The following is a 65,260-nucleotide window of genomic DNA, read 5'->3' as shown; positions in this document are numbered from 1 at the left end:
CTAATAAACACCACCTTCCAATTGCTCGATGGATGTAATGTACACAACTGTCAGATGGGTTTAGAATTACTGAGCTGGCAGACAGGATGTGGCTGACCTTGGTCAAATCCCTATACTTTATAAGGTCTCTAGAGCACTGCTTGGAATGCTCCCTGAGCAAAAAATCAGAAGTAAGTCCTGAGTACCACTAGTTTTTGGCCTAAAACAAAACACACAAGTGTATTAATACAGTTTTGTTTTTTGTTTGTTTGTTTGTTTTGGGCCACACCCGTTTGATCAGAAATTGCCCCTGGTTTGGGGGGACCATATGGGACACCGGGATTTGAACCAACCACCTTTGGTCCTGGATCGGCTGCTTGCAAGGCAAATGCCGCTGTGCTATCTCTCCGGGCCCCCTAATACAGTTTTATTTTAAAAGAAGGGTCAGTAAGGTGATTAAAGAGCAAAACAAGGGGCCGGGCGGTGGCGCTAAAGGTAAGGTGCCTGCCTTACCTGCGCTACCCTAGGACGGACCACGGTTCGATCCCCCGGCGTCCCATATGGTCCCCCAAGCCAGGAGCGACTTCTGAGCGCATAGCCAGGAGTAACCCCTGAGCGTCACCGGGTGTGGCCCAAAAACCAAAAAAAAAAAAAAAAAAAAAAAAGAGCAAAACAAAAGTAGTAGGTGTTTCTACAGGGTAAGAACCGAATCATTTTTGTATTTTGCTCAGAGATTACTACTAGTTCTATACTTTAGAGTCACATCTAGCAGTGCTCTGAAGGCACCATAGATAGCTAGTGTTGCGAATCAATCCCAAGTCATCTTCTCTGAAGACCTGGGTGCAGCTGACTGGCACCCCACCTACTGTATTTTATGTCTCATCCCCAGAATCTGATAGCATCATTTCCCATATATAAGTGGTCTCACAAGCTGCACATTTGCAAGCAAAGAAGCATTTTTAATAGCTCTCTGGTTTTGTGTGTGTATGTGTGGGGTGGGCTGGGGAGGGGCTGGGCTACAACAGACAACACTCATAGGTTACTCCTGGAGCTGCTCAGGAATTACTTCTGGCAGGCTCTCTGGGGGGGAGAGGTGTGATGGGGAGGAGACCATATGGGATGCCTGGGTCAGCTGCCTGTAAGACAAATACCCACTGTGCTCCGGCTCTCTAGTTTTAATCTTATGTAGAAGTTAGTTTTCTTTTTCTTTTTTTTTTTTAAGCCTACAGCACCCGGTATTCTCAGGCAGTCTCCCAGCCAAGTACTAACCAGGCCCAACCCTGCTTAGCTTCCGAGATCGACGAGACGAGATCAGACGTGTTCAGGGTGGTATGGCCGTAGACAGAAGTTAGTTTTGAATGTGATTGTGCTCTCTATCATTATGCAAAAGTTTGTCAATGTACTTGTTCATACTTTGGATCTTTTTTGTTGTTGTTGTTTGTTTTTTTTGGGTCACAACTGGCAGTGCTCAGGGGTTACTCCTGGCTCTACGCTCAGAAATCACTCCTAACAGACTCGGGGACCATGTGGGATGCCAGGATTCGAACTACCATCTTTCTGCATGCAAGGCAAATGCCTTACCTCCAAGCTATCTCTCTGGCCCCCATACTTTGGATCTTAAGATTGTTTAGTAAGCAAAAATCCCTTCCTTACACCTATATTCACTGCAGCACTATTTACCATAGCAAGACTCTGGAAACAACCAAGATGCCCTTCAACAGATGAATGGCTAAAGAAACTGTGGTACATAAACACAATGGAATATTATGCAGCCATCAGGAGAGATGAAGTCATGAAATTTTCCTATACATGGATGTACATGGAATCTATTTTGCTGAGTGGAATAAGTCAGAGAAAGAGAAAAATGCAGAATGGTCTCACTCATCTATGGGCTTTAAGAAAAATGACATTCTTGCAATAATTTTTTTCTTTCTTTTTTTTTTTTGTGGTTTTTGGGTCACACCCGGCAGCGCTCAGGGGTTATTCCTGGCTTCAGGCTCAGAAATTGCTCCTGGCAGGCATGGGGGACCATATGGGACACCGGGATTCAAACCGATGACCTCCTGCATGAAAGGCAAACGCCTTACCTCCATGCTATCTCTCCGGCCCTGCAATAATAATTTTCAGACACAAAAGAGAGAAGGGCTGGAAGTTACAGCTCACTCATGAAGCTCACCACAAACAGGGATGAGTTTAGTTAGAGAAATAACTACATTTTGAGCTAATAATGAGAATGTATGAGGGAAATGGAAAGCCTGTCTAGAGTACAGGCAGGAGTCGGGTGGGGAGGAGGGAGATTTGGGACATTGGTGATGGGAATGTTGCACTGGTGATGGGTGGTGTTCTTTACATGACTGAAACCCAAACACAATCATGTATGTAATCAAGGTGCTTAAATAAAATATTAAAAAAAGAAGTATGAAGAATTAACACATACAGAACCATGATAATAAAATCCTATATTAAGTTTACTTAAAAAAAGATTGTTTAGTAAGCGCATGCAAAAAAGTAGGCACAATACTTCTTTTTAAAATTATTTTTTTTCTTTTTTTATAATATAATTTTTATTTTGATCATAGTGGCTTACATATTGTTGACAATAATATTTTAGGTACATATTTTAAAATTATTTTTATTCATCATTAAAGAGTTACAAAGTTATTCAGCATAGTTTTGGGTATATATGCTTAACATCAATCACTTTATTAGTGTCCACTTCCCTCTACTAGGGTCTCCAGCCCTCCCTGCCCCCCATTCCTACTACAGAACAGTTCTGCTTGGTTCCTATTACCTCTGGGGCTTTGTTTGTCCCTTACAAAGTTTCTTTATATTCTACGGATGAAAGTGATCATTCTATGCCTGTTCTCCTCCAAGTTCACTCAACATGATAAAACATGAAACGTTTTGACAAATTTGTACCATCCTTACAGAGACCATGCTAATATTCTCTATTAAAATTGGGACACAATTTTAATATATGTGCCACCAAAGTGAGCCATAATATTTCTTTAAGATTGTAGCTGGGGAGGGGGGCGGAGTATATATAGCATGGAGGTAGGGCATTTGACTTTCATTCAGAAGGACCATGGTTCGAATCCCGGCATCCCATATGGTCCCCCAAGCCTGCCAGGAGCGATTTCTGAGCATAGAGCCAGGAGTAACCCATGAGTGCTGCCAGGTGTGACTCAAAAACAAAATACAACAACAAAAAAATGTTGATAGAGGTCAGAATGATAGTACCACAGGTAAGGCATTTGCCTTGCACAGAGCCAACCTGGGATTTGATTCTCGACATCCCATAAGGTCCCTCAAATCCCTGTCAGAAGTAATTCCTGAGTGCAGAACCAGAAGTAATCACTAAGCACCTTTGGGTGTGTTTCCAAAAACAAAACAAAACAAAACAAAAAAACTCACAAAAATTATAGAATAATCTAGCAGCTAAATCTTCTCAGGTGCGATCGAACTACAGGACTTAAAATTCTGGGACTCTTGGGGCAGGAGAAATAGCGCAGTGGTAGGGCGCTTGCCTTGCATGTGGCTGACGTAGGACAGACCGAGGTTTGATCCTCCGGCGTCCCATATGGTCCCCCAAGCCAAAAGCTATTTCTGAGCGCATAGCCAGGAGTAACCCCTGAGCGTCACCGGGTGTGACCCAAAAACCAAAAAAAAACAACCCACACACACACAAAAAAACCCCCAAAAACCTCTGGAACTCTTTACAGAAGGAGATGGGGGCCTAAGTCCTCACTCCCACCCCACATACCAGAAAACCCAGTTGCCCTACCCAGTCTACAGACACAATCTTCCTGGCAGAAAAATGCCCAGGATCCTCCACCAAGCTCCCAAACTGATATTTCCCAGGTAGTTCAATCTGGGTTAACACCCCTATGGCAATCTCAGAAAGGGGGTGTACAGATTCCCCTTTCTGCATGAACTACAATAGCCCAATTCCATATCCTACATACACCCTCTGACAAAATGGCCCAGCTCTGTGATTCAACCTTATCAAACTTCCAAGTTACCAACTTGTTTTCAAATTTGTTTCAAATTCAAACCTTGGGCCATTTGGCATCCAAATTTTACAGTGTTTTCCCAGTAGTATTGCAGAAAATCTGATAGAAAAGTTACACAGTAATCTGCCAAGCTCAGAAAAACCTAAACAGTAACACAGAATGCTGAACTAGCACCAACCACAGCCCACTGAGTCCTTAGACCAGGGGTCCTCAATCTTTTTAAACCTTGGCCAGTACACTGTCCCTCAGAATGTTGGAGGGCCAGACTATAGTTTTAAAAACAAACTGAACAAATTCCTACACACACTGCACATATCTTATTTTGGGTTAAAAACAAAGCAGGGGCCCAGAGAGATAGCACAGCGGCATTTGCCTTGCAAACAGCCGATCCAGGACCAAAGGTGGTTGGTTCGAATCCCGGTGTCCCATATGGTCCCCCGTGCCTGCCAGGAGCTATTTCTGAGCAGACAGCCAGGAGTAGCCCCTGAGCACCGCCGGGTGTGGCCCAAAAACCAAAAAAAAAAAAAAAAAAAAAAAAAAGGGAATACAATATTTAAAAAGAAGACTGGGGCTGGAGCAATAGCAGTGTGAATAGGGTGTTTGCCTTGTATGTAACTGACCTGGAACTGACCCAGGTTCAATGCCTGGCATCCCATATGGTCCCCCAGGAGCTATTTCTGAGTGATGCCAGGTGTAGTCCCCAAACCAAATAAACAAAAAAACAACCAAAATAACCCAACATAAAAGGACCAAGTAAAGTCAACAAACTCACCAGTATTTCAATGGGAACTATGGGCCTGCTTTGGGTGGACTGTCCCTGCCAGAGACTGAGAGGAGTTGGGAATCGGAGAGTGCAGCACAATCCCACTTACGTGCACTGCGGGCCCTGGGGCAAGTCTACAGCTCCGGACAGGCAGCTGTGGCAAAAACACCTGGCGGGCTGGATAAATGTCCTCAGTGGCCACATGTGGCCCATGGGCAATAGTTTGGGGACCCCTGCCGTAGACGTTGACTTAACACCATGGAGACATATTTTTTTCAATTACCCCTGTTGATCTAAGTTTTGATCATTTCATTTGCCTTAGTGTTGTAACAAACAATATGAAGTAAATTTGTGTTTGCATGCAAGAAGAAACGGTGGTGGGTGGGAAATTTAGGACATAGGTAAAGGAAGGTTACACTGTTGGTGGTATCAATGTTTGAATGTTTAATGTCTGAAACGACTGTATTATGAACTTGATAAATTACACTGTTATAATAAAAATTAGAAAAAATAAAACAAAAGCAAAAAAAAAATACACTGTGGGTGGAAGATAATGTGGATATAAATTTAACTCCAGGGCCAGAATGATAGGTGGCTAGGGCCATCTTACATTTGGCCGACTCGGGTTCATTCCCCAGCATCTCATATGGTGCCCCTAGCCTGCCAGGACTGATTTCTTTCTTTCTTTTTTGTTTTTGGGTCATACCCGGCGATGCTCAGGGGTTACTCCTGGCTGTCTGCTCAGAAATAGCTCCTGGCAGGCACGGGGGACCATATGGGGCACCGGGATTCGAACCAACCACCTTTGTTCCTGGATCGGCTGCTTGCAAGGCAAACGCCACTGTGCTATCTCCGGGCCCCAGGAGTGATTTCTGAGCTCAGAGCCAGGAGTTACTCCTGAGCATCACTGGGTGTGGCCCCCAAACAAACAAACAAAAATAAATTTGGATTGTAGATTATGGAACTTTCTTACCTTGAAATCTGTTAGCAACACTGACCTAAACACAAAATTAGTTTTGTGTGCTTTCTTCAGATTCCTTGGAAATTTACAGTATCCAACAGCATCAGTGCTAAACCTACAGAAAGCATCCATTAATTGCTGACTTCACCTTGGCTGATTGCTTTCACCCTTGGAAACTTGAAATAATTTAGTATTTTCTTTAGTTTCTTAGGTGCTAAGAGATTTTGAAAAGGTTTTGGATTAGATGAGAAGAATCTTTGAACTCTCTTTTCAGCTTATATCTGACATTATCTCATTTCTGGATTAGAACAATACAGGCAGTAGGACAAGGACTGAGGGCGAAATCCACTTTGTCATCTTGATTTTGTTTAGTTAAGGTTTCTGACAAAATTAAGCATTTTCAAATAAATGATTTTGCTGTGTTTTTAGAACTACACATATCACTTATGATGTAGAAATATAGACTATTGGGGCCAGAAACATAGTACCGTGGCATGGCATTTGCCTTGCACATAGCGGAATGGGTTTCAATCCTCTGCACCCCATAGGGTCCACTGAAAAATTACTGAGTGCAGAGCCAGCAGTAACTCCTGCGCGCTGCCTGAAAAAGAAAAAAAATATAGAAACTAAGGGTTAGCTTTTCCAGATCCTAGACTTTAGGTTGGTCTTGAGTTAAAATGTCCCGAGTCTTCAGGATCTTGTAGCAGGGCTCGGATTGTTATAGGGGTGGGGCTTTAGGTGGGATCAGTCAGTGCATTTGGATTTGAACTGGGAATGGATGGGTGCAGGGCAAATATCTTAATCTCTGTATTCACTCTCCAGCTCCAGGACTGTATTCTAAAGGTTTTTGGTTGTTTTCATTAGGGCCTGCTGTGGGCTGAGTGTTTTTCTTGATGCCTACAGAACCCTGCAGCTAATTTAAGCAGCAAAGTTTGTATGGCTCACAGTCTCAATAGATTAAAATTCCTCTAGCACAGGCTATGAAACCAGTCTTTCATTTATTTTTTTGAAAGCCAGGCACTCAACGGTAGCGCTATAGCAGCATCACTCCTTCTAGTGCTGGGAGGTCTGAAACTATTCTGTGCTGGGCTCCCATCTGTGCTTTCACCTTCTAGAATCAAGTGTTTAGGGATTAACAAAAAAGAAAAAGAAAGTGGAAAATTTGACCAACATAGATAGAATCAATACCCATCTAGTCCCAAAGCAGCAGGGAATGTATCTGCCTGCAGGCCTCCATTTTAATTCCTGCATCCCATGGAATTTTACAATTTTACTTTAGAGCAGCCGTGCATTAACCTAAAAGTTTTCAATCATTTCCTTGCCTGGTAGGCTTTAGAGGCCACACCCGGCGGCGCTCAGGTTCAGGGGACCATTAGGTGGGGTCAGGATACAAACAGCCAGGCTGCAGGCCTGCCGGGTTGAGCCTTATTAACACAGTACTATCATCCCATCCCCCAGCTGTAGTTAAAAAATATTAAAAAAAAAAAGGGTGGGGGGAGCCCGCAGCGATAGCGCAGCAGTAGGGTGTCTGCCTTGCATGCGGCTGACCCAGAACGGATCTGGGTTCGATCCCCGGCTTCCCATATGATCCCCCAAGCCGGGATTTGAGTGTATAGCCAGGAGGAACCCCCTGAGTGTCACCGGTAGTGGCCCCGAAACAAAATATATTAAAAAAGAAAAAAGCAGCTTAGACCAAAGAAAGGGATCTTTATCTTGCCAAATTGAGCAGCTGATCCAGAGACTTTTTGGCAGCAGATGCAACCTCTGGCTTGCCCCGAGCAATGCACAAAGCCGGTGCAAGGACAGAAAAGATGCGCTGAACACAGGCACTAAAGGTCCAGCTGCACTTCTTTTATCTTTTGCTTTTTGGGGCGCCGGGAATCGAACCGCGGCCTATTCTGGGCTAAGCGCCTGCAAGGCAGACGCCCTCCGGCCTGCGCCACCGTTCCGGCGGCTCCTTCTCTTTCCTTTCCTCAGCAGCGGGGCTCCGGGGTGCAGAAGGCCTTCGCTTCCGCCCCGAGCTCCCGAGAAGCCCGACGAGGCGGCGGGGCGAGCGGATGGCACCGGATTTCGCCTCCGGGACTCAACGACACCGCACAAGCCCGGCCGCCCTCCCTCACCCCGGGGCCGCCTCTGCGCCCGGGCCGCAGAAACCCCGTAGGGCGGCTGGGGCGGAGAGGAGCATCGGCTGCGCCTGCGCGGCTGGTGCTGCTGCAGTGGTCTTCCTCCGCCGAGGAAAGAAGTTCCGCGCAGCATCCTCGGGGTCGCGAGGACTCGAGCGAGCGAGCGAGCGAGCGCGGAGCAAGAACCGCACGCGCGCGGCTGACTTCTCCCCCCTCCCTCCTCGGGCTAGTTCAGGATGACGTCTTCGAGGAACCGCCCCAGGGCGTCGCTTCTGCGGGGGGGTGGGGGGAAATAGCGCGGCGGAGATCCCTCCGCGGGAAACGGGTCCCGGCCGCGAAGCTATAAAAGGGCGGGCGGCGCACTGCGGCGGTCTTTCCAGTCGGGCGCTGAGTGGCTCCGCGGATCATGTCTGGTGGCTCCGCTGACTACAACAGGTACGGGCGGCCGGAGGGGGCATTTCTTCTTGTTGGGCCTTGTGGGTGCAACCGTGCGGCTCGGGAGAGCGTTCTTCGTGCCTCCTCGACTGGAGGCGAGGAGCTGCGGGCTGGTGTGTGGGTTTGGGGGCCGCGGCTGCCATGCCCTTCGAGAACCTTCCTGAAGGGGAAAAGGTTGCCCGGGACTCGGCCCCGAGAGTCCGGAAACGCGTCGGGCCCACCGGGGCGCCGTCTCCCCGCACGAAGGCGCTATCTGCACCACAGACAAGATTCGCAAGGGAGCGGTGGCCATGCAGGCCGCCTTGGGGGGGCTTGAGGCGGCCCGTGTGGCGGGGAGACGGAGCCTCGCCCGCGGCGGCAGGGCGGCGGAGTCCGGGCCCGGCGAGCCGTTGGCGCTGGCTCGGCCCGCGTCAATCACCGCGCTGCGCAGCGGAAGGGGCGGGACCCGGCGCGCGCGTTCTCGCGAGACTTGGACCCCGACCCACGGGCGGGGGGCGGAGGAGGGCCGTCGGTCGCAGTGCATTTCGGGACATTGAGTTCCCGACCTTGGGGCTGGCTAGCGGGGCGCGGGCGGCGGGCGAGGCGCAGGGCCTCGGGGGAGAAAAGGACGATTCTAACGACAGCCTTCTTGCCGGCAGAGAACATGGCGGCCCAGAGGGAATGGACCCCGATGGTGTCATCGAGGTAAGTGGCGGGCGGCCATTGGCTTCTGGGGAACCGGGGTCCAGGGGAGTGCTGTGTTGTGTTGCGCAGCGCAGCCCGCCTGACTTCCTCCCCCTCCCCCCTCTACACCTTCCAGAGCAACTGGAATGAGATTGTTGATAACTTTGATGATATGAACTTAAAGGAGTCTCTTCTCCGGGGCATCTACGCTTACGGTTTTGAGAAGCCTTCGGCGATTCAGCAGAGAGCTATTATTCCCTGCATTAAAGGTAAGCTACGAGAACCAAAGTTCTGCGCTTTTTATTAAGTGATGGTGGTACTGTTGTGACCTAGGCCAGGCTCTCATAGTTGTGGGGAAACTTTGGGGGACTTGGCACCTGTTTGTATTCCAAAAAAAGTGAAATGATGGCAATCATCTTTCGGGACTGATCTGAAATGAAGACAATACTCATGCTGATCACTTGATTGTATTGGGGCATGATTCATGTTCCAAATGGAATACGTGGTGTGAACTTAGAAGTGACGGTTTGATGTGGGATCGGTAAATGTGTATCCTACTTTTTTTAGGGTATGATGTGATTGCTCAAGCTCAGTCAGGTACTGGCAAGACAGCCACATTTGCTATTTCCATCCTGCAACAGTTGGAGATTGAGTTCAAGGAGACCCAAGCACTAGTATTGGCCCCCACCAGAGAACTGGCTCAACAGGTATTGATAGTGTAGTTCAAAAAAAACTGCTTGCGTGTTGCATAGGTTTCAGGTTTCACAACTGTGAAGAATTGAAAACGGTATAAAATGGTCCGATCGAGCTCTCCTTTTAACTGACCATGCATGCCAGGGAGTTTGTTGAAAGTTAGGAGCCGGGTGTGCAGTTTTAGTTTGCAGGGGCAAGTTTAGCGGATTGCAAAAAGTTGGTGCTCAGGGTGGACTAGATCTGTTCCCATTTTTTAAGTTTCAATGCAGTTGTGCAACATGAAAACTGCAGTGACATGTTATCTTGACTGTCTCAGTAGTTTGTGATGCATCTGTTGCATGCTATGTTTTCAAAGCTCATTGTTCTAGTGGCTTTGAAGTAATGAATAAGCCTTGCTAAAATGAGGTATTAAAAAGGCAAGATTAAAAGTCACTACCCGGGGGGAATAGAACTTCCTGATTGCAGAGCTTGTTGAACTATTTTCACCTTCTGTGACCTGAAAGATTTGGTAGGAAATGTTTTTATTTAATTAGTTTAGCTGGTATGTGGGGCACCAGGATTGATGTAGCACAAACAATTTTTTAAGTACAAGGAAAGTAATCTTGGGGTTTTATTTGAAGCAGTTAAGTCTGCATTTAAAGTGGAATAGTTAATGTGTTGCGCATGCATAAAAGATGTTTGCAGACAAGATAATTGTATGCTTCAGAAGTTAGTCACTGGGCCTGTAACTCTCAGTAGTAATTAAGGACTTTTGACTTTCAGATCCAAAAGGTAATTCTGGCACTTGGAGATTATATGGGAGCAACTTGTCATGCATGCATTGGTGGAACCAATGTTCGAAATGAAATGCAAAAACTCCAGGCTGAAGCACCACATATTGTTGTTGGTACACCTGGGAGAGTTTTTGATATGTTAAACAGAAGATACCTTTGTAAGTATTTATTGAATGCTAAAAGTACTAAAAATTCAGGTTTGGAAATAAGGAGTCCCTTAAAATCTGAAAATTTATGTGATCTTTTTTAATAGCTCCAAAATGGATCAAAATGTTTGTTTTGGATGAAGCAGATGAGATGTTGAGCCGAGGGTTTAAGGATCAAATCTATGAGATTTTCCAAAAATTGAATACAAGTATTCAGGTAAGTTTTCCACTCTTAAAAGATTAAATGCAGGACCTGTTACAATACAACTGTAGTGTTCTATTGTCGTTCCCCCTGCTTAAAGTAATTGATGCATACTATCTCTGTCTTACCACAATTGCATAGTAAGACAGAGACGCTTGGCCTCAAACATCTATCTGGATACTTGTGATAAAAGTTGTGCTAATTACTCAGTTCAACAAAGTCTTTTGTCTTTTAAGGTTGTATTGCTTTCTGCCACAATGCCAACTGATGTGTTGGAAGTGACCAAAAAATTTATGCGAGATCCCATTCGAATCCTTGTGAAAAAGGAAGAGTTGACCCTTGAAGGAATCAAACAATTTTATATTAATGTCGAGAGAGAGGTAATTTGCCTAGTAATTAAGTATAATATAAATAATTGCCCTTAAAGTATTTTCCAACCTTCTTGTATAAGCACTGTGCTAAAATTGCAGAAACTAGGATCATATCTTGGTTTTTGCAATAATGCTAGCAGAGTACACGCAAGAAGAAAAGTAACTGCACTAGATTGTAGAGACTGGGGAGGACCTCTTTCTTAATGTCCGGTGTCCTATGTCATAAGATCTGGTGCAATATGTCTTTAACTTCTCACTGGATTTCTGAACAAAGGCAAGATAGAGAACACTTATTCATGGCAACATTCTTTGCTTGTAGGAATGGAAGCTGGATACGCTTTGTGACTTGTATGAGACACTGACTATTACACAGGCTGTCATTTTTCTCAATACAAGACGTAAGGTGGACTGGCTTACAGAGAAAATGCATGCCAGGGACTTCACCGTTTCTGCTTTGGTAAGAACCTAGCATTAATAAGAAATTCATATTCAAGCAGGATTTAGACTACAATATAGCTGTAAGTGCTGTGTTGTCGTTCCCCCTGCTTAAAATAAAGCTGTTTCTTAACTATACCTGTCTGCTTGACACCTGTAGCAGCCAGGGACGCTTGGTCTCATACATGTTTATAAATTTGTATTGAGTTGTCTGAACCTTGAATAAGATCTGTTAATTTGCAGCATGGTGACATGGACCAGAAGGAAAGAGATGTTATCATGAGGGAATTTCGATCAGGATCAAGCCGTGTTCTGATCACTACTGACTTGTTGGTAAGTTCTCATTGCTCTTTATTATTTACCAAAAGTTAAGTTTTTGGGGAGGTTATTCAGTGACCTTTGCCAGCTTGAGCTCTTTGGGAGAATAAACTTGAAGACCACACTCCACAGTGGGCTGTGCCACTCATAGCTCACTACTATTTTGTGGCCTACATTGTAATTCATAAGTTTTTAAATTTTATTTTATATATTTATTGTAATTTTTTTTAATTTAAATTTATTTTGGGGGCCATGCCCCCACAGCACTCAGGATTTATTCCTGACTTCACTCTGGAATCAACTCTCGTCAGGCTTGGGACTGGACTATATGGGAGGCAAGGATCTAACCTGGGTCAGCCCCTCTCCCCCAGACACACTTTCCCTGCTGTGCCATCACTCTGGTCCCCATATCTTCATTAATGAGTATAATTTGTCTTTCAGGCTCGTGGAATTGATGTGCAACAAGTGTCATTGGTTATAAACTATGATCTTCCTACCAATCGTGAAAACTATATTCACAGGTGAGTAAATGCCATTTTGACTTACTGAATTTATGCTTTCTACTTTGAAAAGGTTATCTCAGCAAGGAACTGAGTCATAAAGATAGGTTGGTTAATTTGTGATGGAAGGTTAAGTGCTTGGAAGATTGGTCACAGTGAGAAAAACTGAATCAACTGTAAATGTAACAGACTTCTCATAGTCCTACTAGATAAGGTTGTTCATAGATTTGTTGGTCTTAGGTTCTAAATTAGTGGTTTTTGTGTAAAAGCGGTTTTTCTTGGTTGAAGATGGAGAGCTTCTTGGTGTTTTTGTAGCAATTTCTGAACTGTCCCTGGCTAGTTATAGTGGCTTTATCCCTAAATAAAATTGAATTGTACTTTTTTATATGATATAAAAAAAAGACTTTTTAAAAAATACAGGAGTCGATAGCAGCAGTTGATGACGAGATGGCACTCAGAAACGGCGTTGACGTAATTTAGGACGTGGAATCATAAGCGAACAGGACACTGTTTGAATAAAGAGCGAGTCGGTATTTATATTTGTTTTTCTTTTGTCATGATTATTTAATATTTTAAGTTGCTCCAGCCAAGGCAAGTTTTATTTGTTAGCCTGTTAGGTGGTTTGTATTGTCTGGTTTTTGTCAGAAAGGTAGTAAGTTTTGGAGGTGTAACACGTTGAGTAAATTGAGTTAAAACGTGTGAAAACTGAGCAAAAAAAGCAGTGATAAGTTTGGGTTACCATACCAAATACTTATGTTTTAGAAAATAGTTAACCTCATAGCATTTGTTTGCAGTTTACAGTTCCTGAGTGCGTCGAAATGGAATGCATAACTTCTTTGTTTTATTCCTGGTGTTTACATCTGTCCCAGGCTGACATCTGCTCTTGGCTGGCCCAGTTTGGTATGGGCTTTAATTTCACTACCCCAAACACTTTACTGTCATCTGCTTTAAAAATAATTAATGCTCAAGACAAGGCATCCGGATAAATCTCATTCTGCAGCCAGACAAGCCTTTGTTGAATCCTTTTAGCACTAACTGCAAAGGAAGATTCTTTTCTCTAGATACTGATTAGCAGCAAGCAGCTAGTGCTCCAATTATAGAAGCACGAACTATGACCTTGATAAATTAAACAGCAGCTGATGGTTACAAGTGGATCATCATGTTCATGTAGAACATAAAAGGTGACATCCTAATCATTGACTTTTTTTTCTTCTACAGAATTGGCAGAGGGGGTCGATTTGGGAGGAAAGGTGTGGCTATAAACTTTGTTACTGAAGAAGACAAGAGGATTCTTCGTGACATTGAGACTTTCTACAATACTACAGTGGAGGAAATGCCAATGAATGTGGCTGACCTTATTTAGTTCCTGGGATGAGATAGATTTGGATGCAGTGCTCGCTGTTGCTGAATAGGCGAACACAACGTGCATTGTGCTTCTTTTTTTGGAATATTTGAATCTTGTCTCAATGTTCATAACGGATCAGAAATACAGATTTTGATAGCAAAGCGACTTTAGTCGTGAGCTCTTGTGAGGAAAGTCATTGGCTTCATCCTCTTAGAGTTATTAGACTGTTGGGGTTGGGTATAAAAGATGGGGTCTGTAAAATCTTCCTTTCTTAGAAATTTATTTCCTAGTTATGTAGAAATGGTTGTATTAGATGTTCTCTATCATTTAATAATATACTTGTGGACTAAAAGATATAAGTGCTGTATAAAATCAGCCAATTATGTTAAACTAGCATATCTGCCCTTATTGTATTTGTCATTAGCCTCAATAGAAAGGCCCTTAAAATCGACTTTTGAATGCATCTTGTTTTTGGTATTGTATTTATTCAATAAAGTATTTAATTAGTGCTAAGTGTGAACTGGACCCTGTTGCTAAGCCCCAGCAAGCAATCATCTTAGTAGGGTTTAAAACCCCCAGTAAAATTGCCATATTGCACATGTCTTAATGAAGTTTGAATGTTTAATAAATTGTATATTCACATTAAAATGCGCACTTGGTAAATTTTCTTTAACAATTTTGGGTAAGCTGCTGCATCACAGTAGCACAAAGGCTGATCAGTTGCAAATGTTCATCAGCACCATCTGCCAAGCACTTGTCTACTGCCTAGAGAGAAACAAAAGGACTCAGGTTACTTCAGGCAGGTTGGGGGGGGGCACGCGGGATGCTTGAAAAATGACCCCCGGATATCCGGGGTCATTTGTGTGCAAGACACACATTAATTTTCATGCCATACTCACAGCAAGTTTTTCTGTGATGACTGACTTCTGCTTATCTGTAAGATCATCCTTCTCTACAACAGCATCATGAAGTTGGTTTACCAGCTGAGTTGCTGCATGCCCCTCATTTATTAAATCCTGTAATGCATACACACAAAACATGATAAATATAAAAATGATAACTCAATCTTCCAGTCCCCAGTTATTAAATTTCAGTCCAGGATTAGCAAGTTACCTTTACTACAGCTTCTAGTTTGTCAAAAGATCCACTCTGGCATACAGCAAATAGATCTTCAATAGCTTCAGTTGGTATCACCTAGAAGAAGGTGTGACAATGTAGATCATGGGAAACAAATACCTTTTCCTCTCAGGCTTTCTCCTTACTAGAGAAGAGGGTGTTGGGAATAAAATAAGCTTTGTGCAGGGTAATCCCTGTTGCCCTATTTGTGACCCACCCCTGCCCATAATAATTGAGGGAAATTTGACAGGTTCATTTAATAACCTCAGGTGATTTTGTTTTGTTTTGGGCCATACCCGGTGATGCTTGGGTTACTCCTGGCTATGCGCTCAGAAATCGCTCCTGGATTGGGGGACTATATGCAACGCGGGGATCAAACTGGTCTGTTCTAGGTTAGCGCAAGGCAGATGCCACAACTCCTGCCTTTTACTGTTTTTGTAAACCTCAGCCTCAGTTGTTTTTGGTTTTTTGGCAGTGCTCAGGGGTTGCTCCTAGCTCTGATTAGAAATTGTTCCTGGCAGGCTCGGGGAACCATCTGGGTTGCTGGGATTTGAACCACTGTCAGTCCTGGATTGGCTGTGTGCAAGGCAAATGCCCCTACCGCTGTGCCATGGCTCCAGCCCCAGATGTGTTTATTTACCAAACAGCTATTTACCAATTGAACTATATTGGTGGCAAACCTACACCAGAGAACCTGATTGGAGATCATTTCTCTAAAAGCTGCTTCAATACGATGAACATTTCAAAATCAACTGGGTAGTTATCTGAAGTATATAGCTGGCAGTACTCAACCCATGTTGCATTTCTCACATAAAAAAGCATAGCAAGTGGAAAAAAAATTAAGCAAATTTCAAATCAAACATACATTTTTTTGTGTGTGTGGTTTTTCGGGCCACACCCGTTTGATGCTCGGGTTACTCCTGGCTAAGCGCTCAGAAATTGCCCCTGGCTTGGGGGGACCATATGGGATGCCGAGGGATCGAACCAACCTCGGTCCTTCCTTGGCTAGTGCGCCACCTCGCCAGCCCCCAAATCAAATATTTTAAAATGATTTCCTAAAGTTATACTCTACATATGGCCCTTTGCCAGATAAAGTTGTATTTATAATAACACTGCTAATCTGTTAAATGTAATAGTTGCTAGGCAGGATTACTATGTGGTTTGTAGAATCAGAAGTGATCCTCGAGTACCACTGGCATGTGGTCCCCTCAAAAACAAACAATCCTAAAACATTTAGGTGCCATATCCTGAAACATGGTTGTTAATCTTTGACAGCAGTTACAGTGACAAAATGAATGTTTAAGATCCTTGATAGGAATATATTTACGGGAGAGTGTCTTATGGAGGTGCTCTTATTAAAAAAGGTAAGCTCACTTCAGTCACAGGGAAATGCAGAAATCTATGACCTAGAATTTAGCCCTTAACATAATCTGTAGCATGTGTATTTTGGCTTCCAATTTCCAGAATAAATTTTAGGTACTTATAAGCTCCTCTCGCCTATATTATTTTTAAAACACTAGTCTAAACAGACTAAACACATAAGAATTGAGAGGGAGGAAGACAAATGAAGAAGAGTACCTAGTGATCTTACCCCAGCAATGTCCATGATCACCTTCTCTGTAACCTCTGTCCCACCTGTTAATCGAGTAGCACTTTGAAGAAATGTAATGGCCTTTCTTAAGTCTCCTTCTGATACTTTAACGAGATAGGTTATTCCCTGGAAAAAAACAAAAACAAAAACAAAAAACCAGCATTAGAACCCCACAAAAATAAAATTTTGGCCTAGTTAATGGGGGAAAGCAACTCATTCTCACTTTCTTTTGGGGTGGGGGGCACACTCAGTGACACTCGGGTTACTCCTGGCTATGTGCTCAGAAATCACTTCTGACTTGGGGGATTATATGGGACGCCAAGGGATTGAACCACGGTCCATCCTAGGTTAGCCACTTGCAAGGCAAACGCCCTACCACTTGCGCCACCGCTCCGCCCCCTTATTCCCACTTTTAATGAAATAAGCATTCCGGTAGTGGCAAAAATACAGCATCAGAGATCTGCCTCTTGGGGCCGGGCGGTGGCGCTGGAGGTAAGGTGCCTGCCTTGCCTGCGCTAGCCTAGGACGGACCGCGGTTCGATCCCCCGGCGTCCCATATGGTCCCCCAAGCCAGGAGCGACTTCTGAGCACATAGCCAGGAGTAACCCCTGAGCGTCACCGGGTGTGGCCCAAAAACAAAAACAAAAACAAAAACAGAGATCTGCCTCTTAGGGAAATTCGCAAAAATGTGTTCTGTAATTTCATCCAATTTTCTTGATTAAATAAGTTCAAATTATGATTATATTCTTATTTTATTTTGGGTCACACCCGGCAGCACTCAGGAGAAATTGCTCCTGGTGGGCACAAGGGACCATATGAGAAGCCGGGATTCAAACCACCATCCATCCTGAATCCACTGTGTACAAGGCAAGCGCCCTACTGCTATGCTCTCTCTTGGCCCCTATGATTATATTCTGAATAAGAAATCTGTATAGTTATTACACTACCAGAATTTCATACCACATTAGTTCCTGAAGATTAGCTAAATAAGTATCAGGCCTTTGCAGAGACTTGTTGCAGGATTTAAATATATGAATGACTCTGAAACAACATCTGACTCTTTCAGAATCTCTTCATATGCATCTGTTAAAGAATTAATGATCACAGTACTTTACCTCATTGCTAATTTTGACATGTTCTTTATCAGCAATGTCTAGTAATCGCTGCTGTTGAATTTTATCTGAGAGAGGTTTGAAGCGGAATTTAGAGCATCTAGAGGTCAAAGGTTCAATTATTCTGTAAAGTATCAGAAAAGGACAAGTTGGTATCTAAATAATTCCCCCCAAAATTAATTTTTACCCAAAAATTAAGATTTACTCTAGGAGAAATCATACAGCTTTAAAATGTTTATTTCTCCATTGAATTATGAGGGGTATCAAAATAACATACCGACTGACATAGTTACAGATGAGACAGAATCGTGTGGTTTTAGACTCCTTCTCCATGGTTCGTCTTAAAGCTGCTTGAGCAGCTGAGGTCATGGAATCTGCTTCATCCAGAATCACAATTTTAAAAGGAGGACATGGCTTCCCACTGATTGAGAGAAACACATTATCATCACCACAGTCTCATTTGAAAACATGGTCAGTCAGGGACCAGAGTGGAGCAATAGTACAGTGGGGTGTTTGCCTGGCACGTGGTGACTCAGCTTTAATCCCATGCATAACACATGGTCCCCCTTCCCTGAGCCTGCAAGAAGTGATTTCTGAGTGCAGACAGGAGTAACCTTGAGCGTGGCTCCAAAACAAAACAAACATGACCCACAAATTGTGATCACCACAAAAAGAAACCTTATAGTCTATTCTCTCACAAATTTCTATTTTCTTTCATAATTTGCAAATCCACAACATTTCATATAAAGGAATCACATAGGACCAGAGCAGTGGCACAAGTGGTAGGTGTTTGCCTTGCATGCGCTAACCTTGGAAGGATCGCAGTTCGATCCCCGGGCATCCCATATGGTCCCTCAAGCCACGAGCAATTTCTGAGTGCATTGCCAGGAGTTACCCCTGAGCGTCACCGAGTATGGCCCAAAAACAAAAACAAAAAAATAAACAAAAACCAAACAAGAATCACATAACCATATATCATTAAATATGTAAAACTTAAATATGTAAATTCTGGGGGCTGGAGCGATACACAGTGGCAGGGTATTTGCTTTCACGCGGCCAACCCAGGACGCACCCTGGTTGGATTCCCAGCATCCCATATGGTCCTCTGAGCCTGCTAGGAGTGACTTCTGAGTGCAGAGCCAGGAATAACCCCTGAACACCAGCAGGTGTGACCCCAACCCCCCCCCCAAAACCAAGCAAACAAAAAATAAATTTAAATAAATTGAAACAAATCAAAACAATGAATAAAATATGTATCATAAAATCATACATATATATTCTTGTGACTGGCTTCTTACACTCAGAATGTTTTCAAGATTCATTCATAGTATATCATTACATTATTTCTTTATATTGCCACATCATGTGACAAATGTGTATATTTCATTTGTCCATAAGTTGAATACTTGTTTCCATGTTTAGCTATTACAAGTAATATGTCTATAAGATCTGTATGTTTCTTTTTAGTGAACATTGTTTTCTTTTTTGTTTTTTCTTTCAGGGAGAAAGCTATGCTTGGCTGTACTCAGGGCTTACTCTTGGCTCTGTGCTCAAGGAACATTCCTGGTGGTGTTTGGGAAATCATGTGGAACAAGAGTCAGCCATATGCAAGGAAACCCCTGTACTATCCTATCCTTCCATTTCTCTGGGTTTGTATTTAGGATTGGAACTGCTAGGTTATATGGTAATGGTAACTTAAGGAAGAATTACTGCCAAGCATTTTTTGTGTTGGGCCATACTGGGCAGTGCTGAGGGGTTATGCCTGGCTCTGTACTTAAGAATCACTCCTGGCAGGCTGGGTCATATGGGTTGCTGGGATTGACCCAGGTTGGCAGTGTGCAAGACAAGCACCCTACCTGCAGTTCTATCACTCTGGCCTTTGCCAAACTTTTCAAAGTCGGTATACTACTTTATTTTTTTAAAGTGAGTATACCATTTTATATACCAACAACGACTAAAGGCTCTGATTTTCCACATCTTTGTCAATACATGTCATTTTCTATATTTTGGTCTTTTGGTTATAGCTATCCTAGCGGTGTAATGATGATTTAGCACACTATTTCATTTGCATTTTTCTAATATTTTCATGTGTTTAGTCATTCAGAAACATTTTTTGAAGAAATATCTATTCAAATATTTTAAAATTTGGTTATCCTTATATTACTATATTTCAATATTTTTAATGGAGGGGCCCCCATCCATGATGGTGTTCAAGGCTTATTACTTTTGGCTTTGTGAGCAGGAGAACATATGGGCTGCCAATGATTGAAGCAGGTTGGCTGCATGTATGCAAACATCCTAACCACTGTTCAATCACCCCAGTCCCTCCCTATTATTGAATTTTAAAGGTTTTAAAAATATTTGTGACTGGGTCAGTGATAGCATAGCAGGTAGGGTTCAATCCCCAGTATCCACTATGATCCTCTGAGCCTGCCAGGAATAATTTCTGAGTGCAGAGCCAGGAATAACCCTAGAGTGCTACTGGGTATGGCCTAAACAACAACAGCAGCAGCAGCAGAAAGAAAAAATGACCTAATTCCTTACAAATAAAGATTTTTTTTTTAGGCCACACCTGACAGTGCTCAGGCAGGAGTGACATTTAGCTTAATGTTCAAGGATTGCTCCAGGCTGTGTTCACCTGACCATGATGTCAGAAATTGAACCCAGGATCTCCACTGAGTGATCTTTTGGCCCTCAGATAAGAAATTTGTATGTAAGCCAAGATAGATATGAAAACTTAGTTACTTTCTATAAATCTCTAAGAGTTCTATGATGTAAGTTTTGGTATAGATCAGATCTTAATATGGGAACTAATTGCTATATCAGGAATAAAGCTTCCTTAAACATCTTTTAAGGGGTAATTATATATATTTTTTTGAAGGAAGGAAGGAAGGAAGGAAGGAAGGAAGGAGGGAAGGAAGGGAGAAGGAAGGAAGGAAGGAAGGAAGGAAGGAAGGAAGGAAGGAAGGAAGGAAGGAAGGAAGGAAGGAAGGAAGGAGGGAAGGAAGGAAGGAAGGAAGGAAGGAAGGAAGGAAGGAAGGAGGGAAGGAAGGGAGAAGGAAGGAAGGAAGGAAGGAAGGGAGAAGGAAGGAAGGAAGGAAGGAAGGGGAGGGAGGGAGGGACGGAATTATATTTTAATTATTAGTAACTTCTCTTACCTTCACTCTAAGAGTATCCCAGTTTGGATAAGAACTTTTGTGATTACCTAATTATGAAATATACACTGAGAGGGCTGAAGCTATAGTATAGTGAGTAGGGAGTTTGCCTTATACACAGCCAATTCAGTTCTATCCTCTGCATCCCATATGCTCATCACCTGAGCACTGCTGAGACTAATTCCTGAATGTAGGGCTAGGAATAACCCATAAGCATTGCTAGGTGTGGCCATAAAACAAAACATATAAACAAAAAAGAGAAAAATACAGTGACACAATATATGACCCAGCTATCTAATTTGATTACTATTTCTCAAATAAATTATCAGTTAGACCTTGAACAGCTAAAAAGTCATAAATCTGATATAATGTGGCCAGAGTGATAGTACAGTGGATAGGGCACTTGTCTTGCATGCAACCTCTTTTGATCACTAGTCCTACATGTCACCTGAGCCTTCCTGGTGCAGCAAAACAAAACAAAACAAAAAAAGGGGGGGGAGGGTGTAGAAATAGTACAGTGAGTAAGAAGCTTGTCTTGTATGTAGCTGACCTACATTAGAACCCCAATATCCCATATGATCCCCGAGACTTTCTAGGAATGACCACGAACAAAGGAGTAAATCCTGAGTACTGCTGGGTGTGATTCAACAATAAAAACAAACATTAACAACAAAAAACAAAAAGTGATCTAACATGAAAAAGAAGTGGGAGGGGCCAGAGTTATCAATAGTACAGAGGTTAGGGCATTTGCTTTGCATGTTTGCAGCCAGGTTCAATCCCAGCACCCATATGGTGTCCGAGCCTACCAGGAGTAAGCTCTAAGCACTGCCAGATATGACCCAAAACAAACAAAAAAATGGAAGTTGGATATTTAGCAAAAGTAAGTTGTTTTCTGTATTGTGTAAAATATTATTTTAGTCATCATGCTTTACAATTTTAGAATACTGTCAGTGATAGTTTCAAGAATGCAACATTACAAACCACACCCCTCACCAGTGTTTATTTCCATTCACCATTGTCCCCAGAGCCCCCAACATTCCTGTCCAAACAAGTACTTTTAAACAAATACAATGACAAATTAAAGAGAAAAAGTTGAGCTTACTTACTCCGAACGGCTTCCTGACACAGTTAACTGAGCGAAATTTTTCACTTTTTCTCTAACTACTTGTATTCCACGCTCATCTGATGCATTTAACTCAAGAACTCTTAATCGAAAAAGTTCAGGCCTGTGTCAAAATCAAACACATATTATACATCAAAGCATACATAAATCATTTAAAGTTTAAATCACTTTTTTAAAAAAAAGTTTGTATATTTTACAGTAGATACTGCCTAGAAACAACATGGATAAACTGCACACAATTTTTCTTCTTTATTTTGTTCCTTGTTTGGAGGCAACATCGTGTGGCTCTGCTCAGGAGTGACCCCTGCTTCTGTGAGACTTTTTTATTTGTTTTGGTTTTTGGGTCACACTCGGCAGCTCTCAGGGGTTACTCCTGGTTCTGCACTCAGAAACCACCCCTGGCAGTCTTGGGGGACCAAATGGGATGCCGGAATTTGAACCACCATCCATCTGCATTCAAGGCAAATGCTGTCCTTTATATGAGACTTTTTATGCTGCTCGGGGTTCCCATTAGGATGGGCAGCATAAAAGGCAAATGATAAACTTCTGCATACTACTTCTCCAACCCTGTAATTCTATTTTGGAGTAACATAACGTAGTTATTTTGGCTTTGTTCTAGGCATTAAAACAAAAGGTAGGGGCCAGAGCAATAGTACAGCAAGTATGGCATTTGCCTGGCACACACATGGCCAACCCGGGCACTGCCAGGAGTCATTCTTGAGCACAGAGCCAGGAGTAACCTTAGTACTGTCAGGAGTGGCCCAAAACCAACCAACCAATCAAACAAACAAAACAAAAACAAAATGTTAGATTCTATCACATACTGAATACAAATTTAAATCAATTTTCTAAGTAGGAATCTACGGCTTGCCTTGTCACAAGAACTATAAATACTTTTGCACATAGCTGACCTGGGTTCAATCCCAGGCATGCCACATCCCAGACATGCTAGCAGTGATTCCTAAGTGCAGAGCCCAAAGTAACCTCTGAGCAGCATTGGGTATGACACCCCGAAAAAAAACAACAAAAATAAAATACTATCTTTTTTTTTAAATAAAATACTATCTTAATACATTTAGACAGTCTAAAATGTTAGCATTTTAGGGGCCAGAGTGATAGCACAGTGGTAGGGTGTTTGCCTTGCATGTGGCCAACCTGGGACAAACCCGGGTCTGACCCCCAGAATCCTATATTATTCCCTCAGACCGCTAGGAGTGATTTCTAAGTGTAGAGCCAGGAGTAACCCGAGTGCTGCGAGTGTGGCCCCCAAAAGTTAGCATTTTATTATTAATATTTTTGTTGTTGTTGTTTTGGTACTACCAAAAAAAGTGATCTAAAACATTTTTGTTTTTATGCCACAGCTGGTGGTATTAGGAGTTGAATTTGGGCTCCTACACACTCCAGCTAATTAATTTCCTGGCCCTAAAATTAAATCCTTATAAAAGTAATTCACTGTAGGAAGATAGGAATAAAGATATGAGCAAAAGAACATAAAAACACCTGCATACTCTACCAAACCAGTGTTTAAGTTTCTTCCAAATTATGGTTTTTATAAATTTTAAAAGCCAAAACACTGGGCTAGAAAATTACAAAAGTTAAGGTACATTAATTTAGATTGGGGAGATGATTCAAATGAGTGGAACACATACTGTCCCCTGGAGTTGATCCCTGAGAACTATCTGGAGTGGCTCCTAATTACTGAGCTAAATGGGTATAAGTGAAGACTCAAACAAACAACACAACAACAACAACAACAACAACAACAAAAAAGGAGAAAGAATTTATATAACTTGGAATGACCTAATCCAGAATAAATAAGAATGAACTTCTCTTAGAAGTTTCATTATGTATGACTATATCTATTTTGGACCCGTATACTACCAGAAGCTGAAACACATGGTGTTGGACAAGATGCATGCCTGGGCCCGGGGTTCTCGGGCCGTTCTCACCAGGCAGCCCAATGAAGGTCGGTCTCGAGATGATGGTTTGTGTCTTGGAGAAACGGAACGTGACTGTTTAATAGGTTATGGAGCCAGTATGCTTTTATTGGAGAGACTAATGATTTCAAGTGATGCCTTTGAGGTTGATGTCTGTGGGCAGTGTGGACTTCTGGGATATTCCGGCTGGTGCCACTTCTGCAAGTCGTCCTGCCACGTATCTTCCCTGCGCATTCCCTATGCCTGCAAATTGCCCTTTCAGGAACTGCAGTCTATGAACATTATTCCCAGGTTAAAACTCTCTAAATACAATGAGTAAGGAGGGGAAAGACCTTCCTCCAGCATAGTAGAGCAGGGAGGGGAGCAACTGCCTCCTCTAATGAGATGCCCACGGCATGGACTCTGACGCAGCCTCTCAAGTGGCCACTGGATTTGATTCCCACACAGACTTAGCCTCAAAGACAAACTTCTAATTATGCTTAGAAAAGTAAAAATTTGGGGCTGGAGAGATAGCACAGCGGTGTTTGCCTTGCAAGGAGCCGATGCAGGGCCCAAGGTGGTTGGTTCAAATCCCGGTGTCCCGTATGGTCCCCCGTGCCTGCTAGGAGCTATTCCTGAGCAGATAGCCAGGAGTAATCTCTGAGCACAGCTGGGTGTGGCCCAAAATCCAAAAACAAAAACAAAAAAAAAGAAAGAAAAGTAAGAACTAATTTTTTTTTTTTTGGTTTTTGGGCCACACCCGGCATTGCTCAGGGGTTACTCCTGGCTGTCTGCTCAGAAATAGCTCCTGGCAGGCACGGGGGACCATATGGGATGCCGGGATTCGAACCAACCACCTTTGGTCCTGGATCGGCTCCTTGCAAGGCAAACGCCACTGTGCTATCTCTCCGGGCCCAAGTAAGAACTTTTATGTGAAATAAAAAAAAAGTTTCGAGGCCAGTGAGGTGGCGCTAGAGGTAAGGAGTCTGCCTTGCAAGCGCTAGCCAAGGAAGGACCGCGGTTCGATCCCCCGGCGTCCCATATGGTCCCCCCAAGCCAGGGGCAATTTTTGAATGCTTAGCCAGGAGTAACCCCTGAGCATCAAACAGGTGTGGGCAAAAAACCAAAAAAAAAAAAAAAAAAAAAACTTTCATTATGTATGACTATATAGCTAAGGCTATTTGGTAGCATCCCATATCACAAAGTGACCATTGTAAAATAATCAAAAAAGTTCTTATGAAGACATTGAAAAATAAAACTGGGCCCGGAGAGATAGCACAGCGGTATTTGCCTTGCAAGCAGCCAATCCAGGACCAAAGGTGGTTGGTTCGAATCCCGGTGTTCCACATGGTCCCACGTTCCTGCCAGGAGCTATTTCTGAAACCCCTGAGCACTGCCGGGTGTGGCCCAAAAACCAAAAAAAAAAAAAAGAAAAAGAAAAAAAAAACAAAAAAAAAACTTATTGAGGCTGAAAAGACAGTACTAAAGGGCATTAATTTTTTGTTTTGGGTTCATTGGCCATGTTCAGAGTAACTCTGACCTCAGGAATTACTCCACTGTACTGTATCTCCAGCTCCAAGCAAAAGTATTAATCAAAACTCAGAAATGAAGCATACACAATGCAGTTAAACCAAATGCAAACGTTTACAGAAGAGAAATCAAGTAGAAACTTTTTTGTAATTTTTATTTATTTATGTTTTTTATTTTGGGAGGCCACACCCATCTGAGCATCGCTCAGGGATTAATCCTGGCTCTTCAGAAAATGCTCCTGGCAGACTCGGAGGACCATAATGTCAGGGATCATACCCGGGTCTGTCCTGAGTTGGCAGTGTACAAGGCAAATATCCTACCGGTGTGCTATTGCCCCAGCCCCATTTTTTAAAAATGTATCAAGCAGAAACTTTTTTTTTTGGTTTTTGGGCCACACCCGTTTGACGCTCAGGGGTTCCTCTTGGCTATGTGCTCAGAAATTGCCCCTGGCTTGGGGGACCATATGGGACGCTGGAGGATGGCGCTTGCAAGGCAGACACCTTACCTCTAGCGCCACCTTCCCAGCCCAAGCAGAAACTTTTAAAGAAAGGAAGCATTTAGAGAACGAACCTTTTAGAGATTTGTACCAAATTTCAAGAGTGTTTCAGTGTTATGTCTTTCAACTTACCCAAAGAGTTCCCTAGCAGCTGCCAAAATAGTGGATGTTTTTCCAGTTCCAGGTGGCCCATAGAATAAAAGATTAGGGAGCTGTGGAGTAAAATTTTATTTTTAAAATGTGTATTAAGGCATAAATAAAATGATTGGGAATGCATATTCAAAGAGTGAAATGTTTTCATAATAGAAGGTATGAATCTGTATATAAAAACCTATTTCTTAATATGGCTGATATAAGTTAACAGTTCTAATTCATGCTTCTCAATATAATATTACTTCCTCCATATAAAGAGATCATTTTCTAATATCTCAAGGTCAGTCAATATTCATGATTGTTCTTTTGTTTGTTTGTTTTTTGGGTCACACCCAGTGACATTCAGAAGTTACTCCTGGCTATGTGCTCAGAAATCACTCCTGGCTTGGGGGACCATATGGGATGATGGGGGATGGAACCATGGACTGTCCTAAGATAACCTGGGCAAGGCAGATGCCTTACTGCTTGCGCCACCGCTTCGGCCCCTCATGATTCTTCTATACTCTATCCACTATGGCAGTTTTCAAGGCTGGAATTATAAACTTCTGTTTTTTTTGCCCCCCCCCCCCCACCTTTTTTTCTGGTGAAGCACACCCATTGACACACAGAGATTGTTCTTGGCTCTGCACTTAGGGATTATTCCTAGTGAACCAAAGAAATCAAACTTGAGTTGGCCACAAGGCAAGTGCTAATACCCTTTGTATTTGCTCAAGCTCAGAAAAAGTCCAACCCCCCCCCCCCCCCGGAAAAGTATTTTTAAAGGAAATGGCAGGCTTCCTGTTCTACCTTCCTAATTAGGCAAGGTTATTTATTTTTAATTTTTAGGTTATATCCTGCAATAATATGGTTACTCCTGACTCTGCATTCAGGAATTACAATTGACAGTGCTTGAAGAACTGAAGGAACATAGAGGACGCTGGGGATTTTTTGTTTGTGGGCCACAACCAGTGGCCCTCAGACATACAATCCTATCAGACTCAGGGGATCATATGGGATGCCCAGGATTGAACCTGTGTCAGAGCACTCAAGGCAAACACCCTGCTCCCTGTGTCATTCCTTTGGACCTTGGGGATATTTTTCTGTTGTTTTGAGGGCCATAACCTGGTGGCACTCAGGTTATTCTTGGCTTTGCACTCAGAAATTACTACTGGCGTGCTCAGGGCATATATAGGATGCCAGGGACTGAACCTAGGTTGGCCATGTGCGAGGCAAATGCCCTACCTGCTGATATATTCTGCCTCCCACCCCCTGGGTAGATTTCTAAAAATATATATTTTTTTTTTTGGTTTTTCAGGACACACCCATTTGATGCTCAGGGGTTACTCCTGGCTACGCGCTCAGAAACTGCCCCTGGCTTTGGGGGGACCATATGGGATGCCGGGGGATCGAACTGAGGTCCTGATCCTTGGCTAGCGCTTGCAAGGCAGACACCTTACCTCTAGCGCCACCTCGCCGGCCCCGTCTAAAAATATTTTATTTACTTAGTTTTTATAAATTGCAAGACAATAAGATATGTCATGAAGATGAAATAAAAAGGCACAGTCTCATTGCTATGTTGAACTCCAGCTGGGTTTTGACTCCATTTTTTCTAATTTCCAATTCCAACTAGGATTATTACTGTAAGTTAGATGCTTTCCCTGTCCACCCAATCTAAATCAAGTCTCCTTTATTATTTTCTCATCAGTCTTAATTGCACTTCATTCAATCTGAATCTATTTGAGTAGCTGGATTTAATCGCAAATTATCTTTTTTTTTGGTTTTTGGGCCACACCCGTTTGACGCTCAGGGGTTACTCCTGGTTATGCGCTCAAAAATCGCTCCTAGCTTGGGGGGACCATATAGGACGCCGGGGGATCGAACTGCGGTCCGTCCTAAGCTAGCGTCTGCTAGGCAGACACCTTACCTTGAGCGCCACCTCTCTGGCCCCGCAAAGGGATCGAACTGCGGTCCGTCCTAAGCTAGCGTCTGCTAGGCAGACACCTTACCTTGAGCGCCACCTCTCTGGCCCCGCAAATTATCTGTTTACCTTATTAAGTGGCTAGCTTAAGAAGGCCAAGAACTTAATATGTTTTCACATCTGTAATTTCAGCAATAATTATATTCAATACATGCCAAATAAGCCAACATACAGATTATTATTACATATAGTATATATAACCATACAATATATATTATTTATAACTATTACTGTTTATCAATAACATGCAGCTTTAAAATACACAACTAGCTGGAGAATGTACAGAAGGTAAGGTGCTTGTCTTGCATGTAGCCAACTCAGACTCAATCCGAGGCACATGTATGGGGTTTCCCAATATTGCCAGGTGCCATGCATGACATCTCTTCATTCCTTCATCAACAGTAGTGCAAACCACAAAGAACCCTTGAGTACTGTTGAGTGTGATCTAAAACCCTAAGAACAAACACAAAGATACAAACTATGGGATTTACTATTCAAAAATCTGATCTGTTCTCTTTCCTAAAAATCCAAGGAACTAGCCAGTGTCATGTCTTCAGCACCATCACTCCAGAGACAAGCTATTGAAAGATCTGGCAGGGGCCAACAAGGAGCTAATGTGCTGTTCATTTTCACTCCCTTTCAACCTTGCAGCCTTGGGATGTTTTCAGCAAAGGGTGAGGTAGCAATGAATTGCTAACATTAAAAACCTGGACTGCCATACTTTCCTCTGCCTAATAATTGTTGAAATAAATTACCCACTGTAAAATCAGTTATTTCATATAGATTATCAAATGACTACTGCATATACAACACTATACATAAGAAGGAAATCATACAGGAAGATGGTAGTTTTACATCTCTCAAAGTCATTAAATATCATTTGCTACTCACATCAGCTCCTTCTAAAGATTTTTTCAGCACTGCAACTACTTCTTCTTGAAAAGCAACTTCATCCACACATTTTGGTCGACTGAGAAATAAAGATTACCTTGCATTAAGCATTGTATCCAGGTAAAGTGTTCAAATGTTTCTTCTAAATTAACCATGATAATGCTTACAAATTAAAATCAGAGACTCAAATTTTGTGGTTTTCTTTTTATTTGTGGGGGGAGCACATCTGGCAGTGCTCATGGGTAACTCCTGGATCTACACTCAGGAAACAGTTCTGGTGGGCTTGGGGGACCATATGAGATCCACAAACTGATAAGGGATGATGGGTTGGCTGCATGTAAGGCAAATGCCCTACCTGCTGAACTATCACTCTGGTTCCAACCAAGGCTTCCAAAACTGGAAGAGGATATAATCCCTGTATTTTACCTTAAACAAAAGCTATATCAAAAAAGTGAAATATTTTCCCAAGTGCATTTTTTATATCTATTATGCTTACAAAAACTGAGATAGAGGATTATGGGTTTTACTTGATGGGGTGAGGCTACCTGGAAGTGCTTAGGATTTGTGCCAGGGACAAGTCATGGTAGTGCTGGGGGACTATATGTAGTGCTGGGAGTTCAATCTGGTTAGCTTCATGCAAGGCAAGCACTGCATTATCCTGGTGTACCATCTTTCCAGCCTGAACTTCATTACATTACAACTTATTGCCTTATGCCTGTGAAGCCTGAGTACAGTCCCCTGGCACTGTCCATACGTGCTGATCAGTGCCAACACCACAGCGGAATGTCTGATAAATGGTATGAAACCAGGTGTGTCTGAGTACTGACACTAAAGGTGTGTTGTGAAGACCAAGGCCAGGAATAACTTAGCAAACAAATATGCCAGCATCACAAAGGTGCCAAGGAAGTTAAAATCAGAATGTGGGAGAGCACTAAATGAGTGCTATTTCGGGCAAGTACTTCTAGTAAGAAGGTGAGCTCCGGGCCGGGAAGGTGGCGCTAGAGGTAAGGAGTCTGCCTTGCAAGCGCTAGCCAAGGAAGGACCATGGTTCGATCCCCTGGCGTCCCATATGGTCCCCCCAAGCCAGGGGCGATTTCTGAGCACATAGCCAGGAGTAACCCCTGAGCGCCAAATAGGTGTGCCAAAAAAAAGAAGGTGAGCTCCAATGAGTACATGAGCATTACAACCCAGTGTTTTGATATCAGTTATCACAACAAGAGCAACAAAAAGGGGAAAATATTGAATATTGGGGGTGGAGAGATAGCATGGAGGTAGGGCATTTGCCTTGCATGCGGAAGGTCGGTGGTTCGAATGCCGGCACCCCATATTGTCCCGAGTCTGCCGGGGGCGATTTCAGAGCATAGAGCCAGGAGTGACCCCTGAGCGCTGCCGGGTGTGACCCAAAAACCAATAGGTTTTTTAAAAAATCGAATATTTACCTAGAAAGTACTATTATATTTGGCAAGACCTAAACGGAAAAGAACTATTAATAACCCCAGGAAAATAACGATTAACTATTTTGATACAAATAGGTCTGGGAACCAAAAGGGGTGCCAGAATTTGAACCCAGGCTGACTGTATGCAAGGCGAGTACTCTACCTGCTGGACCATCTCTTGAGCCCCCAGAAGTAATTACTATCAGTTAATATCAACTTTTCCCACCATCCAAATGCACATAAAATGCAGGCACACTAATTTTGAGGATTAACAAAATGAGTTTTGTTAATGAGTATATAGATTTAAGTGAAGCTCGAACAAATCTATTTGTCCATTTAATTAATAAAAGGTAGGTTTATTCTGTTGCTGAGGTCATTCCTGGAGGAATGAATTATGAGGGCCGCATGGTGCCTTACCAAACGGGGGCCTATGGCTTACTTACAAATCATGGTCTCCAGCTATCTGAGCTATCTTCCCAGTGTCAGGAATAAATTTATATTTGGCTAACTAAGCAGATCTCTGATCCATATTTTCTCTAACCAACCAGGTCAATGCCAAGCAAGAATTTTGCAGTATTTTACTAGGAAACCCTGTGGCTGTTATCACCAGGGACTTCTATTTAAATGCCTGTAGGCACCAGGCAAGCAACAAAAGTGAAGGTGGCAAAGTATTAAGGCAAGAGAAATATGGAGTAGGGTGAATTGAGAAACAAATGACCTGTCAAAAATGATAAGTTCATTTGTTATCAGGAAGTAATCTGTACCTACTATTGCCAATATCCTGGATAGCTGAAATATAAAAAATAGGGCTTTTGTCTTACAAAATTTAAAACCTAAGGCTGGATAGTACAGAGTAAGGCACTTGCCCTGCACACAGCTGAACTGGGTTCCATCCTACACTGGTCCTCTAAGCAGCAAGAGTGATCCTTGAGCACTGCTGGATGTGGCCAAAAACCAATTTTTTGTTGTTGTTGTTGCTTTTTGGGGGCCACTCCTAGTGACTCTCAGGGGCTACTCCTGGCTATGTGCCCAGAAATCGCTCCTGGCTTGGGGGACCATATGGGACACTGGGAGATTGAACCATGGTCCGTCCTAAGTTAGTGCATGCAAGGCAAATGCCCTACCACTTGCGCCACTGCTCCAGCCCCGAAAAACAATTTTTTTAATTGAAAATAATTTTTTTATGTGAAACCTCTCACTTTAATTTTATTTATTTTTTAAGAGTATTGTATTTATTTTTTTGATGTTGGGGCCATACCTGACTCTGCTTAGGGGTAATTACTGTCTCTTCACTCATGAATCACTCCTGGAGATGCTCAGGAAACTATATGGATGCTAAGACACAAACCCATGTTGGATGTGTGTAAGACAAGCACCCAACCTGCTATACTATTTCTCTAGCCCTGAAAACTTCTCTTTTTTAAAAGAATTATATTGTTAATTAAAACATGAGTACCTTATTTAACCCATTAATCTGAAAGCCCTTGGTAATAACTTTCAGATGTATAGAGGTGCTAGAACTATTTTTCTTAGCATTTAGCTAATTGAAAATTTGTTGCCAGAGTGCTATTTTTACACATATATATTGCTTACATATATTTAAAAAAACCTAAAGGGACAGATTATTTGGACTTTATTAGAATACCAACCAAAAGTTTAGAATAAGATTACACAAACTTTTTCTTCATTGTGGCTTCCAACATCTAGAATGAAGAACTTTAATTATAATGCTCTTTAGATATAAACCAGATCATTCCAAGGTACATGGTTTTATGACTTAACTAACTCTGATTTTCAGGATAGTATCTGCATAAAGCAAACCATTCCACAGGAATTCCATAATGGGACCAGAATTAGTTAGGAAAATAATTTATTATTTCAACAAGAACACAAGGGGCCGGAGAGATAGCATGGAGGTAAGGTGTTTGCCTTGCATGTAGAAGGACAGTGGTTCGAATCCCAGCATCCCATATGGTCCCCTGAACCTGCCAGGAGCGATTTCTGAGCATAGAGCCAGGAGTAACCCCTGAGCGCTGCCAGGTGTGACCCAGAACCCCCCCCCCCAAAAAAAAACCCCACACAAGTACTCTTACTATTTCTCCACCCATGGGATATGTTTGACCTTCTTGTGTTCTCCACTGCTTCCTGCAGTGGCAGCGACTCCTCGGTCCTTGGCTGATGGTGGTTTAGAGCTGATAGAGGCACCTTTTAGAAAGGCCTGCATGGTTACTTCCTCCTAAGGAGCTGTAAGACAGAAAAGGAAACTTTTGAAAACAGTGAGAAAGTTCAGTCTGTAAACACTATCCTTTACTAAAAAGAAAAATCCAGAAAGACAGTACAATGGGCAAGGCACTTGCCTTGCAATGCAGCTGACCCAGTTTGATCCTCAGCATCCTAATATAACTCCCAAACTCTGCCAGGAGCGATTCAACATACAGAGCCCAGAGCACTGTCGGATGTGGTCAAAATCAAATCAAACCAAACTTATCTCATGAATTTGCACTCTCTGATTCATCATACTGAGGAATACAGGGATACAAAAGAAGCTGAAGTTCTAAAGAAATTTAAGAATCTTAGGTACAACAGGAAAGCCTCTTGCCTTGTATGTGACTGACCTGGGTTTGATTCCCCAGCACTGCATATGGCCCACCAACAATGCCAGGAGTGATCCCAGAGTACAGTGGGATGTGACCCCCCATGTCCCTCCAAATCCTGGGTAGAGGGTTGACTTAGAATCTATAGCAAGGTAGTTAAGAACAAATATAAAACTATGTGGAAAAATGGGGCTGGAGCGATAGCGCAGTGGTAGGGCGTTTGCCTTGCACGCAGCTGACCCAAGAGGGACCTGGGTTCGATCCCTGGCTTCCCATATGGTACCCCCAAGCCAGGAGTGATTTCTGAGCTCATAACCAGGAGTAACACCTGGGCATCACCGGGTGTGGCCCAAAAACCTGGAAAAAAAAAAGCAAAAAAAAAAAAAAACAAACAAAAAAAAAACTATGGGGGAAAAAAATTGGGTTTTGTACTTTTTGGTCAAAACATGTAGGAGGGGTGCTCAAATACTGAAGAGTTCTATACTCCCTTACAATGACCAAAGTAGTCCTTCAAATGGACTCGACGATTAGGAGTGCTGAGACCATGAATGAGAAGCTCCATTCCTTTTTTAGAAGAGGTTGGAGAGGTTGCAGGTAATGGGGTTTAGAGGAACCTGGAGTGTTCAGAGGCTACTGCTGGCTCTATGTTCTGGGGAACACCTGTGGTGCTGGGGATGGAATCAAGGGAGGCTACCTGCAAGACAAGTTCTAGTACTCTCTCTCCAGCAAGAACCTCCTTTTTTTTGTTATTGTTGTCGTTCCTAAAGTTCCATTCAAAGTACTGTTTTCCATGCAGGGCTAATCACCAAGTTAGAGGTTTTATTTTGGGGGGGTGCACATAAGTGTCAAAAGTGCTACTGAAACGGGAATATCCCATAACCAACCTATTCAATTAAAGAGAAAAAAATTTTTTTTTACTTAAGGAGACATCAAAGAGATCAAAACAAAGCAAAAAAGTTTTCAAGATGCATGCAAAACTTCACCAAGGAGATGCCACTAGGATACAAACATCGATGGCAACTCTGCTCTGCCTAAGATCTATCTAGAAAGCAACTGGGTTTCTACATCTACACGAGTTATATATACCCGGCAAATTAATATATACACATACATATACTCAGTAAATAAACCTCCTTTAATAGCTGTAAAGTCAACATAAATCTTTTTTTGCTTTGGGCCACACTTAGTGGTTCTCAGGGAACATTCCTGATCTCTGGGGTTCGGGAGGGGGGGTTATCTCAAGAGACTACAGAATGATTTCAGTCATATAAGAGGACACCCACCTATCACCAGTGCCACATTCCCACCACCAATGTCCCAAATATCCCTCCTCCCCACCCCGCCTCTTATATGACTGAAACCCAACCACAATCATGTTTGTAACCAATGTGTTTAAAATAAAAGAAAACTGCACAGAAAGTGCAAGGGGGGCAGGCACTCTAGTGTCAAAGCAGGACTTACACACACACACACACACACACACACACACACACACACACACACACACACACACGACTACAGAATGGAATCTGCCAGCCCCTGCAAGGCGAGCCCCTGCACACTCTCCTCTCGCTGCAGGCCACGTCCAGGCTTCCTTCCATTCCTGCGCTCGGGGATGCTCAACAGGGACAGCAGGGCTGGGGCTGGGGCCCCGCTCGTTGTGGAAAACACACACACACACACCCGGGATTCCCGGGCGCAGGGTCTTTCCAGGCTGCTCGGTCACCTGTCGTCTTCGGGTCCCGGAGCGAGGCGAGTCCGCGAGGCGTCCCAGCTCCGTCCGCGCCGAGCCCCGCGAGCCTCCGAGAAGCCTTTTCCCGCCACTGAACAGCTCCGCGGGACTGGGCGGGCGACGAGCGGCGCGTGTGCGTCACTTCCGGCGCGCCGCAGACCCAGAGAGAGGTGTCGCTTCCGTGACGTCATAATACGGCGACTTTCAGTGCTTTTCCAAAAAATGAGGACTAGGGTTCGGGGCGGTGGCGCAGGCCGTAGGGCGTCTGTTTGCCTTGCGCCCGCCAGCCTGGGACGACGGCTCGATCCCCGGCGTCCCATAGGGTCCCCCCAAGTCAGGAGCGACTTCTGAGCGCCTAGGCAGGAATAACCAATGAACGTCATCAAGTGTGGCCCAAAAGCCAAAAAAGAAAAAAAGAAAGGAAAATTAGGGCTTGGGCCGGAGGGTTTGCCTCTTGCGCCAACCTACGTTAGTTCGACCCCCGAGCCTGCCAGGAGCTATTTCCGAGCCCTGAGCCCCCCGGTGGTGGCCCCAAAACAAACAAAAAATAAAGTTATGGGGCCACAGACACTTTTTAGTACAGCGGAGAGGGCACTTGTCTTGCGCACAGAGGACCCAGGTTCCCTTCTGAATTATCAGATAAGCAAGACATGGCCAAAACACAGGAGCATGTGCACAGCACATGCTTTCTAGAGGGCAGGAAAGATCCAAGTGGGCATTTAGGGGCATCACCGCATTAGCGCAGTTGGTACAAACACAGGGTTCTGGGCAAGCTGGAACTTAACCTCTTTTTTTTTTTAAGTTACATATTTGTGGGTGGATTTAATGAAACAAATTACATATCAAAATGAAGCCATGAAATTTGCTAATGCATGAATGAATTTGGCATCAGGCTGAGTGAATTAGTCAGAAGTAGAGGGACAAACAGCGTAATCTCTCTTATATGAAATGTATAAAAAATAACATGGAAACAAAATCCCAAATACTGATCTTCTGAAGAAATCTTATGAAGTGTGGAGTTCTAATAGAGAAGGGAAAATTGTGGAGCGAAGCAGATACTCTGGTTGAGGACACAGTGCTAGAATGACTTACATAAGAAATTCTGTCATTAACAGTTTGAAAATCGGGGCCCAGAGAGATAGCACAGCGGCGTTTGCCTTGCAAGCAGCCGATCCAGGACCAAAGGTGGTTGGTTCGAATCCCGGTGTCCCATATATGGTCCCCCATGCCTGCCAGGAGCTATTTCTGAGCAGACAGCCAGGAGTAACCCCTGAGCATCTCAGGGTGTGGCCCAAAAAAAAAAAAAGTTAGAAAATCATGGTGCCTAAAATAAAATATTAAAATTAAATATCAGAAATATTGATGACAGCTAGGGTCCTCAGATTTCTAGTGATTTTATTAATTTACATTTTATATAATTTTATAATGAACAAAATAAAATATGAATGATAAGGGAACTTAACCTCTTATTATACCTATTAGAACAAACTATCTCCCACTTTGCACAGCTCAGAAGAAAGCAGAGTAGCACACCTCTTTGGAGCCTGGAGGCCCCATATTTAGAAGCTAGAAAGACTGTCCTTTCATATTTATTTAATGACTTGGACAACTGCCAGCTTTGAGGGCAGGAAAGGGTTTGGAAGAAGCAGGTCCAGGCCAAGGTAACAATAATTTTGCTCTTTTAAACAATCCAAACAGGTAGGCTCAATGATACCAGAGTTATTTGTAATTATAAAGATGCCATATGAAGATGAGCAGAATCCCACCTCACTCCCAGGATCCTGAAGCAGTCAGGTAGAGCGTGAGCATCTTAGTCATGGAATATTGAGTAATCAGATGTTCGTATTTGAACCATCAAGGTGCTAAGTTTTTTCAAGTTAACCTAGTTTTGACTTTGGGAAAAGCTAGCAGCATTCCATCCTAAGAAGGAAGTCTAGAAGCAGCTGTGGTGAGCAGGCCAGAGAACACTGATACAAAACGAACCTGTTTATAGTCTAGAAGTTCATGTACACATTTTTTTTTTATTAGAGAAGAGAAAAATTTGGAAGAAAATAGGTTCGTCATTAGAAATTTTAGAAGCTCTAGAGTAGCTTCTGAGCGGTTTCAGAGCTCAGTATGGTTTCAGTCTGCCATCTGGTGGATATCAGGGAAAAAAGAAATTTGGAGCAAATGCGCCTGTAATTTACCAAGCAAATTATTTTATTAGTAGTAGTATCATTTAAACTCCCTACTTATTTGACTTATTACTATACTGCCCTACTTTTTTAAAAAGTAACACACAGTCCTGAGTTGTTGAGTATGGCCTCAGCAACACCGCTGTGTGATTCCCCAGCACTGAAGTTTGCGACAACCCTCCCATCCCTGAATATTGCAACAATGACGATCACAAAGGAGAGAGAAGGGAGAAAAGCACTTGAAGAAACATTGAAACAGTTGAATATTGGATAAACACTAAATGTAGGGGATGGGAGATAGTACTAAAAGCAGGTTATTTGCCTTGCACACATTTGGCCCAGATTCACCCCCTAGAACTATGTACTATGTCCTGAGCCCACGAGGTCTGATCCCTGAGTGTAGTCAGGAGTAAGCCAGGTGTGTGTGGCCCCCAAACAAAAGTAAACAAAACCCTCACTAAATGTTAGTTCCCTGTAAGTGATTATCTATCTATCTATCTATCTATCTATCTATCTATCTATCTATCTATCTATCTATCTATCTATCTATCTATCTATCTATCTATCCTCTTGAAGATCATTTGTGGAAACAGAATACTCTCAGGTTCTTAGAATTTTTCCTCACTTATCAGCATTTTTCATATCTTTTGGTGCCTTTTCTTTTCAATAATCCAACTTTTTAAATTTCTTCTGAACCTGTGCTATAAGACAGCATTTACACAAACTACCCAACTGACTATACAAACTTTTGGTGTATTTTACTTTTTTTTTTTTTAATTTAAACACCATGATTATAAACATGACTGTAGTTGGGTTTCAGTCATATCTTTTGGTACTTAGAATAGGCAAAACCCCAGAGCCTCTCAGGATCATATCCCTTCACCCCTTTTTTCTTTTAGGCAGAACCTCTCTTCAGGGCTCTGTAGCCTGCACATCTACAGAAGCTTGGGGCCGCTGGAAGAAATCTGAAGAGGCACTTCCTTTTCGCAGGCGCGAACACTACTGCAGCTGCAGCTAGCGGCGAGCAGCATGGGGCCGGCCTGCACGCACAGGCGCAGAATTTGAGGTGGAGACCCAGGTTCTCTAGAACATCTGGGGAGCCCGGGACAGGAAAGCGGAAGTGCTCTTCTCCAAGGCCACGCTTAGGGCGTGGAGCTAGACTGACTTCCCAGCATTTGTTTTTCCTGAGGGGCTCTGGCTTGAAGTTGCTATATTTCAAAATTGATTTTCCTTGACATGATCTGTTATTTTAAATTGAATTAATTTTAGAATTATATAAAATATTCACTTTTAGATGTAGTTTCTGAGTTTTTAAATTAATATATTTATTCAAGCACCATCATTGCAAATATGTTTGTAGTTGGGTTTCAGTCATAAAAAAAAGTACACCCCCCCTTCACCAATGCAACCTTCCCACCACCAATGCCCTATCCCCATTATTCTGATAGTTGTTGGTGTAAAGTTATTTCTCTAAGTGTATTCACCAATATTTGTGATCAGCTTCATATCATGTCCTTTCAAATCTCATCTCTAATGTCTCTGGGTATTCTTACCAAAATATTTTTTTATTTTTCTTAAATTCCACAGATGAGCGAGACTATTCTATGTCTCTCTCTCCCTCTGACTCATTTCACTTAGCATAATAGTTTCTATGTCCTTAGAAATATAGGAAATTTTCATGACTTCATTTTTCCTGACGGCTGCATAGTATATCATTGTGTATATACAACAGTTTCTTTAGCCACTCATCTGTTGTCAGGCATCTTGGTTGTTTCCAGATTCTGGCTATTGTAAACAGAGCTGCAATGAACATAAATGTGCAGAGGGCATTTTTGTATTGTGTTTTTGTGTTCCCACGGTATATACCTTAAAGAGTGGTATAGTTGGATCATATGGGAGCTCACTTTTCAGTTTTTTTTTAAATCTCCATATTGCTTTTCATAAAGGCTAGACTAGACAGCATTCCCACCAGCAGTGAAAGAGAGTTCCCTTTTTCACACATTTCATCCAGCACTGATTATTCTTGTTCTTTGTGATGTGTGAGATGGTAACTCAGTTTATAAAGTGTTTTTGGTATTTCTTATCTATTTTTCTTTAGTTAACTTTGAGGTATTTAATTTTGTATCCTTTTTGTTTTTTTGTTTTTGACTAACATCCAGCAATGTTCAGGGGTTAGTCCTAGCTCTGTACTCAAAAATCTGCACTCCTGGCAGTGTTTGGGGACCATCAGGATACCAGAGATTGAACCTGAGTTGGCTACGTGTAAGGCAAGCACCCTACTCACTGTACTATTTCTCAGGACCTAAATTTTAAATTATTTCCAATGTAGCTCTCTCCCCCTTCCCTTTTATTGTTACAATTACAGGGATCACTCTCTCTCTCTCTCTCTCTCTCTCTCTCTCTCTCTCTCTCTCTCTCTCTCTCTCTCACACACACACACACACACACACCTGATTAAAGTGCTTGCTGTAGATCCTACAATTTTCAATTTTGTTTTGAAGCCAGACCCTACAATGCTCAGAGCATACTCTTTACTCTGCTCAGGGATTACTATTGGAGGGCTCAGAGGACTATTTGGGATGCTGCAGATAGAACACAAGTTGTGGGTCCGGCGAGGTGGCGCTAGAGGTAAGGTGTCTGCCTTGCAAGCACTAGCCAAGGAAAGGACCATGGTTCGATCCCCCAGCATCCCATATGGTCCCCCCAAGCAAGGGGCAATTTCTGAGCATATAGCCAGGAGTAACCCCTGAGCATCAAACGGATGTGGCCTGAAAAAACAAAACAAAACAAAACAAAAAGAACACAAGTTGTACTATTGTTCCAGCCTCATGCCCTACACTTTTAATTCTGGTGCCGGTATTGGGGATTAAACTCATAGCCTCATGAAGAGCAGTCTCTGCAACCACTAAGTCATCTCCTTGTCCTTGGAGTTACTAATTTTGGATTGAGTTTTGTAAGTGTTAGTGGTGATGCGAATCTAACTTCATTAGAATTCTGGCTGAAAGTTATGCCCCATGATATTTTTAGAATAGAGTGGTCTACAAATGCCTGAAAGTCTTTCGCATAAAACATAAAAGAATTACTTAAGAGTCTTATCAAATAAGCATCTCACTTGTTTGTTAATAAGCCCTTTGATAGATTGATTCTTATAGGCTGAAAGAAGTCAAAGAGTGGACCACTAGGGAGGGAATTCTTGGATTAACTGTCTGGTAGAATTCTCTTTGAAAGATAAACTTTTATGTAATGCTGTGACACCCAACTCCCACTCCTTTCCTAGCAAGAAGAAAAATCTCTATTCACTACTTCAAATGCAAAATTAGTTGTGTTTCACAATTAAATTTCAGAAAATTAATGTCTGTGGTTGCCTGAAAAGGATGAACTAAGTTCTCCTTTTCACAGCTGGTTTGATGTCATTTGATGATGGTGTCACATAGGAATAATGAGGCTACAGACAGGTACTCATGCCTTGAGGAAGAAAAGAACTGGTGCCAATCTGCAATGAAAGGAAGAAAAGTGAGTTTCTTTGGTTGGGATGAAATCAGAGTGTGTTTTCATCTTTGGCTGATGTTTATGAGGTTAGAATTTCCATGCTGGGGCCCGGTGAGATAGCACAGTGGCGTTTGCCTTGCAAGCAGTCTATCCAGGACCAAAGGTGGTTGGTTCGAATCCCATATGGTACCCCATGCCTTCCAGGAGCTATTTCTGAGCAGACAGCCAGGAGTAACTCCTGAGCACCGCTGGGTGTGGCCCAAAAACAAAAACAAAAACAAAACAAAACAAAAAGAATTTCCATGCTGGTACCAAGCAAAGGGATAATATATATACATATACATATACATATAAATATATATGTATATGCTTTATCAGCTTGTCTAGTATGGGGGGAAAGGGGAAGAGAAAGATTTGAAAGCTGTTACTGATCTACAATTGAAAATAGAGCTGGACTATCTTACAGTCGAACTATGTTCAGATAGCAAGATATCTTTCCTGGAAGATAAGGCATGTTTTAAACTGGCAGACTGGTATGGTTATCATTTATACAATTTAGTTTCTTTATAAATCTATAGGGAATCTGGGATAATTTTTTGTGTTTTTTTTGGGGGGGCACACCCGGTGACGCTCAGGGGTTACTCCTGTCTATGCACTTAGAAATTGCCCCTGGCTTTGGGGTCCATGGGGATGCTGGGGATCAAACTGAGGTTTGTCCTAGGTCAGCTGCATGCAAGGCAAATGCCCTACCATTGTGCTATCGCTTTGACCCTGAATCTGGGATCTTGATTTCCATAGTTTTCAAGATCTATGTTGTTTCATTTTGGCTCTCAGAACATTTGTTTGGGTCTCATTTCATCCAGTCTTTGAGTGCATGCTGATACCAGGAGAGACCAAGGAAGTAAGATGATGAAAGAGAAGTTCGAAGTCCAATGTGGGAAAGGCAGACAGAGGGGAAACAGATCATTCCAACTATTGGTATTCATTATTTGAGCACAACAAATTTCTTAGTAAGTGCTTGTTAGTAACCATAAAAAGGACAGACATAAATTCATTGACAAAATCATACAAAATGTTAAAATAAGAAAAAACATAGTCTAGAAATGGTTTATTTTATTTATTTATTTATTTATTTATTTATTTATTTATTTATTTATTTATTTAGGTTTTTGGGCCACACCCGGTGGCGCTCAGGGGTTACTCCTGACTATCTGCTCAGAAATAGCTCCTGGCAGGCACGGAGGACCATATGGGATGCTGGGTTTCAAACCAACCACCTTAGGTCCTGGGTCGGCTGCTTGCAAGGAAAACACTGCTGTGCTATCTCTCCAGCCCCAAAATGGTTTATTTTAAATCGATAATTTCACAGTTGTGAGATGTTGAAAAATCCTACTTTTAAATTTCATATGGTTTCCCCATTAGGTTGAGTTTATCTTAATTGGACTTGTTCATCCCTTCACAATGTTCTTCCTCAATGTTGGATTTTGAAACATATTTCTAAAAAGTAATACCTATACCTATACCTAATGAGAACAAATAATTATTGTTAAGGCACATTCTAAAAAAGCTTTCAATGTAAGGGACACAGTGAAACACAGCAGTAGACAGAACAATTAGTGAGGGAAACACAATGACTGAACAGCACAAATCAATGTTGTGTTTCTATTACTTTTTCCAATGTGTCTTCATTATATTTCAATACTCTGTATCCACTATCTTTATAAAATTTATTTTCATGTTAAAACTTTGAGATGGATGGACCTAACTGAAAGTAAATTAAAATTAAGATTGCTGTTGCCATGCAGCTGTACATATAGATTTTAAAATTGATGGGAATTTAAAGTAACTTACTCCTTATTTTTCTTTTTTTAAATACATATCTTTATTTATGTATTTATTTTAAAACATTATTTATTGGGGCCGGGCGGTGGCGCTGGAGGTAAGGTGCCTGCCTTGCCTGCGCTAGCCTAGGACGGACCGTGGTTCGATCCCCCGGCGCCCCATATGGTCCCCCAAGAAGCCAGGAGCAACTTCTGAGCGCATAGCCAGGAGTAACCCCTGAGCATCACAGGGTGTGGCCCAAAAAAACAAAAAACAAACAAAAAAAACATTATTTATTTATTGATTGATTATTTTTTGGGCCACACCTAGCAGTACTCAGAGGTTACTCCTGGCTTTGCATTCAGAAATCCCCCCTGTCAGACTGGGGGACCATATGGGATGCCGGGAATCAAACTGGGTTCCTCCTGGGTAGCCACATGGAAGGCAAACTTCCTACTGCTGTGCTATTTCTCTGGCCCCTTTATTTAAAGACCATAATTACAAACATATTTGTAGTTGGGTTCCAGTTATATAAAAAAAGAGCACCCTCCTTCACCAGTCAACATTCCCACCGCCAATGCCCCAAATCTCCCACCTCCCTACTCCCCCCCCCACCTGTATTCAAGACAGGCATTCCATTTCTCTCACTCACTACCATTGTCATGGTAGTTGTCAGTGCAGTCATTTCTCCAACTGAACTCACCACTCGCTGTGGCAAGCTTTGTATTGTGGGCTGGACCCTCCAGCCCTCATCTCCATTGTCTCTGTCTACTAAACAACAATGTTTTCTACTTTTCTTAAAAACCCACAGATGAGAGTGACCATTCCACGTCCATCCCTATCCCTCTGACTCACTTCACTCTGCACAATAGATTCCATGTCCATCCATGCACGGTAAGATCTCACAACCTCATCTCCTTCGACGGCTGCATAGCACTCCAGTGTGTACATGTACCACAGCCTCTCCAGCCATCCATTTGTTGTCTGGCACCAGGACTACCTCCAGATTCTGGCCATTAAAAACAGCTCTGCAATGAACATAGGTGTGCAGAAGGTGTTGTGCTTCTGCGTTCCTAAGAGTGGTATTGCTGGATCATATGGGAGCTCAATTTCCAGTTTTTTGAGGAATCTCCATATTGTTTTCCATAAAGGCTGGACTAGACAGGATTCACACCAGCAGTGAATGAGAGTTCCTTTCTCTTTCCATCCCCACCAGCATTGATTGTTCTTATTCTTTGTGATATGTGCCAGTCACTGTGGTGTGAGATGGTATCTCGTTGTTTTAATTTGCTTCTTCCTGATGATTAGTGATGTGGAGCATTTTTTCATGTGCATTTTGGCCACTTGTATTTTTCTTCTTTAAGTTATTGTTTGTTCATTTCTGTTCATTTCTTCTACCCATTTTTGATGGGGTTAGATTTTTAAAAATTTTTTTTAATTATGAGAACAAAGATGCAAAGAAAGAGACAAGGTAAAGTTACAGTGGAAGGACAATCACCCATAACATAATTCTCAGAAGAAGTCCCCTTGCTGATATCTTAACTTTGAACTTTCAGCCAAAGAACAATAAGATAAATAAAACAGAATCCATGTACAATTACTTTGTCCCTCAAGTCCCCAGATTGTAACACATTATAATATTTCTTAACAGCACACAAGGTAATCTAAAGCCATAAAACTTACATAACTCCTTAAACATTAGAGGCATAGTATTTTTTACATTTCCATGTACATGCATATTAGCTTAAGTTAACCTCAAATTTTAAGTGGTTTTTTTTTTAAGGATTAGAGTCAAAGGAGCACAGTAAAAACGGTGTTAGAGTGGCAATTGTTGTTTGCATAGGGCCACCAAAATATGAGGGGAATGGAAAGGAATAACCTTGGCCTAAATACAAAGAGACCCGACCCCTGAAGTTTCCTGGCATAAGACCAACTCTAGGCTCCAGGCAAGCTAGATCGTCCAATCCAAGACATTGCCTGTAGTGACAACACACTTTTATTTTTCACACAGTCTCTGTTGTTGGGTATCATGTTTCTGTATTAAATATCCTGGAATCTGCATATCCTACATTGAAGTCAGGATGTGGAGCATCCTCTCGTTTCACCTCACCATTAAAGAGCAATGCAGAGAGCCCTGTCCTGTAAACAGGTTGTTGTTGTTGTTAAGTCTTCTCAGTGTTAAGGGAAGTCTCTTTTGAGCAGGTCGATGTCTGAGCAGTGGTAGGGTCTTCCATAGTAGAGGATTGCTTCCAGGTGATGTTATAGACAAACCTGGATGTTTCGTGGATAGCTTCCCTGGTTCAGGGGTGAATGGAAAATGCCCTTTCTTCTGAGGCCTGTGCCAGGTCGTTATGTCAATGTTCAGGGTGTAAGGTCCCTTTGCACTACAAGATTTGTGTGTTCCAATCTCTATTAGATAGGATCTTATTTGTATGTATAGTATTTTCCCATTTTAATGTGCCTATGCAAAAAAGGAACAATGCCATGTGGCGTTATTGGTGCATATGGGGGCCATAAGAACAAGTCCAACAATCCCCATGGCATGGCTCAATCATAAGCATTAAACTGGGGGACTCTTTCACCAAAATTCCTTGTTGAACAACTCATAAAGAGAAGATAAAAAGTGGTTAGAATCGTCACTGTATAAGAGAATATTTAGTAAGACTTATAGCTGTCAGAGAAAAAACACAAAATATTTGAAAGAAATACATGTCCATTTTATGACTTTTGAAACAGTTTGGGGTTGTCACACACAATGCATGTCTTTGGTCTGTGATTAGGATTGTACAGTACTAAAGTTAAAAATCGGGGACCGGGAAGGTGGCGCTACAGGTTAGGTGTCTGCCTTGCAAGCGGATGGACCGCGGTTCGATCCCCCGGTGTCCCATATGGTCCCCCAAGCCAGGGGTGATTTCTGAGCGCCTAGCCAGGAGTAACCCCTGAGCGTCAAATGGGTGTGGCCCAAAAACTAAAAAAAAAAAAATAGTAATGTGGGTTAGTGATGTTTGGGGGTGTGTGAGAGAGTTAAGGAGTAAAAATGAGCTTTGTAGGGGTGTGGGAAAGGGCAGAATACAAAATGGACATTCTGGATACGCAAAACATAACATAAAGATAAGGAATACTCTTAATACATGCAGTGCGTGTGGGGGCGCTAGCTCCCCGGTGCGGTTTTCCATATGTGGACTAGTCAGAAATTGCCAGTGACAAACTTAGCGCAACCAAGCAAATCTCAGCACACCCCAAGTTAAGACCCACCATTTCTGGCCTCCTGGGCTGCCTCCCCAAACCCAATGCGGCTACAGCTAGTTTCCAGCGATGTCCAGCTCAAGAGAGGATGGATAGAGAGCCAGAAGCCAGGATCTGCCCGCCCTACACCCTGTGCCCTTCCCACCCTAGAGCTGGGGGAAGGGTGGGAAAGCTTGGGACCCCATCCAGGAGGGACCCCCCTACACTCACCTTGTCTGGCCGCCTGGGCTGCCACCCCAGAAGGCCTGGAGGCCGGATCAAAAGAGGGGAAGGCTGGGGACCTATCAAGGCTCTTAGCGCACCCAAGTTAGGGAGAAGGCCTTCCACATGGGGTCTCCCCAAACCCCATGCAGCTACAGCTAGCCTCCAGCTCAAGAGAGGCAGATATTTTTTTTTAATTTGAGTCACACCTGCCTGTGTCCATGGGTTCCCAACTCTACATCCAGTAGTCACTTAGGGGACCATATGGGTCACCAGGGATTTGAACTTGGTTGGCCATGTGGAAGACAACCACCCTACTCATTATATTATCACTCAGCTTCCTTCTTATTTTTATTTGTTTATTTATTTTTGTTTTGGGGCCACACTCGGTGACACTCAGGAGTTATTCCTGGCTCTGTGTTCATAAATCATCCCTTGCAAGCTTGGGGGACCATAAGGGATGCCAGGGATTAAACTCAGATTGTCCATGTGCACAGCAAATTCACTATGCTATTCTCCCCCTCCCCTTATTATTTTTTGTGTGTTGCTAGTCTCTCTGGAGTAAGGTGATATCTCTTTGATATTTTGAATTGCATTTCCCTGGTGATTAATGATACTGAGCATTTTTTCATGTTTTATTTTGCCATTTGTGTTTCTTCTTTGAGGAAGTTTCAGTTCAGATCTTTCCCCCATTTTTTGGATAGGGTTTAATATGTTTTATTTTATTTTATTTTATTTTATTTTTTTTTGGTTTTTGGGCCACACCCGGTAACGCTCAGGGGTTACTCCTGGCTATGCGCTCAGAAGTCGCTCCTGGCTTGGGGGACCATATGGGACGCCGGGGGATCGAACCGCGGTCCGTCTCCTAGGCTAGCGCAGGTAAGGCAGGCACCTTACCTCCAGCGCCACCGCCCGGCCCCTATTTTATTTTTTTTTATTAAACTTTTTTTTGGGAGGGTCACACCCGGTAGCGCTCAAGGGCCACTCCTGACTCTACTCTCAGAAATCGCCCCTGGCAGGCTCGGGGGACCATATGGGATGCCGGGATTCGAACCACCATCCTTCTGCATGCAAGGCAAACATCTTAACATGTGTTAAACACATCTCCATGCTATCCCTCCTGCCCCTATTTTTATTTGTGTGTGTGTGTGTGTGTGTGTGTGTGTGTGTGTGTGTGTGTGTGTAAAGTTCTACCAGTAATTTAGGTAGCATATTTTTGGATTAATAAGTATTTGGTATCAGGTCCCACTTCATTTCAAAACTATGAGCTTAGAATTGTCTGTAATGAACTGATCTGGATATCCAAGTGCTGGAGAAGATGTAGCTGCCTCTTCTCCAAGCCACCCCTTTGCCGCTGGACTTCTCTGGGGCCAGTAGCCGCCCGACCTGGGTTCTGTGTCAAACCAGCAGTTTGCAGTTGGCTGCGCCAAGGCGCCAGAGGAGGCGCGGGAGGACTCGGCCTGGGCGGCCCAGGAGCCGCAGTTGCTGCAAGAAACCGGCCTCTGTAAGTGGTCAAGGTGCACTTGGGGTTCAGCTTCCTATTCATGACTGCCCGCGCCGGGGTCGTGGTCGACCCACCGGTGGACGTCTTTGTGCACCAGAGTAAACTGCACATGGAAGGGGAGGCAGTGGAATTCACCTTAAGAAGTCTGCCAAGGGCCTGGAATCTGTTCGAGTCATGGGTCCTGGTGGGGTGATCTGTATTGGGAGTGAGAGACGGCCCAAAGAAGCGAAGATCTAAGGGAGACAGATGCTACAACTGTGGCAATCTAGACCATCTTGCCAAAGAATGCAAATGCCACCCCAGACAAGAAGTGCCACTTCTGCCAGAGTCTCAGCCATATGGTAGCCTCCTGTCCACTGAAGGCGCAGCAGGGCCTACTTCTGGGAGGAAGAAGAGGAGATCCATTCCCTTGCCCTGCTGCCTGAGGCCCAGAATTGAGCCAGTGGGAGTGGGACTATCCTTTGAGATCAACAAGTTTCAAGGAGCAGGCATCAATCGGCAGAGAGGAGAAATGGGGGTAGGCTGGGAAGGGGGCAACTGGCTCTGCCATGTGTATCAGGCCGGGGTCCAGAGCTTCACTCTCTCTTCTTGGTGGGGAGGGGGGGGGGAGGCAGAGAAACTCCAACTACTCTTGACTAAATGCACCTGAGGACTCTGCATGCTTTATCTAAGTCTCTATACCTAGAATCTCTAGCTTTTGAAATGTCTGGACACGGAAGTGGTTTTCCTTTCCTTTTTCCTTTCCTTTCCTTTCCTTTCCTTTCCTTTCCTTTCCTTTCCTTTCCTTTCCTTTCCTTTCCTTTCCTTTCCTTTCCTTTCCTTTCCTTTCCTTTCCTTTCCTTTCCTTTCCTTTCCTTTCCTTTCCTTTCCTTTCCTTTCCTTTCCTTTCCTTCCTTTCCTTTCCTTTCCTTTCCTTTCCTTTCCTTTCCTTTCCTTTCCTTTCCTTTCCTTTCCTTTCCTTTCCTTTCCTTTCCTTTCCTTTCCTTTCCTTTCCTTTCCTTTCCTTTCCTTTCCTTTCCTTTCCTTTCCTTTCCTTTCCTTTCCTTTCCTTTCCTTTCCTTTCCTTTCCTTTCCTTTCCTTTCCTTTCCTTTCCTTTCCTTTTTCCTTTCCTTTCCTTTCCTTTCCTTTCCTTTCCTTTCCTTTCCTTTCCTTTCCTTTTTCCTTTTTCCTTTCCTTTCCTTTCCTTTCCTTTCCTTTCCTTTCCTTTCCTTTCCTTTCCTTTCCTTTCCTTTCCTTTCCTTTCCTTTCCTTTCCTTTCCTTTCCTTTCCTTTCCTTTCCTTTCCTTTCCTTTCCTTTCCTTTCCTTTCCTTTCCTATTATTTTATTTTATTTTATTTTTTTGGCCACACCCAATGACACTCAGGGGTTATCCTGGCTAAGTGTTCAGAAATCACTCCTGTTTTGTGGGGGGTGGGATGTTTTCCAGTTTTTTGTTTGAGTTTTTAATCTATTTTTAGTATTATTGTTATGTTTTTCTTTCTTTTTCCCTTTCTTCACTTAAATTGATATTTATAGCCTCTAGAAGGACTCCTTTCATTTTTTTGCTTGTTTGATTTTTGTCTCATTTTATTTTATTTTATTTTATTTTATTTTATTTTTATTTCCTTCAAACAGAACCACATAAATTGAACCATCTTGTTCGGCCTCACAAATTGAGGGGGAACTAATGGAGGGTACCAAGAACATTAAGTAGAAATAAGAAACAATCAGACTTAAACACCAAATCCAAAGCCAAAGACAACAGAATCGATACCCAATCTACAACAAGCTAGACACAGAGGGGACCTTATACTAGCAACTAGGGGGCTAAAGGAGGGAGATATGGGATGCATGCTGGAAACAGGGGTGGAGGGAAGACAATATTGGTGGTGGCAGTGCCCCTGATTCAATGTCGCTATGTACCTAAAATATTACTGTGAAAGATTTGTAATCCACTTTGGTCAAAATAAAAATTAAAAAAAAAAAGGAGAAAGGGAAAAATGAAAGAGAAAGAAAGAAAGAAAGAAAGAGAAAGAAAGAAAGAAAGAAAGAAAGAAAGAGAAAGAAAGAAAGAAAGAGAAAGAGAGAAAGAAAGAAAGAGAGAAAGAAATAAAGAAAGAGAAAGAAAGAAAGAAAGAAAGGAAGGAAGGAAGGAAGGAAGGAAGGAAGGAAGAAAGGGAGGGAGGAAGGAAGGAAGGAAGGAAGGAAGGAAGGAAGAAAGGGAGGGAGGGAGGGAGGAAGGAAGGAAGGAGGGAAGAAAGACCATATGAGACGCTGGGGATCAAACTGAGGTCCATTCTAGGCTAGCTTCCGCACAAGGCAGACACCTTATTGCTTGTGCCACTGCTCCAGCCTCTGGTTTTCTTTTTAACGAAGGATATGTAACTATTTTCCATGCCAGATTGATTAGATAAGAAACCAGATTGATGAGTCCAACTTGAAAACTTTTGCATTCCATGGGAAGGAATCTCAGGGCTAAAGCAAGATTTTTTCCACATCTTGTCTCTTCATAACTCACTTTTAGGAATAAGGTATCAAGTTGTCCCAAGCCATGGATTGTGATAAAAGGCCAAAGAGGCAATTAGGAAATCTGCTCCTAAACTCCATCCCTATTCTGGGACAATACGATTTTTATTTATTTGCTGCCTTGGATAGCTGCACTATGTAGGTTCCACCTTCTTTAGGATGCCAACTGCACTAGTTCTATGCGAATGACGTATTTTGTGCATTTTATTTTTTTCAAAATATAAATATTCTGGTTTTGTATTTTTGTGTATTTTAATCTAAGGTCCTCATTCCTGCACTGTGTTCTCAGGTTCATGAGTAATCTCAGGGATAAATCAGCAGCAGCTTCTGGTCTGCACAGCAGGAATACTTTTGTGTGATCATCATGGAGAAAAAATATTTGAAGTGGATAGACTATTGAACTACCTATTGAAGTACCTTTTTTTTTTTTTTTGCTAATTATGAACTGGCTTTTCTGGTCTTAAATCATTTTGAAACCCCTCCATCTTTAAGGTTTTTATTGGGGGGTAGGTTTTCCCTGGGTTTTCCCATAGGCCCTATGACTTGGTCTCCTCAAGATTGGAAACTGGTTTGAACAGGAAAGGTGGTACAGAGAAGTTAGGAAAGGCTAGGCCAGGTTAAAGGCACAAAAAGAAAGCCAATTTCAAGTGAGGTCTCTGTGTAACAAAAGATTCCCAGATCTCTAAACCCAGGGATCAAGACTCTTCACATCCCAGATCCATTCTTCTGGGTTGGGGTGGGCTTACCATGTTCAAAAGGGTGTATGTGTGTTTGGAAAAAAAAATTAAAGTTTGAGTTCATAAGTATAGTTTTTTTTTTGTTTTTTTTTTTTTTGTTTTTTTTTTTTTTTTTTTTTTTTGTTTTTGGGCCACACCCGGTGGTGCTCAGGGGTTACTCCTGGCTGTCTGCTCAGAAATAGCTCCTGGCAGGCACGGGGGACCATATGGGACACCGGGATTCGAACCAAACACCTTTGGTCCTGGATCGGCTGCTTGCAAGGCAAACACCGCTGTGCTATCTATCCGGGCCCATAAGTATAGTTGTTAAAGGATACCTCTGTATCTACTTTGAGATGCCCAGTTATGGATATTGGGACCAAAATCCAGAACCTTTAACTCTTTGGCTTCCAGATGTTTTCTTTGTGGGGCCCAGAGCCAGTGCCCAGCCCTGCTGTATTGGTGATTCATGTCATGGGGGAGGGTTGTTTATTTGCTGTGATCTCTGCAAATCTCTATCTCACTGTGTTGAAATGGGGTAAATGCAATAGACCGCATTGGGTGATATGTGTCTGATCCTAGGTTCATTTCTCCCCCAATTTGCAGTCCCCTCTAGATGTATTTGTCTGAGTTTTGTAGACTTATGGGTAGCTAATTTGGTGATTGCTAGGTGGCCCAATTTGTGTAAATATAATGTGTTGGTCTCTCTATGTTCTTTTAAGGTTTTATTGTTTACAAAACTTTTGTATGAGAAAAATAGCCAAAACGTCTTTGACAAAAGGTTCTTTCTGTACCAGGCAAAAGGATCTGAAATAAACTTGGGACCCTTCTTGAAATGGGGGTCTTGAAACACCCTTTCTCTTTTTTCCTGTCCCATTTTCTATTTTGAATCAGGTCTTCTTTCCCTCAAATTTATACCATTTCCTGGGTTTTCTTCTCATTTCCTCAATTCCCCTCCCCCCACAGTACCTTCCAAAACCCACACAAACTTGCATGTGAAAGTTTGTAGTATATTTCCCTAAGCCTTGAAATGATTTTTGCAAAAACAAGTAGAAGCTAAGGAAACTTCATTCCTTGTTCCTAATCTCTGATGAAAGACTATCACTTATTATTTTTCATGTCAAACATATACCTTGATTTTAGGGTAGAGAGAAACAATGAATGCAGGAGACCAAGGAAAGGAAAGATGAATGTATATCCAAGTCACTCAGGAACTTTCGTGTAGGTGCAAGGAATTGAAGTCAAAGTGGCCACAAGATTGTTTTATAGGAGACGGGAGAATGTAACTCCATAAAAACTGAAGCTTTGTGTGAAATCTTGAATTTATGGGGAGGGAGGGTGGGAGAGTTGGGAAGCAAGTACCTCTTTGTTCATTCCCTGGTCCTCATCCCTCATCCTTGAACTACAGGAGACTGGAGACTGTGGGCTTTGGTGACCCCCATCCTTGGGAAATGTTTATTTGACGATTGATTTTGCTGTATTGGTCACTTCCTTTTCTTTACCTTTTGCTATCATTTTGCCACATACATGCTGATCCTTTTCCCACTCTCTTTCTGTGCCCTGGGAAAATACAGTGAATAAAAACTTATTGTTAAAAAAATGGATTTTCATAATTCCAAAGTATGAACAGCCAAATGAGTACTTAAGTTTATATCTAAAATTGACTTAAATTATGTATAATTATAGCCAAGTGTTTGGAAGAATGAATATTTTTATTTCTGGCCATTTGTAGGAGTTGAGGACAGTTTGATTTGAGCAGGAATTGATTACTTCACCATTTTGGGACTATATATATATTTTTTATTTTTTGCGATGCAGGTAGTTTTTATTGAAATTTATTTAGAAAGATGTGAAGGGAGATAATGGGAGAAGTGTATGTCCAGGAGAGAACACAGACTTCTGCATAATGGAAATAGACCAGCAAATAGACAAGCAAGCACGGTACATGTTCAAGAAGAATATGGGCTTGAATTCTCTTATTTTTGTGTCTTTAAAAATAGTGACTGAAAAAAAAATAGTGACTTTGGGGTCAGAGTGATAGCACAGTATAGGAGATTTACCTTGCATGTGGCTAACCCCAGATGGACCCCAATTTGATTCCCAGCATCCCATATGGTCCCCCGAGCCTGCCAGAATTGATTTCTGAGTGCAGAGCCAGGAGTAACCCCTGCGTGCCACCGGGAGTGACCACCACCTCAAATAGAGACTTGGTCTAGTTATTTCATTTAGATTATTATTATTATTATTATTATTATTTTTGGTTTTTGGGCCACACCCGGCGGTGCTCAGGGGTTACTCCTGGCTGTCTGCTCAGAAATAGCTCCTGGCAGGCACGGGGACCATATGGGACACCGGGATTCGAACCAACCACCTTAGGTCCTGGATCGGCTGCTTGCAAGGCAAACACCTCTGTGCTATCTCTCCGGGCCCTCAAACATATTTTTTTAAGTTTAAGTTATATGACTACTTTTCAGTAACTCAAATTCACGTACTATGAGAGTCAGAAGGAACTGGTCGCATTTATTTGATTAGTATATTCTAGGTAGTAACAGCTTTTGTCTTGGGAAGTGGCCCCTGAGATATTTCTGGCTGAAAAAAAAATTTTATTTTTAATCTGTAAACAAGTTTTCCACAGAATTGCCTCTGTTCACATGATGGCCTTTAGATAGACAACAGATTTCCCTCAGGCTCAAAATGCCAGGCTTTCCCAATGTTATTGGCTTACAGCACAAGCTTGATGTTACTTTGTGGTCAAAGGCATTCTACCTTGTGCAATAGTTATAGCCTGCTATAATCAGTTGCATGAGTTCAAATAAAAAATTTTTTATGCTAACCCCAAATCTTAAATTCTCAAAGTCTGTCAGGAGGAGTGCAGGACCTGAAGTAGAAGAAAGAATACAGGTTGTATAGGACAGATTTGAGCTCAAACGTTGACTGCCTTACACAATTCAGTTAACATCACTGAATACTAGAAACATTACTAGCAACCTCCTAGTGAAAAATTAATAGAATACATACTTACTCATTGCTTCAACAGAGCTTGCATCTGATCCCATTCTGCAACCTCAGGAACACAGTATTAAGTGGACAAAGAACCTGCTCTCATTAACCATGTTTCCTACAGATATACAGTAATAAGCCAAAAACAAATAAGAAAATGCCATAATATAATCAAATATAATCAAAACTGTAATGCAATTGAGAGCTGTCTCAGTCTCTGTTTCTTTATTCCTGTCAAATCTATTTGGTAATTTCTATGGAATGTTATTTTCACTGGCCTCTTATCTAAGTTCTCAGACCTTGGATAACTCCAATTTTAATGACCCAATAAACTTCTTTTGAAAGATTTATGTATCAGCAGGAGACCAAGACCTTAGACTTTGGGTTTACTTTTCTGCTTTTTTCAGACTTTGTGTGATGACTGGCAGTGATTTTTGAGAGTGGGCAGAAATTTGCTTAGTCTGCCTGAGAACGTTTAGTTTTTGTAGATTAGGTAGAAATGATTGTGAGACCCTCTTTCTAGGATCATCACATCAGCATGTGTGACTCACAAGAACATGTTCTGATTCGGCCCTAGAAAGACTGAACAGCCTAGAAAGGCTGTCAATGAATCCAAGAAGATGAATTTTGAGGAGTTGTCATCATTGTTGTAGTCTCCTTCTCCTTCTTTTTTTTTGGGGGGGGTCACACCTGGCTGCACTCAGAGGTTACTCCTGGCTTGGTGCTCAGAAATAGCTCCTGATATGCTCAGGAGAACTTTTGGGGTACAGGGGATCGCACCTGGGTTCTTCCAGAGTCAACCGCATTTGCATGTGTTCTACTGTTGTGCTATTACTCTAGCTCAGGAGTCCAGGTCTTCTAATACCACCTCAGTGGGTGGAAGCTTCTCATCATTCAAACAGCTCTAGCCTCAATAGATGAATTAGGCATAGACTTGAGATAAGAGCAAATGAGGACTTAGATACAAAAAAAAATTTCACTTTTAAAACCTTATATTGAGGGCCAGAGAGATAGCACAGTTGTAGGACACATCTAGGACAGATGGTGGTTCGAATCCTGGCATCCCATGTGGTCCCCCATGCTTGCCAGGAGTTATTTTTGAGCACAGAGCCAGAAATAACTCCTGAGTGCTGCCAGATGTGACCCCCCAAAAAAAATAAATAAAACAAAACAAAACAAAGAAAAAAACAAAATAAAAGCCTTATATTGAATTTTGGAACTAGAAAATATTGAAAGATAATAATGTAACATCTCATTTTATGTAAACTTTTCAGAATTTGAGTTATATAGAGGTGGCAACTCCATAATCAACTGACACTTCAGGGACTTTGTTTATTTTGGACAGTGCTTGGGGGAGAGGGTCACTCCTAGCAGTACCTAGGGAGTATACACTGCCAAGGACCTAAACTGGGTCTCCTATTGAACACATTGAACTATCTCTTAGGACCATTTAAGTTTTTAAAAGTTTTAATCTAACCATTCCCCCACTTCAACCCAGAAACGTCCCTTCAGCCAGTTCTTAAAATTAATTCACAAGATTTTTACTAAATCTTAGACCCAGGAGAGAGAGTGGAAGACAAGTTCTATGGGAAGAGGGAGGTCTCTGGGGCCACTGGGCAACTATTTGATATGAAATTTTTTCCTGTTCATTATGAGTGCCGTAGAAGCAAAACCAAGGGCTGGGGTCTGGGAATGTAAGTGTGACTTTAGTTTTATTTGGCTTTACAAGCCAAAACTGAGTTTCACTGGATCCCCTGGGATGGAGCCCCAGGGCTGCTGCCAGGGCAAAGGGCCTGGGTTGGCCAATGGGAAAGGACAGCTATGAGGTGGGAACTGCCTGTCTCCATTGATACCAGACTACTGTGGTCGGCCATCTGTTCACCTCTTTCTGAGTGCAGTCTGGGAGTCTGATCCCATACTGGAGGTAAGGGCAGTGGGATTGGGGGTTGTTGTCAGGGTGGGATGGGGTTGGTCAGTGACATCTCTGGATTATTCTCAGACTCTGTTCAAATAGGCAGGATGGATGAAGGCAAAACTCTGACCCATCATGCCAGAGAGATAGTAAGCAGGTAGGGCACTTGCCTTGCATGTTGCTGACCTGGTTTTAATACCTGGAATACCATATGACCCCCTGAACACAGATCTAGAGTATCCCTGAGCTTTGCTGGGTATGATTCAAAAACAAAAACACAAAATGTCTGACCCAGGCAACCATGGTATGGGGACAGGAGGTACAAAATTTCTTCCTCAATTTTAGAGGCTGTTGCTTCTAATTAAAATTGTCCTGGAACTGAGTTTTGCCTAATTGACTCTGGCTGGATGTCTTCTACAGAAAACATTGGGTTCAGTGAGGTAGGAAGGAGTCAGAGGTAGAATTCAGTGAGTGGAGAGAAGGGAATCCTGAAGAGCAGTTTGGGGAAAAGCCCGTGTGTGGGATCTAGCTCCATCATTATTCTCCTCACCAGGTATTTACTGAGCAGAGTCTCAAGTTTTTACAGGACAGAGAATAATGAGCATTGATTTCTGTAGATATAGACAGAGGCAGCTACACAGAAGGGGGTTAGATGGTCAAATGAGATAAGGCAAGCTATATACTGAAAGTTAATGGCATTACTTATTTTTATTTTATTATTATTACTATTTTTTGGCTTGGAGGCATACCCAGCATTCGGGGGTTACTCCTAGGTATGTGCTCAGAAATTACTCCTGGCAGCTTGGAGGACTATTTGGCATGCTGGGGATTAAACCCAGGTTGGTATGTGCAAGGTAAATACCCTACCTGCTGTGCTATTGCTCCAACCCCATCAGTACTTAATTCTACTTTTTTTGTTTATATTATTGGGGGGGGCTCTTAAAGGTGCTTAGGAGGCATGGGGGCCCTTCTAGGTGATTTGCAATCATTGGGACTGGCAGTTCAGTGCAAGGGGCTGAGGATGAGGTCCTGCACAGGTCTGCAGTGCTGGGAAATACCTGAACCACCTAGGCAGTGCTCAGAGTTCTGCAGGGACACATCCTGTGATGCTGGGTGTGTGGGAAGAACTGTGAGTTTCTAGGGATTGAATCAGGGATAGCTGCATACAAAGTATGCACTAGCTCTCTGGCCCTGGAAACTTGCTTCTTTTTCTATTGGGATTTTGGATCACATCTGGCTGTGTACAGGTGTTACTTATAGCTCTGCACACAGGAATCACTACTTGTAGTGCTGGGAGTATGAGGTACTGGGGATTGAACACAGGCTCCTGCCCTCTGGAAACTTGTTTTAGAAAATGTTTTCTTCCTCTTTTTGTTGATTTTTGGTTTTGTGCCATACATTATACTGTGTGTGTGGTATATGGGATACCAAAGATTGAACTTGAGTGCACTGCATTCAAAGCAAGCACCCTATCCATTATACTATCTCTTAAGCCCTAGCCTTTTCTTATGGAAAAGACTGGATTCACCTGTCTGCCAAACACAATCCTAGCTGACCCCAGAGATTCCTACTGGTTGGGTTTCCTGGTCCTTTTAGCTGTAGACATAGAAGTCAGAGGGGGTGGCTTTTAGGGACCAGATCAGTTTCTCAGCGGTCCATGGATGTTGGTTCTTGTCTAAAGAGAGGTCCTGCTTTTTATTTTTTTTATTTTAGGTCCTGCTTTTTAGTTCAAATCTCAGAAAGGGTAAAGCAACCTCACTTCTGGTGATTCCCTCCACTAGTGATAAGGATGGTTCCTCCTTAAAAGGTTTGGGGAGCAAGAAAGAATGCTGGTAGTGTAACCCAGAGAAATATGAGTGTGTTTATTTAGTTATCTATACATAGCAATGGAGAGAAACTGTGGCCTCGAGCCACAGAGAAACAGGCTCGAGCTTCTCTTCCTTGGATTTTGAGGCGTTTTCAGGAGAGTCACTGGACTTGTTTCTTGTCATTTTCAAGCTGGCTGTGGGCACAGACTTTTTACCCACCCCTTAGCATGCCAGAAACCAGTGGTCCTAGATACTTGCAATGTCAAGACTGCAATTTAATATAACACAAACCCAAGGGTTTAAAATCTGCATCATGGTTATGGTTTTGAGTCTCAAATTTTTGGGGGAGGCCACACCCAAATGTGATAGTGATTATTCTTGGTCTATATCTAGGAATCACTCTTGGTGGTGCTTGGGGGACCATGTGAGATGAAGAGAATTAAACCTAGGTCAGTCATGTTCAAGGCAAATGCCCAATCTACTGTATGATCACTCTGACCTGAGTTTCATATTGTTTTTTATGTAGAAGAGTCAAAAGCACAGTTGATTGAAATGAAATGAGACTTGAAAGCTGCTCAAGTAATTTATACTTCAAAGTATACTTGCTAATTTCAAATTCCTGTCCCTGATCCTACATGATCTTATTTAGCAGATGAGGAAATTGAATCTAAGTAGTTTTTTAGAAGTTGAGTAATGTGACAGGAAGCTCACTGGTTCATAGGAAGAACGGAATCCCTCGGGGATCACTTTCTCAGTCTCCCTGTTTTCTCATCTCTGTGCCATTATTGATATCATTTATCCCATTTGATGGGATTTTTATTAAGATGAAAATAAACATTGTGATAAATTTTCTAGCTTGGGAATCAATTTCCTTATAGATTCTTCTTCTCTATGCCCAACCTCCAATTTTTTTTTTTTTAAAGCAGGGCAGGGGTAAGAGTTTCTGTGATGCTTTTCAGCCCTTGGGGATTTTGTCAACTGCTAGAATGCCTGTAGGGGAGGAGTTGGCACAACTCTTGACAATCTCTTTCCTCCACATTATTCTGTCTTGTGCCAGTCTCAAAGGAGTTCACAGGTCTTACTGTTGTTACTGAAACTTCAGTGGGTCAAAGAAAAATTTTCTGTACATCTCAACATTTGAAACTAAAAAATAAATAAATAAAATAAATAAAACCATTTGGTGTCCAGAGGACATTATGGTCCTTCTCTTATATTATTTAAACTGAGGGCAAATTTTTTCTTGTGTACAATTTATTGTGTACAAAAGTGAATGTGGTAGAAGAAAAGCAAACTTTGGGTTTTAAATTGTAGCTCTGCCCTCTTCTCCTTGTCATTCATTCTTGGGCAGAAGTTACAAAGCTTGCTATTCTCTGATTTCTCTTGTAAGACTTGAGTCCTGTCCTGCAGTCCTGGGGCTAAAGTGAGGGATGGTGGGTGTAATTGTCTAAAAAAAAACTTCCTGAGGGGCCAGAAAAATTGTACAGTCAGAACTGTGCTTACCTTGCATGTGGTCCACCCATGTTTGATCCCTGGCATCCCATATGGTCCCCTGAGCATGCCAGGAGTGATTCCTGAGAGTAAAATCTTTATTTGTTATCATCTTCTCATCTCTGATGGGAATGCTTTATAAGTTTATTATCTCTTTCACTTTTGTAAATTGGTTTTCATAACAATATTGCAAAATAGAGTTAATATGAAGTCAAAAAAATTTTTTGGTTTCTTTGGACCACACCCAGTGACACTCAAGGGTTACTCCTGACTATGCACTCAGAAATTTCTCCTGACTTGAGGGACTGTATAGGACGCCAGGGGATTGATCCACAGTCCGTCCTAGGTTAGCACGTGCAAGGCAAATGCCCTACCGGTTGCACCACTGCTCCAGCCCCAGGAAGTCACATTTTAAGCAAAGAGCATGAGATCTGGAAAGGGGCAGGTTAATCATCCAATGAATTAATAGCAATGTCTGTATTAGAAGCCAGGTTAATTTCATGATAATCTGAATATATTTTTTTGAGCCAGGTGTGGGTGGCATCTTAAACAATGCTCAGAAAACCTGGGGACCCTCCATACCTGCCAATAGTGACTCCTGAATGCAGAGTAAGCCCTAAACACTGCCCGATGTTGAAACAAACAAGATCAGCCCCAAAGTAAATTACTGTTTTCTCTAACATTCTCTATCTCCTAGAATAGAATGAATATTTAAAAAAGACTGGACATTGTATAACTGAAACTCAATAATTATCAACTTTGTAACTGTATATCTCATGGTGATTCAATTAAAACATTTATTTATTTATTTGGTTTTTGGGTCACACCCGGCAACACTCAGGGGTTACTCCTGGCTCTATGATCAGAAATTGCTCCTGGGAGGCTTGGGGGGATCATATGGGATGCCGGGATTCGAACCACCGTCCTTCTGCATGCAAGGCAAATGCTCTACCTTTATGCTATCTCTCCGGCCCCTAAAACATTCATTTTAAAAAGGCAAATGTGGGGGCCGGGCGGTGGCGCTGGAGGTAAGGTGCCTGCCTTGCCTGCGCTAGCCTAGGACGGACCGCGGTTCGATCCCCCAGCACCCCATATGGTCCCCCAAGAAGCCAGGAGCAACTTCTGAGCGCATAGCCAGGAGTAACCCCTGAGCGTCACAGGGTGTGGCCCAAAAACCAAAAAAAAAAAAAAAAGGCAAATGTGTGATCAGGGTGGGGTTTTTTTTCCTCCTCTGGGCTATATCCAAGAGTCCAATTATTGATTGGGCTTCCAAAAACTTGAGTTTTATTTTCAATGCTTCTCTGTTTAGCTCAGGGTTTCAAACAAGTTAGTTCACTTCTATGAAGTGGACTTTTCTTCACCTCTAAAAATAGGTATGACTATAGTTAACACTGATCTTCTCTCCCTCCCTCCCTTAGATATTTTTTCTTTTCTTTATCCCAGCAGTTCTCATGGGATATTCCTAGCTCAGTGCTTAGAAGTCTTCTCTGGAAATTAAACCTAGATTTTCTGCATCCCAAGCACAAGCTCTTCTGCCTCCTATACTTTTGGGCTTTTTATTTATTTGTTTGTTGGTTTGGTTTTTTTTTTTTTTTTGAGCCACACTTGGCACCACTTGGGGGTTACTCCTGGCTCTGCACTCAGAAATTACTCCGGAAGGCGTGGGGAGACCATATGGGATGCTGGAGATCGAACCCGGGTTCGTCCTGGATTAGCAGTGTGCAAGGCAAATACTCTACCACTGTGCTATTATTTCGGCCTCTTTAGGGCTTTCTTTTTGGGTGTGTGTGTGAAGATGGGGGTACGTCTGGCTATGCTCAGGGCTTACTCTATGCTTTGCACTCAGGAATCACAACTTTGGGGACCCTATGCGATAGAACTCAGGATAGAACCTGAGTTTGCAATTTAAAGCAAGTGCGTCATTGTAATATTTCTTTGCTCCTCCACCCAGCAATATTTCTTATAATAGTTGTGAAAGGGCCAAAGAGACAGCTCAATGGGCTGAGCATATGCTTTGCAAGCAGGATTTCACATTTAACCCCTAGAACCACTTGGTCTTCCAAATAACCGCTGAGCTCCACATTGGGATTGGCTTTCCAATAGAGTTCATGAGATTGTGATAGTAAATAAGTTAAGGACTTTACAAATGGCATTCTACAAAGAATTAAAAGTGGCACTGGTACTTAGCTTATTTATATAAGGATGTTATGGGCATAATAAAGCCTTAGATTGGAGTTTTATTAATGTTTTCCCCATCAAAATAGAAATATTTTATTGAAAATTATTTTTAAATTAAATTAAATTTTTTGTTTGTTTTGGAGCCATCCCTAATAATGTTCAGGAATTATACCTAGTGGGCTCAGGGTACCAAAGATGGGACATAAAAGACTGAAACTGGGTGGGCCATGTGCAAAGCAAATGCTCTTCCCACTGTACTATCTCTCCACTTTCAGAAAAAGAAGTCTTTTAAAATCAAGTGTAATGTGAATGAGAGAAATAGAATAGAATGCCTGTCTTGAATGTAGGCAAGAGGTAGGGGAAGAGGAAGATGGAAGGCATTGGTGATGGGAATGTTGTACTGCTGAAGGGTTTTTTTTTTTAATTTATTTATATAACTGAATCCAACTACAAACATGTTTGTAATTGGGGCCAGAGCGGTGGCACAGCAGTAGGAGTTTGCCTTGCAAGCGGCTAACCTAGGATGGACAGCGGTTCGATTCCTTGGTGTCCCATAGGGTTCCCCAAGCTAGGAGCGATTTCTGAGCACATAGCCAAAGCAAAACAAAAAACAAACAAACAAACAAAAAAACCACACTGATCATCACTGTGTGTGGCCCCAAAACTAAAAACCAAAAACCCCCCACCAAAACAAACGAACAAACAAACAAAAACATGTTTATATTCATGGTTCTTAAATAAAGATATGTATTAAAAAGAAAAAATAAAATAAAGCATAGCATTTATATATAAATAGAGAATGCAAATAATCATGGTTGATTAAAAAATAGATGAGTCTCTGTAGCACCTGCTAGTTTTCTATCTAGCTCTAGGTTAGAATACAGTATTTTTCTCTTTTTTGGCTTTTTAGGCCACAACCGACTGCACTCAGGGGTAACTCTTGGCTCTGTGCTTAGAAATCACTCCTGGCAGGATTGGAGGACCATATGGGATGCTGGGGATCAAACCCTGGTTGGCCACGTGCAAGGCAAACGTCTTACCCTCTGTACTTTTTCTCTGGGCCCCCACCCCTTCCTTCCTTTTTTTTTTTTTTTTTTTGTTGTTGTTGTTCTGAGGGTAACATGGTTTGGGCCATAGCCAGCAGTGCTCAGGGAGATTTTTATGATTTTTCTCAGGAATAACCCTATTTATGCTGGTGGGAAGGGAGAGAAAGGGTGAGACGAAACATATACCTGTAAAGGTTATAATTGAGATCAGTGGTTTTAACAACATGCTTTACCTCCTGTGCTATCTCCTTGGGCCCCCAAATAAAACAATTTTTTCAATCATAATAAAAATCTGGGGCTGGAGCGATAGCACAGCGGGCCTGCCAGGAATAATTCCTGAGCGCAGAGCAGGAATAACGTTTGAATGCTGCTGGGTGTGGTCCCAAAACAAAACCAATCAAAAAGAATAAAAATATGTACCTAGTCTCTGTAGCTTCTTTCTCCCTTAATTCTTATTGTTATTTATATTCATTTTAAGGCCACACCTGGCAGTGTTCGGGGACCAGTTCAAGCCACTTCATCTTTATACTATTACAATGCACAAGCCAAGCCTAATAACTTTTAGTTGCAGCGATTTTTGAGGACATTCTCCTGTAAACCCAGTAGAGGGCGACAAAGACATGCCTAGACGGTTAAAAATGGCTCTTAAGGAGCTGGAGAAGGTTCCTTACTTCCCATAAGATCTCCTGGGCACAGCCAGGAGCTGGTCCTCAATGCAGAGCCAGGAGTAACCCCTGAGCAAACCAAAACAAAACTGAAGAACACAAAGACAAAACCCAAAATAAAAGCCAAATTATTCTAATTAACAAACAACCCTGCTCCCTAGCTCCCAACTGAACCAAACCAAAACAAACAAAAACCCTAGAAGATGTGCCCTGAGTGTCAGGATGTGTCTCAAAAGACGAATGCATGAAGTGGCCCAGGTTTGATCCCCAGCATGACATGGTTTCCCAGACATGACTGGAAGTAATGGTGGAAGTAACAAGCACCACTGGAAGTAAGTCACAAGCAACACACTGACAGTCATCCCTGAACATCACTAGGTATGATGACCCAACAAGCGAAAAGAAAAAAATTGCTTTGACATCCAAACCATATTCTGAAGGTTGCATAGAGATCAGCAGGTGAGGAGGCAGCACTGAATGTGAATGACTGAGTGTGAGTGGCAAAGGGTGATGTGACTCTCCCAAGCAGTGCTTAAGTGGACACTCCAATTCAATTCACAAAGCTATGAGTGTATGGATATATGTATGAATATGTGTATAAAGCACAAAGGAGGTCATATTATGTGAAGAAGAAAATGCAAGATAATGGGAGAAAAAGGAGAACAGATACAGAAAATGTGAGTAGAGAATAAAAAGGAAAGTACTATAAATAGAGAAGTTGGCTAGAATGGAATGGAATGATTCGAATTTTAGAAAATTCAAGTAGTTCTTTCTATTTTTGTCTTTTTGGCTTCCACCTGGCAGTGCTCAGGGCTTAATCCTGGTTCCGTATTCAGCAGTCACACCCAGAAGGTTCAGTTCCAGGGATCAAACCCAGATTAGCCACATGCACTATACTATCTCTCCAGCCCATTTTTTTTTTTTTGTTTTTGTTTTTGGATCACAGTCTGGTAAGCTTTTTCCTGACTGTGTTCAGGGGTACTCCTGGCTATGATCAAAGGATCATATGATCAAACATTCCCGGGATTAAAATAAGGTCTGACATATGTAAGGCAAGTATCCTATTTGCTCTACTATTCCCCTGGTCACGTAATATATCGGTGACTGATTGAGTCTTGGATCTTTCTCCTTTCTTGTGTCTATGCTTAAATATGAGAACATTTAAGGAATGTTGTTACATCATCTGTAAAGTCACAATCTTATTGAGGAAGTAATATTATGGACAGGGAGTAATGCTAAATATTGCACATTTCAGGACAGGTGGGGTCAAAGTTTAGTGGTCTGAAAGAGCTTTCTTGGAAAAGGTGTGCAGCAGGTCTCAGGATTGGGCTCTGCTGACATGGTGGAAACCCTGGTTAGACCCTGACTGTGTGTTGTGTGCCTAAGGGCTGAATTGTGCTGTTTGGATTCCAGGATTCAAGATGCTGCTGCTGCAAGCTCTTCTGTTACTCTTAGTCCTGTCTACTCATGGCCAGGACATTGCAGCAGAGGAGCCTGAAGTCCAACTCTCTCCACCCAAGGGGTCCTGCTCAGGTTGGATGGCTGGCATTCCAGGGCATCCTGGCCACAATGGGTCCCCAGGCCGTGATGGCAGAGATGGCACACCTGGAGTGAAGGGTGAGAAAGGAGATCCAGGTATGTACGTGTTGAGACAATTCTCCATCACAGAAATTTCCTGTGTAGAAACAGGACTCCAGGACAATCTGAGGACACTGGTTATTAAGACCAAGCCATAGGGAAGAAACTAAACTTGAAAAATTTTATAGACCCACAATCAAAGTAATATGGAATTTGAGTGAGCTTTCCAGGGGTGAAAATAGTATCTTTAAAAACAAATGCGCTTAGTTGTTCTCTACCTATTTAACCTTCCTAGTTCTCTCTCTCTCTTTCTCTTGTTCTTTTCTTTTGGGGGGGACATACTCAGCAGTGCTCAGGGGTTACTCCTATCTCTGCACTCAGAAATTACTCCTGGTGGTACTTGGGGGACCATATGGGAAGCTGGGAATCAAACCCAGGCCCTCCCACCATGCTATCACTCCTCCCCACCCCATATACCTTTTTTTTTTTTTTTTTTTTTTTTTTTTGGTTTTTGGGCCACACCCAGCGGTGCTCAGGGGTTACTCCTGACTGTCTGCTCAGAAATAGCTCCTGGCAGGCACGGGGGACCATATGGGACAGCAGGATTCGAACCAACCACCTTAGGTCCTGGATCGGCTGCTTGCAAGGCAAATGCCCCTGTACTATCTCTCTGGGCCCCCCATATACCTTTTTTTATTTCTACTTATTTCCATATATTCTTGTTTATGTCCCTATTTTTATTTTTCTTCCTTAATCCCCATAGTGTTTAATCCAGTGGCATTCAAACATACTTTCTGAATCATCGTCCTGCTCTGACAATAATATTCTAGTTCAGATATAAGTAGAATTACTAATTCTCTAAGAAAAATCTACTCCAAAAATATGCTAACTTGAATGTCAACAAACGTTCAAAGTATGGAATAGAATAAAGTACTGTATTCAATGCAGACATGGATTAACAATAGAGGCCTGTTGTTGTTGTTTATTAATTTATTTGTTTTGGTTTGGGGCCATACCCAATGATGCTCAGGGGGTACTCCTGGCTCTGTGCTCAGAAATGACTCCTGGAACACTTTGGTCACAATACAAATTATTAAAAAAAAAAAAACAAAAAACAAACAAGAAACAAGAAATGACTCCTGGAAGGCTCTGGGGACCATATGGGATACCAAGGATCAAACTCGGGTCAGCTGTGTGCAAGACAAACACCCTAACTGCTTTGCTATCACTCCAGTGCAACAATAGAGACTTTAAGGAAAAGAAACAAACAAAAGACTCAAACTTTTCTTTGAAGGATGAGTGGACATATAAAGGAAAATAAGCATCCTTGAGAGATAGACTGAAAAATTTAAACATGATTGGTTGAGCAGTACAAAAAGGAATAGTATGATGGGGTAAGGATGTTA

The 65,260-nt window shown here is 42.4% G+C and overlaps 3 protein-coding genes, 6 non-coding genes and 1 pseudogene across 9 annotated transcripts in view; 8 read left to right on the top strand and 2 right to left on the bottom strand.

Moving 5' to 3' along the window:
• Positions 1 to 1,199: 1,199 nt before the first annotated feature.
• LOC126012744 (5S ribosomal RNA) lies at positions 1,200 to 1,322 on the bottom strand. The gene has a single exon (XR_007497149.1). It is a non-coding gene; the product is annotated as a 5S ribosomal RNA (ribosomal RNA).
• Positions 1,323 to 8,178: 6,856 nt separating this feature from the next.
• Positions 8,179 to 14,368, top strand: EIF4A2 (eukaryotic translation initiation factor 4A2). The gene is made up of 11 exons (XM_049775735.1): positions 8,179 to 8,274; positions 8,913 to 8,958; positions 9,074 to 9,206; positions 9,505 to 9,644; positions 10,393 to 10,561; positions 10,657 to 10,766; positions 10,988 to 11,131; positions 11,442 to 11,579; positions 11,801 to 11,890; positions 12,317 to 12,396; positions 13,594 to 14,368. The coding sequence occupies exons 1-11, from the start codon at positions 8,246 to 8,248 to the stop codon at positions 13,736 to 13,738; spliced, it is 1,224 nt and encodes a 407-aa protein (XP_049631692.1). The 5' UTR covers positions 8,179 to 8,245; the 3' UTR covers positions 13,739 to 14,368.
• LOC126012710 (small nucleolar RNA SNORD2) lies at positions 9,333 to 9,400 on the top strand. Its single transcript, XR_007497126.1, has one exon. It is a non-coding gene; the product is annotated as a small nucleolar RNA SNORD2 (small nucleolar RNA).
• LOC126012446 (small nucleolar RNA SNORA63) lies at positions 10,794 to 10,920 on the top strand. The gene has a single exon (XR_007496918.1). It is a non-coding gene; the product is annotated as a small nucleolar RNA SNORA63 (small nucleolar RNA).
• Positions 11,188 to 11,365, top strand: LOC126012703 (small nucleolar RNA SNORA81). Its single transcript, XR_007497123.1, has one exon. It is a non-coding gene; the product is annotated as a small nucleolar RNA SNORA81 (small nucleolar RNA).
• LOC126012445 (small nucleolar RNA SNORA63) lies at positions 11,614 to 11,744 on the top strand. The gene has a single exon (XR_007496917.1). It is a non-coding gene; the product is annotated as a small nucleolar RNA SNORA63 (small nucleolar RNA).
• Positions 11,916 to 12,052, top strand: LOC126012480 (small nucleolar RNA SNORA4). The gene has a single exon (XR_007496944.1). It is a non-coding gene; the product is annotated as a small nucleolar RNA SNORA4 (small nucleolar RNA).
• Positions 14,328 to 32,420, bottom strand: RFC4 (replication factor C subunit 4). Its single transcript, XM_049775801.1, has 10 exons — positions 32,290 to 32,420; positions 28,761 to 28,839; positions 25,892 to 25,971; positions 21,801 to 21,920; positions 17,817 to 17,960; positions 17,543 to 17,663; positions 16,428 to 16,553; positions 14,834 to 14,914; positions 14,620 to 14,736; positions 14,328 to 14,485 (listed from the first exon to the last, which is right to left on the bottom strand). Exons 1-10 carry the CDS (start codon positions 32,418 to 32,420, stop codon positions 14,390 to 14,392), a joined length of 1,095 nt encoding a protein of 364 aa, XP_049631758.1. The 3' UTR covers positions 14,328 to 14,389.
• Positions 32,421 to 42,955: 10,535 nt separating this feature from the next.
• On the top strand, positions 42,956 to 47,395 carry LOC126011861 (protein lin-28 homolog A-like; annotated as a pseudogene).
• A 16,302-nt stretch (positions 47,396 to 63,697) lies between these two features.
• The window catches only part of ADIPOQ (adiponectin, C1Q and collagen domain containing), a 2,427-nt gene continuing 864 nt past the window's right edge, over positions 63,698 to 65,260 (top strand). The window contains exon 1 of the mRNA XM_049775767.1: positions 63,698 to 63,911. Within this exon, the coding sequence (XP_049631724.1) occupies positions 63,698 to 63,911 (214 nt within the window). The remainder of the gene's footprint in view (positions 63,912 to 65,260) is intronic.

This window comes from Suncus etruscus, chromosome 6, assembly GCF_024139225.1.
Source record: "Suncus etruscus isolate mSunEtr1 chromosome 6, mSunEtr1.pri.cur, whole genome shotgun sequence".
Classification (NCBI taxonomy): domain Eukaryota; kingdom Metazoa; phylum Chordata; class Mammalia; order Eulipotyphla; family Soricidae; genus Suncus; species Suncus etruscus.
The sequence above is the reverse complement of the archived record's forward strand: the minus strand, read 5'-3'. Positions and strand labels throughout refer to the sequence as shown.

Excerpts from the sequence above, each read along its gene's own strand:
- EIF4A2 (XM_049775735.1), top strand. The coding sequence starts at position 8,246 with ATGTCTGGTGGCTCCGCTGACTACAACAG. Across the intron at positions 8,275-8,912 it reads GGCTCCGCTGACTACAACAG|AGAACATGGCGGCCCAGAGG; the intron begins GTACGGGCGGCC and ends TCTTGCCGGCAG. Across the intron at positions 8,959-9,073 it reads ACCCCGATGGTGTCATCGAG|AGCAACTGGAATGAGATTGT; the intron begins GTAAGTGGCGGG and ends TACACCTTCCAG.
- RFC4 (XM_049775801.1), bottom strand. The coding sequence starts at position 32,420 with ATGCAGGCCTTTCTAAAAGGTGCCTCTATCAGCTCTAAACCACCATCA. Across the intron at positions 21,921-25,891 it reads GCTGCTAGGGAACTCTTTGG|GCCTGAACTTTTTCGATTAA; the intron begins GTAAGTTGAAAG and ends ATTTTGACACAG. Across the intron at positions 17,664-17,816 it reads ATCTGTAACTATGTCAGTCG|AATAATTGAACCTTTGACCT; the intron begins GTATGTTATTTT and ends GATACTTTACAG.